The 58,006-nt window shown below is 29.5% G+C and overlaps 6 protein-coding genes and 1 long non-coding RNA gene across 7 annotated transcripts; 4 read left to right on the forward strand and 3 right to left on the reverse strand.

Moving 5' to 3' along the window:
• Window positions 1-36: 36 nt before the first annotated feature.
• On the reverse strand, window positions 37-1,038 carry LOC136081375 (zinc finger MYM-type protein 6-like). Its single transcript, XM_065798686.1, has one exon. It carries the CDS (start codon window positions 1,036-1,038, stop codon window positions 37-39), a length of 1,002 nt encoding a protein of 333 aa, XP_065654758.1.
• A 31,206-nt stretch (window positions 1,039-32,244) lies between these two features.
• On the forward strand, window positions 32,245-33,645 carry LOC136081826 (uncharacterized). The gene is made up of 2 exons (XM_065800060.1): window positions 32,245-32,562; window positions 32,879-33,645. The coding sequence occupies exons 1-2, from the start codon at window positions 32,423-32,425 to the stop codon at window positions 33,630-33,632; spliced, it is 894 nt and encodes a 297-aa protein (XP_065656132.1). The 5' UTR covers window positions 32,245-32,422; the 3' UTR covers window positions 33,633-33,645.
• A 92-nt stretch (window positions 33,646-33,737) lies between these two features.
• LOC136081376 (uncharacterized) lies at window positions 33,738-34,760 on the reverse strand. The gene has a single exon (XM_065798687.1). The coding sequence runs from the start codon at window positions 34,758-34,760 to the stop codon at window positions 33,738-33,740; it is 1,023 nt and encodes a 340-aa protein (XP_065654759.1).
• Window positions 34,761-36,467: 1,707 nt separating this feature from the next.
• On the forward strand, window positions 36,468-36,837 carry LOC136081024 (uncharacterized). Its single transcript, XR_010638826.1, has 2 exons — window positions 36,468-36,557; window positions 36,782-36,837. It is a non-coding gene; the product is annotated as an uncharacterized LOC136081024 (long non-coding RNA).
• LOC136081377 (zinc finger MYM-type protein 5-like) lies at window positions 36,837-37,431 on the forward strand. Its single transcript, XM_065798689.1, has 2 exons — window positions 36,837-36,962; window positions 37,033-37,431. Exons 1-2 carry the CDS (start codon window positions 36,837-36,839, stop codon window positions 37,429-37,431), a joined length of 525 nt encoding a protein of 174 aa, XP_065654761.1.
• Window positions 37,432-37,894: 463 nt separating this feature from the next.
• Window positions 37,895-39,139, forward strand: LOC136081378 (uncharacterized). The gene is made up of 2 exons (XM_065798690.1): window positions 37,895-38,295; window positions 38,341-39,139. The coding sequence occupies exons 1-2, from the start codon at window positions 37,895-37,897 to the stop codon at window positions 39,137-39,139; spliced, it is 1,200 nt and encodes a 399-aa protein (XP_065654762.1).
• A 9,011-nt stretch (window positions 39,140-48,150) lies between these two features.
• LOC136081379 (uncharacterized) lies at window positions 48,151-50,355 on the reverse strand. The gene is made up of 2 exons (XM_065798691.1): window positions 50,142-50,355; window positions 48,151-49,352 (listed from the first exon to the last, which is right to left on the reverse strand). The coding sequence occupies exons 1-2, from the start codon at window positions 50,353-50,355 to the stop codon at window positions 48,151-48,153; spliced, it is 1,416 nt and encodes a 471-aa protein (XP_065654763.1).
• Between the last annotated feature and the right edge of the window lie 7,651 nt (window positions 50,356-58,006).

Genomic DNA, 58,006 nt, shown 5'->3' on the forward strand with positions numbered 1-58,006 from the left:
CACTTCTGGCAGCCACCGATCTTTAGCCTGAGTAAGTCACTCAACCTCTGTTTCATCGAAGTCCAGTCGTTTTTTTCTGCGAGTCCTATTCTTAACAAATATTTGCTGTTCAAGCTGAGCTTCAGTTGCAACTTTAACAGCAGATAAAATAACATTTTGGTCAGCACTGTCCCTTGATACTTGAAGCTTTTCTAGTGATACATCGACAGACATTATAGCAAACAAAAAATCAAGTGTTTCTCCTTGAAGAATTATATTTAGGGGACCCAAGATAGTAAAAATTTCTTTGAAGAGACATAAAGTCACAATTGTTTCATATGACTGAAATCGGGATAGAAGACCTTCACTTCGAATATACATTTTAAGTTCCATGTCATTTGAAATTTGTTCAAGGCAATTGATTACTGCCTGGTATAGTGTCAGCAGTTGGTTAGTAGCATTTTGTAAGGCACTGAAACGAACACTTTTGGTAGCAGCCAGTTCAATAGATTGATTCGCATCCTTAAGAAGAGATTTGCACTTCTCAAAAATATTATTTCGTTTCCTTGAGTTTCCGTATAGAAAAGTCTTTAATTTCTGCACATTACCAGGCTTGTTTTCTGTTCCAAAAAAGTGAATAGAAACAACAGAAGATTTTGCACAAACTTTCATAACCAGATTTGTTCCATGAGATCCACAATAAATATTTGTTGCCATGGAAGAACACTGCTTCAAATGTGTTATAACTCCTTTGTTTATTCCTTGCATATTGCTTGCACCATCAAAAGACATACCTATACACTTTTTAATATCTACGTTAACTGATTTGATTTCATCTTTGATTTTTTCACTTTTTCCTTCACCAGTAGTTGTACCAGTTTCAACCATTGAAACCAGATGTTCCTTTACAACGGCCTCTTCTGCAGCAAGCGTAACATATCGTAATACGATAGAAGTTTGCCCGTAGAGTGTAATATCATTGTTGCCATCAGATGATAGCGAAAAGAATACTGAGTTATTTACCTCTTCTGAAATACCTTTCTTGACTATCTGTGTCATAGTATGAATTAGCTTGTTTTGAGTATATTAGAAAGAGGTGTAATTCTAGCGCCCTTTCCAGCAGATTGTTTTTGAGTACTGCAAACATTTGAAAGTTTTTCCTTTAGCACCTCATCATACTGACTGAGTAAATTTAACAACTTTAGAAATTTAACCGCGCCACATTAAAAGATTTCACTTTTTTCAGAGTCATTGTAAAAGTTGGCTTCCTCATTTCCACGTAAAGAAATACTCTCTACGATCAAATACCGAATAGCATCAATAACTCGTATTAGGTATTGATGTAGTTTCTCCGCTTCTTTACGTTTTTTGTTCAGATGTCTCGTGGTTTCAATATTTAATATTTTATCAATTGTGGAGTCTGATAATGCATGGACCATAGCTTCAGCAGCATTTCGATGGTTTTTCTGGATGCAATGCTTTGTTATGATGTGACGTAAGTTTGACCAATTATCAAACCCATCACTTAAAAAAATTTCTGTCCTCTCTTGATCCAAAGCATAAACAAGCAATAGTAGAGAGTAAGTTAGCCAAGACTTTTTCTGCATAACTTCAACGTCATTAATTTTAACTGATTCAGTGTGATACTTAGATAACCTTGAATGTTTTGTTGGCTGATTTAGCCCTAATAAATTAAATTGCTTTTTATCAATCGTCTTTGCATTTTTCAGCTCAAGAAATTTTGCTGGATCATTTACACTGACATTTACAACGTTGTCTGGTTACTTCTAAATAGTCTTTATTGGTAGAGAAGCTTAATAATTTTTATTGGTCCGCCGCTGCAGTTACATGCACTTTATAGTAACCCATTTCTACAGGCACTCTCTCAGTTTCAGTAATTTTTCGGTTTCAGAATGTGTCTGAATATTGTAGTTCTGCTCCTTTATCTGCTGCAATTATGACATCTTGATTATTGTCTGTTTCTTGTACAAATGATTAGTCACTAATCTCTGTTATTAGCTCTGTTTCAATAATGCTTACTTGTGATATTCACAATGGATGTTGATGTTAATTCTATATTCTCTGTTGCTGTAAATGATGTCCCACCTTTTCTCTGTATTTGTGGCACCTGCACTGACGCGAGACCTGCCGTTAACTTTAATTGTTTGGGATCATTACTAGCTGCTTTCAATTCATGTTGTCGTTTTTGAGCATTTTTTTCTGCACCAGATTTGTATTTCAATGTTGATTCTTTCTTTTTTTTGTTCCTTTATTTCACCTGAAATATAAATAAATATAAAATTAAACTAGTCCTATGATAGACACCACGGCATTGGTTTCTTTCGTTTGAGTTATAACTACTATCGGTCCATGGAATTTATACATAGTTGTACTATTTATAAATTCCATGGACCAATAGGGAGTGGACTGGAGCATATTGAGTAGTAGTGAATGAAAGTAATAACAAAAACTCATTAAACACACAATATTATTTAACAAACATATATTTACCATATTTATCAATGTAAAGCAAATGAATTCATGGATTTTATATATTTATTGTTTTGAACTTTTCAATAACAATTTTCTCTTTTTTTCAATTGATGGATGGTTAATTTCAGATAAAGAGGAGACATTGTTTAATCGTTCGTCACTAAAATGGTTGTTTTCGGTATTCTTTTAGTTTAACAATACACCTGCCTCTACCTTCTTTTATTTCAGCCGCCATTCTCATAACATATCGTTCTCTTCTCTTTTTTTAGCCTAGATGTTCGTTGTTTAGCTGATTCATTTGCTCTAGCTCGAAATTTCCGTTCTCTTTCTCGAGCAAGACAATCGATCATATTCAGTTTCCAGATTTCTTTTTTATATTTAGCTTTCTTCTTTATATTTCTACGTTTATAAGATATTTTTTTTATTTATTTACTTTAGAAACATTAATTATTATTTTTAATTGCTATTTATAAGTAAAGTATTAAAACGTTACTTACTTTTTTACAGCATAAAATCTATCAATTTTAGGTCAACAACGTTTTTTGTTATTATTATTCATCATCGATTTTATTTATTTACGCTAAACAAAGTTGGTTGATTTTTGTTTGTTTAAATTACTTTTCTTAACGATTTCTTTTATTTACGCTTAACTAAAGTTTAGCGTATTTCTTTTATTATTACTGCTAACCTAGTATTTGTTTTGAGCAGACACCAAACAAACAAACAAACAAACAAACCGACGTGAAAGCAAGTTAAATTAAATGTTGTAAGAAATGCCCTGATAGAAACTTATAGAACTGAAATAAATTTTTTCTGTTTGAGGATTGCTAAGGACAGTTTCCTAAGCCAGATTAAGGGCCCAGTACAAGTCCCCGTACCCTCGTACTGGGCCACCACGTCCTTGATATATATATATATATATATATATATATATATATATATATATATATATATATATATATATATATATAAAAATTATATATTATATATATATATATAAATATATATATATATATATATATATATATATTATATATATATATATATATATATATATATAAATATATATATATATATATTATATATATATATATATTATATATATATACATATATATATATGTATATATATATATATATATATATATATATATATATATATATATATATATATATATATATATATATATATATATATATATATGCTTGGCCTGGGCATTTACATTCGTAAGAATTCACCCATTTGTCGTGAAACTAGGTTTGAATCCACAGACTATTCTTTCATGTGCTTTCGTTTAGCACCACTTCACTCTATTGCCTTTCTCTTTGTTCTATATCGCTCTCCTTCATCTCAAGACTGCACTCTTTTTGACACTATTTCTGATCATATTGACAAAGCCCTCTCTCTTTATCCATCAGCTAATGTAGTTGTTGTTGGTGACTTTAATGCTCACCACTCTGAGTGGCTTGGCTCTAGTGCCAGTGACTCTGCAGGCATTAAAGCCCACAACTTTTGCCTTTCTCAATCCCTAACTCAAATAGTCAACTTTCCAACTCGCTTTCCTGACAACCCGAATCATTTACCTTCTTTACTCGACTTATGTCTTGTTTCTGATCCTAGTCAGTGCTCAGTTTCTCCACATTCACCTTTAGGTTCTTCTGATCACAGTTTGATCTCTCTAAAACTAATATCTCATTCTTCTTTATCACCTGAATCCCCCTATTATCGAACCTCTTGCAACTACAGTAAAGCTGACTGGGATTCTTTCCGTGATTTTCTTCGCGATGGCCCTTGGGTAGAAATCTTTCGTCTTCCTGTCGACCTATGTGCTTCTTACATAACTTCGTGGATTCAGGCTGGCAAGGAATCTTTTATTCCCTCTCGACGATTCCAGGTCAAGCCTCACTCTCCTTCATGGTTTTCCTCACACTGTGCTGCTGCGATTTCGAATCGAAACCGTTACTTCCATATTTATCAGCATAACAATTCTCCAGGAAACAGACGTCTGTTTATTACTGCTAGAAACAATTGTAAAAAGGTTTTGTCTAACGCCAAAACCCGCTATTCTCAGGTCATGAAATCTCGTATCTCCTCTCAAAAATTAGGCTCTCGTGACTTCTGGAGAATCTTTAATAATATCAATAATAAGGGCAAATCTAAAATTCCACCTCTCTTGTATGGTTCAGACTTTGTCACCTCACCTAAAGACAAAGCCGAATTGTTAGCTAAAAACTTTTTATCAATATCATCTCTTGATTCCACAAGTTGCGTTCTACCTGATATTGCCAACAAACAGGTTGATCCATTGCTTAACATTCATATCACTACAGCATCTGTATCTAAAGTGATTTCCTGCCTAGACTCTTCTATAACTTGTGGCCCGGACAACATACCTTTTATCGTCTTGCAGAAGTGTTCTCCGGAGCTGTCATCTATTCTCTCAAAACTATTCAACAAGTGCTAATCAGAGTCTTGTTTTCCAGCCTGCTGGGAAGCGGCATCTGTCATTCCTATTTTCAAAAATTCTGGAGAGCGATCTGATTCGTCTAACTACCGTCCCATAAGTCTTCCTCCTATCATTAGCAAGGTTTTTGAATCTTTAATTAACAAACACTTAATTTCTCATCTTGAATCTAATAACTTACTTTCTGACCATCAATATGGATTTCGATCTACTTGTTCTACAGCTGATTTCTAACAGTAATAACTGACAGGTTTTATCGTGCATTAGATGAAGGTGGAGAGGTTAAGGCCATTGCTCTTGACATTTCAAAAGCTTTTTATAAAGTTTGGCATGCTGGTCTTCTCCATAAGCTTTCTTCTTATGGTGTAGCCGGCAGCATCTTTAAGATCATTGAATCCTTCCTTTCCAATCGTAGCATAAAAGTTGTCCTCGATGGACAACACTCTTCTTCTTATTCTGTAACTTCAGGGGTTCCTCAAGGTTCTACTCTTGGCCCTATACTCTTTTTAATTTACATTAATGATCTTCCAGATATTCTCACATCTAAGGTGGCATTGTTTGCTGATGATACTACCACTTATTCTTGTCGTGATAAGAAACCAACACCCTCTGATTGCTTGGAGGGGGCATTTGAGCTTGAAAAAGATCTCACTTCTGCTACAGCATGGGGCTCACAGTGGCTGGTAAACTTTAATTTAGATAAAACTCAATTTTTTTCAGGCAATTGTTATCGCAATAATTTAGATCTTCCAATATTTATGAACGGTGATGTACTCGATGAGTCACCTACTCTTCATCTTCTAGGATTAACTCTTACTTCCAATCTTTCTTGGAAACCATATATCAAATCAGTTGCAAAAATAGCATTTGCTAAGGTTGCATCTCTTTATGTATGTATATATATATATATATATATATATATATATATATATATATATATATATATATATATATATATATATATATATATATATATACACATACATACATATATATATAAGTAGAATTCGATAAACTGCTGCTCTGACCTTTGCCTGCTGTGCCTTGGTGGTAAACAAAAATGTTTGCTTTGTTATTTTTATTGTTATGAACACAAAAAAGTTTACTGAAAGTTACTTAAGATAGAAGGTTTTTTGCACTGGTATTTTTTACTTTATCTATTGCAGTCAGTTGTGTAACTGCGTCTGCAGACGGCATGAGTGGAGTTTTTACGCTAAAAAGTGATCAGTCAGTGACTCAGCTTGTTCTAGCACAAACAGCTCTACAATCAACTGCAATTACAGTAGTAACCAAGCTTCTGACATGTCTTATTTGATCAGGGGGTATCGGGTATCTTTAACTTATAGTTAGTTTTTGAAGAGTATAGTTGGTTAGTCGGCATTTGAGATATTTCAATTGGCAGATTTATAGTTTTTTTTTCTTGAAAGCAGTTGGCAATTTTTTAGGGTTCTTCCCCCCCCCCCCTCCCTCCCTTCCTCCTCTTCGTCCTCTCCTTCTCCTTTTATTCTAGAATTGTCCCAGATTATTTGGCATTACTATATATTGATTAAATTTTTGTTTCAACTTTAGGGGTCCATCAAAAATGTCAGACCTAAAATTAACTTTCTAATAGAAGTAGGAGATTATTGGCAACAATGTGCAAATGTTTTTTGAGTAATTAAATATTAAAAAGTATAAGTTCAGTGAAATCTTTGCTTGAAAAAAACTTCAGTTTGAAAGTTAAATTTAGCGCGACGTACTTTATTGGTGGTCCCTTATCTAATATAAAGTCAATAATAGAAGATTGCTTATTTTTATTTTTTTTAATATTGTAAAACTGTTCTATAAAAATTTCTTAAAAGGTAGATCAAATCATTTTATGATTTTATCTACTTTTTAAGTTAAAGATAGATCGAATCATAAAAAGATTTGGATAAAGAAGAAAGAGTTCTAAAACTGAACCTACGGGGTGGAAGGACTCAACAAATATTTTCTGGTGAAACAACGTCATAATTTATGGGTCAACGTCATAATTCATAACTAACCTGAAATTGCATAAATAAAAAAGCCTTTTTTAGCAAAAATAACTTAAAAAAGACACGTTTGTAAAAAGTCAACATAAAAAATTTATTTTCATCTAATATTTTAACCAAGTAATTGAGAATAATAATTGAGAACAATACATATTTATTACGAAATCGTAATGTTTAATTGAAATACATTTGGATGTATTACAACAAGAATTCGTAATATCTAATCGTACCTAATATTGAACTCATACATTGTAACTGCAAATGCACATTGAAATGTAGCTTATTTTAAAAGTTATTTTGACATAAATATTAATAATATTAAAATTAGTTTTTTGTTTACGCCAGCAATAACTATGAAATAAAAAAAGCTATTGTTTTCTATTTCAATACACTATGACCATGGAGTCTGTTACTTAATTATATCTTCATCAACATTTAAATTACTGGCTTTTACATCCAGTTTTGTATCTAGCGGCTTCTATTTGTCTAATCTGTTGCAAACATTACGTGCAACTAAACAAGTTTAAAGAAGACAATAAACTTTATCGAATGACAGTAAATGACTGATTGAAGGCGTTTATAAAAAGGGCGTGAGAGTAAAGGTAAATATAAAGCTATGTAAAAATGAGTTTAGATGCAGGAGTTTATATTTTGATAAAAAAGATGTTTTCTAGGTAGTTCATGCCCTCAAATAAAAAAGAATTTTTGAAACAAATTTAAATGTTATCAACAATCTTCAAAACCCCAACATTAAAATATTGCTGAATTTGACCTACATAAAGAAATTTGATCAACTTTAAGACATTGCTGAGTTTGACCAACTTAAAGAAATTTGAAGCAAACCTTATCAGATCATGGCTGAAGACTCAGCTTATTCTGGATTTGGTCTTGATAATAGAGCTTCATCTTCATTATAGAATTTTTAATTTCTTGAATTTAAATTAATGAATTTTTCAGTCATTCATTTAAGTTTCGAAGTACTACTGTGATCAAAAAGTAAGATGAATTTTTAATTTAAACTTCCCGCCTTATTCGAATCGTCCAATCTTTTTTATTTTTAAGTTGGTAGGAATGTCATTAACATTTGCGCCAAATTACATGTCAAACTCATAATTATTTTTTTTTGTTTACGCTTGTTTCTGAAGTACCAAAAGTGCATTCGGCGATTTTCACGTTGTCTAATTTTGTTGAGTAAAGAAGTGCTATTAAATTTTTTTTGCGGAATGATATTTCTGCTGCTGAAACGTATCGAATGTTGCAAAAGGCCTTCGGTGAAGAGACTATGTCTCAAAAAAATGTTTACAAGTGGTACAAAGACTTCAAAGAAGGCCGAGAACGTGTTGATGACTTGGAACGCTCCGGACGACCATCTACTTCGATTGATGATCGCCACATCAACAAAATCAAAGAATTGGTGCTTGCAAATCGTCGGTTAACCATTCGAGACCTTGTTGACATGGTTGGAATATCATTTGGGTCGGTGCAAGCGATTTTGAAGGATCATTTGGGCCTCAGAAGACTCAAATCACGTTTGGTGCCGAAATTTCTCAATTTCTTTGAAAAAGAGCGTCGCGTTAAAACGTGTGAAGCAATGCTTTCTGACTATCAAGACGTCTACAAACAAATTATTACTGGCGATGAGACTTGGGTCTACGCATACGACCCTGAAACAACCGACCAATCGAGTGAATACCGTGAAAAAGGCGAGCCGAGACCGAAGCAACCACGTCAAAGTCACTCAAAAATCAAGGTCATCTCGACTGTTTTCTTTGATTATTGTGGTGTCGTGCACTACGAATTCCTTCCAACTGGCCAAACTGTCAACAAGGAATATTATTTAAGCGTTATGCGACGTTTGCGTGAAGCTATTCGCAAAAGGAGACCGGAATTATGGGCCAATAGCTCTTGGATTTTGCACCACGACAATGCGCCTTCGCACACAGCACTGGTTCTTCGTGAGTTTTTCGCCAAAAACTCTACCCATGTTGCTCCACAACCACCGTATTTGCCCGACTTAGCACCGTGTGAATTCTGGCTGTTCCCAAAGCTCAAGAGACCACTCCGGGGAAATCGTTTTGAGTCCATTAAAGAGATCCAACGTGAATCGGCACGCGCATTGAAGGCTATCCCTACCGAGGACTTTTCGGCATGCTTCAAAGACTGGAAAAAACGTTGGCAAAAGTGCATTGGGGCCGGGGGGGAAATTATTTTGAGGGGGACGATACAGATTTGGAAGAATAAACAAAGATTTTTCATTTTATAAAAAAATTCACCTTACTTTTTGATCACAGTAGTAACTTGTAACTTGAAATGATTATACAGCAGCAATTTGTGATTAAATGAAGTGAATAAGTTAAATAGAAATTTTGTGCCATCATTTTGATCTATGACATTTTTATTGCAAACTATTTAAATTAAAAGAAAATGTATTTTAACAAAAAATTGTCAACTAAACTATTGAAATCTTGAAAAATGAATATTTTACAAACAAAGTTAGAAGATTTAGATATTCTGCATAGTTATTCTGCGAAATATTCATACCTTCCAATGGTTCTCGGGTTTTTATGGGAATCGCCAAAATCATTAATCCTAAAATTTAAAGTCAGGAGCAACATATAGAAATATAAAGAAGGGGAGGAGGGGGAGGGGGGCTGAAATTCTTAAAAATTGCGGAATATTTTCTTAAAAAAAAAGACTGAAATGTGTTAAATGGTGACTAGCCGACTATATTCTTTAAAAAACTGACTTTAAGTTTAAAGTAGCTTTCTTTGAATGGTGTGTGCTACCTCCCACAGCATTTTGTTTATTTTGTTACTTTTAAGCTAAATTCACAACAAAAATAAATTACTTGGTTTTAGTTTTTTAAAACTAAATTATTATTCAATAAAGTTCAGAATCCTTCAATGATAAACTTAGTTTAGATTAGTAATTATTTAAAACTCGATATCTGATTTCCTTTGCATTTAAAGTCGAGGTAAGCAAATCTTCCATACAAAACCTCCATAAAAGTAAAACTTTATTCAGTTATAGGTTTCGAATACAATAATATTGATCAGTGAAACATTACCCTAGGATATAGTAAATTTTTTCAAATCTTTGTTTCTGATGTGCAAAATAAGTTCCTGATAAAAATCAAACAATTTGAAAAAAAAGGTAAAGAGCGAATATTAACTATTTGACGCCAATGTTAGAAAATTGAAAAAAAAAATCAGCTACAAATTTTTCCAAAGTAGTACTTTATTTAAATCATTCCAAAATAATATATCTAGGGAAGAACCGGGTGAAATGGGACATGGAAAAGTTTATTTTATATCTGTGATAAGTTTACAATAACTACTTTATATTATTGTGTTTTTTGAGTTTCAGACGTATTTTTTTTTTTTCTAATTATTTGTAAATATGTTAAAATCTAACCATTTGCCTGGATTTTGAAGACATTAATATTTATGTGTTGTTTGCATATACTTTTATGTTTATAGTTTTTAATTAATTATAATTGTCTAATTTAATTACTAAAGAAATAAAATAATGTTTGCTTAATGTTACTGTGTTTTTTTTTTAATAGAAAAAAAAAAAAATTATATAGAACTTCTTTGTCTTGAAACTGTACTTTGATTATTAAAGACATCTTTCACAGTAAGTATTGTTAATAACTAATAATTTTTAAGCACATTTTAATTTTATTTTAAATTATTTTTTAAGGTCTTCACAATAACCCTTTTTATATGTTTTCGCGTTATAAGTTTCATTGTGTTTCTATTTATTTTCATTAAAATAAATCATACTTAGTTAACGAGGAAATATGCGAACAACAAATTTCGAAACTGAAAAAAAAGTTTAAAAAGTAAGGAGCTGATTATTTCCTTATTTTACAATTTGAAAAAATTTCATGAACTAAAAAGTTCATCACAAATAGTGCATATCGCAAATTGATTTAAAGAGTCAAGAAATATTTTTTAGAAAATATATGAACCAGCAGCCGAAAGAGATGTGCATGAAGATAAAAAAAATCAAAACGTGTAAATGAACATAATGATCTGGAAACATCAATACGAGAAAAACGCATAAACAACAAAAGAGGTTTTCATGATTAATGGGCACCAAATCTTGCGGTCAAACCCAAACTTACTTTTTTATACAGGGATCGCGGATCCGGAATACAAGGTGTAAAATTTTAAATGAAGCATTAAATTTAACATAAATGAAATAGTAAAAATAAAAATTGTAGATTCTGGGAGTTGAAAACTCAAAACAAACCTACTCAAACTTTTACCTTTGCGTAAGGTCAATGTATGATGAGGAGTAACAACCCTATTCACTTTTTGATCTTATAGTAAAGAATAAACAGAGTTACAATCAACGTCGCCGACTACAAACAAATAATTAAACATTTTTCGGCGTCTGAAATTAATCATTCAATACTAAAGAATATATGCTTTAAACAGAATGGTGCTACGGCCCATGATGCAAAAAAAACAATGGATGCATTGCATTAGCTTTTTCCTTAAAACGTCATCTCCAGATACTGCAAATTTAATTGCTCTGCCTGATCAATGGATTTAACAGATCCATAATCTTTTCTTTTCAGTTATCTAAAATTTAAAGTATACATAGACAAACCGGCCAAAATTAAAGCTAAAAACTTATAACAGTAGCGTTCGGCTATGTAATATGTCAGGAAAAGAGTCCTAAACCAGTAATAAAATAGAGAGTGTTTATCAGACATAATTTTAAAACTCTAATTTAAAAAAACTATCAGAATTAAAATTTCATTTATTAACTCTTTTACAATAATAAATTCAATAAAAATTAATAAGAAAAGCAAAAAAAAATCTGTTTTTTGACACCCTGTACAGGTAGTTCTAATCTACTTTATATAATTTATATCTATTTATTTCAAATTTTTCATTTATATTAACTTAAATACCTTTTAGAATCTATATTATCTTGGAAATTTCACAATAGCTTTGAAGGATATGTGGATATTCATCTTACATTCAATTTTACCAAAAAATGATTTACAATTCCTGACTTTCAGACTACTATGAAAAAAAGGAGAATGCGAGTTGTTAAATGTAAAAATTAACGACGCCAAGCAAATCATTGGTACTAGGCGTCTTATATTTAATAATCTCATAGAAAGTTTGGAATTTATTTTTTATTTAAATTAATTAAATCTAATAAAAAATTTTTTATTGTGGTTTGATGAGTAGCTATTTATTATATTTATATTAATTCTCTCTCTCTCTCTCTCTCTCTCTCTCTCTCTCTCTCTCTCTCTCTCTCTCTCTCTCTCTCTCTCTCTCTCTGTATATATATATATATATATATATATATATATATATATATATACATATATATATATATATATATATATATATATATATACATATATATATATATATATATATATACATATATATATATATATATATATATATATATACATATATATATACATATATATATATATATATATATATATATACATATACACACGCGCGCGCGCACGCACACACACATTAGGGTGATAACTTTTATGTAACCCCGTGTTTCTGGGTCATAAAACGATGAATATTCGTACAAAAGTAATAAAATAAACATTTTTTGGATTGTTGAAAAACCAACCGAAATTTCGAATTTACTATATATGCGCATGGATAAAATTTCAAACGATTATTTTTAAATTCCAATTTTTTTAATTGGAGAGTTATTATGTAGTTTTTAAGCACTTAGCAGTTCATTGTTACACCATAATAATCTAAATTACAAGTAAATTTAAAATTGCAAATATAAATAAAAGTTCCACAAGTACGAAAGGCTACTGAATATACCGAAAAAATGTTGTGTAGAATTCAGCTTAAGTGAAGCAAAATAAACAATCCTTATGCTTTGTTAGGCAAAATAAATCCAAGCTGGAGGTCCTCTCTCTTCTTACAGATGCCAAAAATATTTTGTAAACACTTGATTGTTTGTTATGCATATTTATTTGTTCTGGGAATTTTCAATTTCAATAGTTCCTGATTCCAAAACTTTTTCACTAACTTTGATACTTTTTTGTGACTGTGCAAGCTGCTACATGGTTTCCGATAATTATCTACATTGTATATATGGTCAGTAAAACAATGGTCTTTCGATGTCTAAGAGATAAACCAACAAATTTAGAGTAGTAAACCTCTTCTCTCTGGTAGAAGAATAAATGCTAAAAAAGCAAGTTTTGCTTGGGAGCAAAATTCCACCTTGCATTATTTTATTATTGCATTAGTTTAGATATTTTCTGAAATTTATAATTTGGAATACCCGAGGTAAATAAAATAGAAGTTTTTTATCATTCCTGACAATCTTCCTGAGCTTTTTTTAGTTTTCAAAAGTTTCGGGATAAACGTATATTCGATGTCGGGTGAATGTTGTTTCCTCTAAGGTCTTCATCCATTAATAAGCAAAGGACTCGGTCAAGAACATGATCTTGACAACCAATAAACTGTTGTTCCAATTTATTTTAAGTAAAACGCCTTTGTAACTGACTGAAAATTCTATTTTATCTTCCATTTACATTTTAGTGTCCACTACTATCATCTTTTTACTCTTTCATAAACTGCATTCATCGAGAATAGATAACAACAGTATCTGTTTTTCCATCTGGTAGATCTTGTGCTTATAACTTAACTCCTCTTTGTTTGTTCTTTAACACAAAAACTTGATATTCTTGGTAGGTAATATGTTTATCATAAAGCTGTTATGAATGTAATTTTTGTTGATTTATTAACTAATTTTATTGTGTATGACTCACAAAACACTTTATTTACTGGTGTATCTATTTAGAGCAAAACAGGTACACCAGATACATATTTCTCGAATTTTTATTACAGTGTTAATTTTATTTTTAAACAAGTTAAATAGCAGCAAACATTTAATTTATTTAAACCAAAAGTATATTTTCCCTGTATTTCAAGTGCTTTATAAATGGGATTTCAAGAAAAAACATGGAGTTTTATTAAAGAAATAACAGGAATAGAAAATTTGAAAATTAATAGTTTGCCTAAAAGATTACTGATGGGTGTTTAAAGAGATATTTTTGAAAATAAATAAATTTACTAGCCAGTAAAATTCCAGTGGCAAACAAAAAAATTAGTTTCTTTTATGAAAGAGTCGGAGCTTTCCGTCGATAACTTCGGTTAGCGTTTTTGTATGCCAAAAACAAAATATTGTACGAGTCTGAATAAATTTAACCCTGATGTCGTAAAAGCAAACTCTATTGAGAAACCTTGTTTTATAATTTTATAAAAAATTTTTATAAAAACGGATTTTCCCTGACCAATTAAAATTAATACAGGCTATTCCGGTACATAAAAACGACAATAAGTTGATAAAATCAAACTGCAGACTAATATCCATTATTTCCTGCTTTTCCAAACTACACAACCGTCCCAGCGGGCACTGAACGTCCACTGGACGTCTTGAGGATGTCCTACGGTTTCTTGACTTCCTTTGGACGTCTGTACATGCTGGGGTATGTATGGGAACTGTATAATTATCATGAAAAAAAAAATAACATTCTTTATCATAATCAGTTTGGTCTTAAACTGATTATGATAAAGAATGCGACTTTTACAAAAAATCATTCCACAAAACATGCAACAACCGATCTTACCAACGAAATTTCACATGGTTTTAAAAGCAATAGTTATACAAAAGAAATTTACCTGGAACAATCTAAAGCATTCGATACGGTTCTTATTTACAAATTACGCAGTTACGGAGTAGTTCACTATATTATGAAATGGCTGCAACTTTATCTAGAAAATAGAAAACAAGGAGTACCTTGTGAATTACCATACGCCTAAATTGGAGCAATAAGTTGCGGTGTTCCATAGAGCCAAATGTTTGGACCTTTTTCTTATCTTAGTTCATTTGTTTGATGTATATTTGTCTTCAAAACTATTTAATTATATTACTTTTGCAGAAGATACTAATGTTTTCTTTTGAGATTTCAATTAAAAACTTTATGTAAAAGCAACGCATTTTAGTGAAGCTGCACTGAGCAGTGATCGCCTTAGAGATGCATAATAAGTTAAAAAGAGTGTAACAGAGTGAGATAAAAATACAAAAGGACAGATGTCTAGTAGAAAACAAAGCACCTCTAAAAAGAAAAATACTAAATATTAATCGTAGTAAAATGTAGTAAATATAAGCAGAAACAATAAACAATAGTCGAGTAAAGTAAGAGTCATTAGATCTGTGCTAATGAACACTTGTTAGTGTTGAGCGTTGATGTGATGCATAGAAAGTGTCAGTGACGTAACAGAACTATGCAATATGGAAATAAAAGTATATAATACAATATCTACAATATGGAAATATGTACGCTAACAGGTAAAGGTATGTAGTACAAAAGTTTGTTTCGTAAATTGTATGGATAAAAGATCAACTGTGCACCTGTCGCGTGACTGTAATGTTATCAAAAGTATCTGAAGCGGTGTAGAATTATTCGTTTCATAAAACAGTTAACATGTAGCCTCTAATCATTTAAACAATGTGTATGTGCAGTGTTTCTGACTTTGTTTTTAATTATATTCATAGTTACATGTGTCTTTAGTATGAGTTTTTAGTACCAAAATATTATTATCCGTTAGAAACTGGTTAATAAAGTTAAGTTATGCAATATCTAGTAATTACGTAAAGTATATGTTTTAAAACTCTTTATCAGCAATTACCTTATGTACCAACAGAATGACAACAATACATTAACAATAACATGTATTTATATCTTACAATCAAGTAGTACTACTTACATTTTATACGAGTATGTGTACGGATGCATGTCTCAGAGCTGGAGTAGATTTATTCGTTTTGTATGTAGTTTTTAGATAATAAATATAGAAAAAAGTGGTTAGATTATTTGTATAGAATAATAAAAGTTAAAAAACATTGATAGTGACAGTGAAAGTCAGTAATGGTGATGATCATGGTTAGTTAAGCTGTCAGTGTTTTGTCTGACTGATGAATAGGAGTGATACTATTTAAAGTAGAATGATTCGCCTTATAAATAGTTTGTAAGTGGCTCGTGTTATAGATATGATAAATATACATAGTAAAAATATACAATAACTATTAAAAGAATATTAGATGTAACATCTTTAGTGTTGTAAACTAGTCAATAGTTATGTGTACTGGTCAAGAGATGTTTGGGAAAAACAATTAGTATAATATAAAGCAGGTTCGATTGAAGTTTTTGTAATGCTATTTCACACATTTTTTGTGTTAAATAGGTGTTAGAGTAATGTTTTAAAGACAAAATGTGGATGGATGTCACCATAAAGGCAAGTATAAACTCTAAAAATAATAGCATAAATCCTAGAAAGATAAGCATAAGTGCATTGAGTGGTAGATAATGAAAATATAGGTGCGTAATTATTCAGTTATCCATGTAGTGTCAAGATGACATTCTTATCAGGACAATTACTTGTCATCAGGGAGTTTCGAAGGTCTGACGTCTGACCAATCGTCGACACTCTTTTGACACTACATTGCTAAAATACAGCTCTTTCTCAAATTTGTAGAACACCAGTTACCATAATTTATGTATCGCAGAAATACATGATAAATTGATAGTCATGTTGAAACATAATTATAACTTTTAAGTGCAATTATGAACATAAAAATAAATATATGTTATAAACACATAAATAAGCATATATCCTGAATATTTTTATGATTCACAGCTACAATTATGAACATAATAAGCAGCTTAGTGACAAAAATAACGTTTTTTATCAAACAGTAGACAAAAATTCATCAAACAGCAGACAAAATTCATCAAACAGCAGACAAAAATTCATTAAACAGCAGACAAAAAATTATCACATAGCAGATAAAAACTTAATCTTCTTCTTTCCTCCTCATTCGATATAATTAATATGTATATTTAGATGCCAATAAAAAAAATTGTATAAGTATTTTTTATACTAAACCTCTTGTGTTTAGTATAAAAAAGATTTATAAGAAATAAAAGCAAGCAAGTCGATTAGTTTTAGACACAAAACTTATTTGACTTGCTTACTTTTTTTATTACAATTGTTTAAAACTATTAGGTGGGGGCAAATAGGTACGAAAGTGCCAAGCCGTTATTTTATACGTTTAACTAAATATCTACCATAATTTGGTGTTTATCTTTAAACTAAAAAATGAAACAGTTGAAAAATATTTTTTATAAAAATTTCTTGTAAAATAAATATAAAACAAAAAACTGAATAAGTAATTACTTCATTACACTAACATCACTTAAAAAATCTGACGTCTTAATTACAATTCTTTTACCATGTCTGTGGTCCCCGCTTGTGGACCCCTTGTGAACTCGTTTCTTGATGAAAGTATAAAAAACAAAATATCTCTCGATATTTTTAAAAAACTATTAAAATGCAGTAAATTAAAACACGACATAAACACTTTCATTTTTTTAAAAATGATTTTTCTGTGTGAGTATTTAAAAAAATATTTTGTGATATATATTTTCTTTGTTATTTTTTTTGCTTTAATCCTTTCTTGAATAAAAAAGAAAATTTTAAATATTCTAAATGCTCTTAATTTTAATTCTTATTTGATTTCTTAATTATATTTATAATTTAAATTCTCAATCCTTTTTAGTTTTTTTTTTTTTTTTGATTACTTTATGAGTTTCAGTATATTTTGTGCATTATTTTCTCAAAGTTTTTAATTCCTAATATATTTTAGTCTTACTTTAGTGAACCCTCTCACAAATACCCTACACAACTTTTCATTAACAAATTTGTTGTTTTAAGATTTAAAGCTTAGTTTAAAGCTAAGTTTATACGAAATCCAATGTCAAATAAATTGCTTAAATCCAATATCAAATATATCGCTTTTATGGAAACATTTTAACAAATTTATTACTAAATAGAATACTGCTCAAAAGATCACAGTTCAAAAAAAAAACCTTTTAAAACAAAATGACTTTGTGCGTTTAAAATACTCCAGTTAAAACATTTTTTATTGTTGGTATGAGCCAGGTATAAATCAAAAACATTTTTTTAATAAAATACAACTCTCTGCTTGTAATGCATTTTGCATTTTATAAAATGAAAATCACATGTATTATAATTTAATTATCCCTCAATCTCTCTAATTTAACCCTTTTATAATGTTGTTGCAAAGTTCAATTAAAAATATTTATTTTTTTACAACTGATAGTTCTATTGATAAACCAGATTAAAGTTTTTAATTTAAAATTTGTTTATATATCTTTTGCCTAGCCGTATAATCTGGTTAATTACCAGTTATAAAAAATATCACTGATAATATCGTGAATTAAACCATACTTGTATAATAGATCAAGAAAGCGTCTGTTACTAAATTAAATTACGTGTAATTTAGTTAGCTAATCTGAATACTAATCTAATCTAAACTAACTAGAAATATGCCTCCACCTCAGCATCTTCTTATTATTCATAATTGGACACTATTGTATCATTAGAAGCTCAAAATAATAAAGAAATATATATATTAATTTCAAACTTGACATCGTTTTCTCTTGAATATCTCTTAACTTGCTATAAAAAAATTATTTTTTAAATAAAGTTTTGTGAAACTTCAGTCCTTTGTCATTATTAAAAAATTAATTAAAATTTCTAACAGAAATAATTTCACAAAAACTAAAATTTAAAGTAAAGATAAAATTTTTATTTTCATATGCGTTTAAATATTTTGTTTTGAGAACAATATTGAAATAAAACAACGTGAGATTTTATTAGAAAGTTGTAAAAAAATACAACCTAACACTTTATCAGAATGTTTTAAAACAAAACTAAACGTTTTATGTGATATAAAGCCTCGTAAACCTAGGAACTATTTTATTTTTTTTAAGATTTAAAAACTTTTTTTATTTTGACTTAAAAAAATACTCATTTATTGTAATTGTATGAACTTCAGAGAAAATATTTGCAACAAGGAGATATATGATTTTATATAGCATTAAAAATCTACGTTGGTAAACTCGAACCTCTTTATTAAAATGAGACACCATTTCGAGTTTTTGTAATGAACTTCATCACGAGTTTGAAGAGTTTTCAGTACGTTTACTAAGTGAAATATGTTTAATACTTAAAATTCAAATGCTATTGAAAATTGATACTATTGATTTGGGTCCAGATTGATTGTTTTGATTTATTTTTAGCTTTCGAAAATGGTTTATCTACAAAAGAATTTTGTTGATAAACGATCTCAGTCGTAATCCCCTGTAAACTTAACAGACCACGTCAACCGATTTTAATTTACTGTTTCAACTGTTGACTTGCTTTAGCGTAATGATAAATCTATGTTTTATCATCAGTGATAAAACAAAGCTTGAGAAGCAAGTATTCAAACAAGTTTTTTATCAATTGAAAGCAAAGTATTTTAGTGTTTTTCAACATTAAAATCATATATATATATATATATATATATATATATATATATATATATATATATATATATATATATATATATATATATATATATATATATATATATATATATATATATATACATATATATATATATATATATATATATATATATATATATATGTATATATATACATATATATATATATATATATATATATTTATATATATATTTATATATATATATATATATATATATGTATATATATATATGTATGTATACATATATGTATGTATATATATACATATATGTATATATATATATATATATATATATATATATACATATATATATATATGTATGTATATATATACATATATATATATTTATATTAATATATATATATATATATATATATATATATATATATGTATGTATATATATACATATATATATATATATTTATATATATATCTATATATCCTATATATATTATATATATATATACATATATATATATATATATATACATATATATATATATATATAGATCTATATATATATATATATATATATATATATATATATATATATATATATATGTTCTATTATCATGCTTCTCACTTGCTAAAAACAAAAAATATATATATATATATATATATATATATATATATATATATATATATATATATATATATATATATATATATATATATATATATATATATATATATACATATACATAAATCCTTGTCCTAAACAATGTTCAAAATAAAAAATCAAGTCTTTGTTATAACTTTGTTAAATTTAAATCTTATAGAAATCTAAAGCTTCGGGACTTACAACACCATAAATGGATTTAACACTGTTTATATTTGTTTGTTTTTTGTCTGATGTTTTCAATTAGATTATCTTATTTGAGACTTTTGAAAAATATTTATAAACTTCATAAAAAGTAAAACAATAAGTAAAACTTACATATCACGTTTATTTCACAAACATTCTCATATAAACGTTACTTGAGTTGTCAATTGTTTTACCCAGCACACTTTTTTAATTTAAGATTTATCTTAGGTAGTACTCTAATGTAAACCTAAACATTTTAAGTTGAAACGCAGTTTACTTGGAATTTTACAATGGATCTTCGTGGGCAACGTTTATTCTAGTCCATATTTTAAACAATTATATTGCGTACGTACATTTTGCTCCACATATACAGCAAGATAAATGTACGCAAGAAAGTATTTAGTAAAGAGAAACAAAAGAAACTACTGAAATCAAACATGAGCCATAGGAGGAAAAGCTCCGAATACCTTAACAACTTTCTCAGTTAACCAGCATAACTGAGTCCTAGCTGAGGAAAATGCTGGGAACTATATGGGTGTTCGACATGAGCCCCATTGTGATTTTGTCAGTGGGATCCAACTGGGTCCCATCTGGGATTAGTCTGGGTTTTTGACTGGAAATCCCATATTGAACCCCAATATTTTTCCATATAGCGCGCGTTTTTTTAAACATTTAAAGTTTGTTTTACGCAAATTCAAGTGTCGTATTTTTTATTTAACATAAAAAAGTTAAGATATTATTTATATTGAATTCACTTTAAAGGCAATAAGTTGTATTAGACGCATAAGTATTTGATCTGATATATAGCTTGAATGAATCAGTTAGAAAAACAGGTTTAAATTTTACAATATTTTTAAGCAACAAAAAACAACTATTATGCAATCATTTGATTTAAGCTGCTGGACATAGGGCAACTCTTCGTCTTTAGTTCTCTCATTGCGCCACATTGATCGCATGACAAAATCTTTCTTTAATTCGTATCGATTTCTTTCTTTAGTGCTTTCATCTATTTTTACTCTAGTTTTATAAATTAATAATAAAAATTTGAATAATTTAATAATACACAGCATATCTATTTCCAAAGTAATATAGATTGAAATATATATTAATAGCATTAATTAGGACAACAATGCAGTGTGTCATAGGCAATCTAAAACCTAAGTAAAAAACACAAGTTGACTCAATACAGTATATAAATTGTAAACATTTAAGATAACCATAACCGGATTGAATTAGAGGCCCAAGAAAGTAAAATTATTCATTACTATAGTTTATTGTTACAAAATAATTACTTCAAAGCAACTTTAAAAACAAAATAGCAATACTATTAAATCTCTTAAATATTACTATAATTTACAATAATTCTTAAAAAATAGCATAAATAAAATACAAAATTAAAATACTGGAGAACTGAAGCCTCAATTTTACACTTTTTATAAAGCTGTTTCAATATCTTCAGTTCCTATCAATAATTGTTATCGCAAGTGCTGACCGGAATCTGCAGGAAAGTCTTCTAAAACTTCTTTTTTAACATAACGTGTCACTTGAGGCACATTTCTTGGCTGTTTTTAATATATTTCACTCCAAATATTTTAATTAAGATGCTATTGTATAAATAAAATACTACTCGATTGCTTAATGCAACTAAGGCATTGTACACGTTTTTCCGAACAAAAATATAAGTTTTTTCAATTATATAATATCTAAGTTTTTCATCAAAAAGTATGACATATTTGGTATGCATGGAAAGATTATTTTAGCGACTATTATAATCTAGTAAAAGTTATGCAACTATGTCAAATCGTCAAGCGTAGTTTTATCTAGAAAAGATGTAGTTTTTAATATAAAGTACCTTGGGGCTTGGATAAGTCTATGGATTGAATAAGTCTATGGATTTGATTTTTTCATAAAAGCACGTATTGGTGTTTGTTTTTTTTCAATTAATGTAACTAGACATTTATAATCAGACATTTTTTGTGAAAATTATCCATAAAAAAACATTTTTTCATGAAAATTGAAGTTATTATTTTCAATACCGCACCTAAATGAGTATGTTAAACAATAATGTCACGTTAGATTCAGATAAACTATGGTAGTGTTGATTTTTCTACAAATGTCGTTTTTGCATAAATAATCATAACTTTTAGCCCTATTCAAAAAGTTGTTTTCGGTATTTAGTACAATTTTTTGAAATACTCGGGACTTATTTGGCCATTTTGAAAAAACAATTTATTCCATTAAGAATACGTAAACAATTAAAAAACAGAAGCGGTAAACTTTATAAACAAATTACTTTCATTTTCAAACCCGTTTCGTTTTTATATTAGTGGTAAACTTTAATTGAGATTTGGTTTCTTTTATTTTTATAACAATAATTTAAAAGTAACATAAGTTACTTTTTACTTAATGTTATAACAATAATTTAAAAGTAACATAAGTTACTTTTTACTTAATGTTATAACAATAATTTAAAAGTAACATAAGTTACTTTTTACTTAATGTTATAACAATAATTTAAAAGTAACATAAGTTACTTTTTACTTAATGTTATAACAATAATTTAAAAGTAACATAAGTTACTTTTTACTTAATGTTATAACAATAATTTAAAAGTAACATAAGTTACTTTTTACTTAATGTTATAACAATAATTTAAAAGTAACATAAGTTACTTTTTACTTAATGTTATAACAATAATTTAAAAGTAACATAAGTTACTTTTTACTTAATGTTATAACAATAATTTAAAAGTAACATAAGTTACTTTAACTTTTTGTTATAACATAAGTTACTTTTTACTTAATGTTATAACAATAATTTAAAAGTAACATAAGTTACTTTAACTTTTTGTTATAACATAAGTTACTTTTTACTTAAAGTTATAACAATAATTTAAAAGTAACATAAGTTACTTTAACTTTTTGTTATAACATAAGTTACTTTTTACTTAATGTTATAAAAACAATCTTTGAACACTAAGTAGATACAAATAGCTATTATGGCTTCAATAATGTATAATAAATACTTTTTTGTTGTTAGCACAACGCAAAATGAAATGTATATTTCATAATTTATTTCAATTGCTTTTCAAAGTAGCATATTTTTTATAAAATACCAACACAAATGTTTAGTTTGTAATTAGGTTCATAAATTATGCCAAAAAAACACTTTAAGATATCTTTATTTCTATATGGATATATCTCCTGCAAAACTAACAGACGCTTCATATTTTGTAGTCTGGACGCTACGTGTAATTTTTTCTTGGAAATGAAGTTGACGTTACAAAAACTAATTAAATAGTTTAATGTTGATGTCTTAAATGAGAAAAACTTTACGTGCCTTTCTGAATGTGCTTAAAGGGTGAAATTTGGGCCCTTATTTGGTACAGATGACGTCACGCTAATATATATTTTTTTTATCAAAGTAAAAAATACAGATTTACGTCAAACGTTAGATATCCTATTGAGAAAACCTTATAATAAATAACAACATTTTGACTGATGACGTCACGCTGATGTATACTTTTTTATCAAACTAAAAATTACATGTTTATGTCAAACGTTGGACAACCTCTTGAGAAAACCTTTTAATAAATAACAACATCTAAAGAAAAACTTACGAGCAGTTCTGAAAGTGCTTAAAGGATCAAATATGGGCCTTTAATTGGTACTGATGACGTCACGTTAATAATTTTTTCAAATATGTATGTATATATATATATATATATATATATATATATATATATATATATATATATATATATATATATATATATATATATATATATATATATATATATATATATATATATATATATATATATATATATATATATATATATATATATATATATAGGGTCATTTCGGATAAAGCGAGCCAATAAAACTAAAATCAGTGTGTATTAATAACTATGTGAGATATCTTAATACTTCTTGTACTAGAAAACTCTATAACAGATACCTAAACTATGATATAATGTAAAGTGAGCCACACTAATATAAAGTGAGCCAAGTAAACTATATATGATACATAGTAAAGGCTCGCTTCATATTAATAAATTTATAAAGGGAGCCACCATTATTGGTAAAGCGAGCCAATAGCTTATATGATTATTCTAAAGTGAGCCATTTAGCTATTATTTCAGACAAAAATTTACAAAATTGGAAGTATTATTACAAATAATATTTACTATATTAATATTAACTTTATTACCTACGATATAGTAAACTGGTATTAAAAGTTTGCAAACATTAACCTCAAATGCATACAATGCAAAAAATTTAAAGAACAAAAGCAATATAAAAATGTCAGCGACTAGTCTAATAAAAATAATACTGCTAAAGCTGCAGATAAATGATGCAGTACAAAATGCAAAATATCAAGTCTTAACTAGAGTTAATTTACTTAGTTGTTGTTTGAACGCAATCAACACATAGTTGTCCACGCACGGTTATGCTCTTGCTGCAGACAGATTCTCTGCCTTTTTTGTGCTTATATCAGGAAATCTGTTCAAAAATCCCTGAAACCAGTAATAACCGGCAATTTTTTTTTATTCTGAAAATCCTTTTATTCCTTTAGCATCAGAATAAGCATATGCAATTTCTCGAATATCTTTGCGCGACAAAGGAAACCCTGCTCGTTCCATTTTTCTTACAGTCTCTGCTAATTCTTCTTCACTTTGTTATGAAAGAATTGTGGGTCTCCCAGAAACACTTTCCACTTTGCTCACTTTTCCTGACAATCTCCTCCTCAAAGTTTCATATGGCACATTCCACGCTCTCGCTATCAACCGTATTGACAACCGTTCAGTTGAAGGTTTTTCTTCTTGTTTTCTGTATTCTTCCATAGCACCAGCCATATTTTTTTGCCATAAATTTAGTTTTGTGCCTGCATGACTTTGAGGCCTCGGCAGTTTTTTTGGACTTCGATTTTGTCCTCGAATTGCCGGTACCTGCTCGGACAATTTTTGTTTTCCTTGAGATTTTTTGGCTTCTTCGGGCCGTGATCGGTTGATAACGTACCATTCTGTAAAAATATCATAAAAAATTCCAATAAATTAACAATTCATGTGGGTCAAAAAACAAAAAAATTTATAATAATTTTTACATTTATTTATTATTGCAATTTTTAAAAAAGGAAGCCAATGGCTCGGTTTACCTGAATGCCCTTGGCTCGGTTTATCTAACAGTTATGCAAAACCGAGCCAGGTTGAAAATTCGATTAAAAAACTTTATCATCGCTCAAATACATATCAACACTGTATTTTTTGAAATAGTTTCTCATATTACTAATATTACAATCATATTTACTATAAATAGTGTCAAATATGAAATACTCACTTTTCTTAATTGAAGCTAAACAAAATATAAGGTCTTAAAGCGAAAAAACGTTTTGTTACTACTCGAATGATTATAATTATACCACCGCAAAAATAATTGCTTAGCAACTGTTTTTAAAATATTCATTAGACTTTAAAATGAATAACTAATATTAAATAAATTGTTATAAATCGAAAGCATAATTTGATTTCGTAAAATTGCAATATTTAGGCGACCGGCTCGCTTTATCCGATGGCTCGCTTTATCCGAAATGACCCTATGCAGCGTGCTTAGAGCACAAGAATACTTTTGTATCAGCCTCTTCGTGACTTGTGTGCAGTGATACAACTTCCTCGCTGGAACCCTTTATGTGTTATATGATTTTATAAAATATGCTACAAAAACAGAAAAAACTTATACCAAGTAAATAAATAAAACAAAGTATTAGTTTATTAGCTAAACTGACCGCCGACCTCGCATGTCAATTTATAAAATCATGACTGCAAGTTTACAAAGAAAACATATCCGGTAAGCTGTGATGCAAATCTTTCCGTATGTGACCAATGTTTTAGTAGGAATGAAATAGGCTCAGTCTTGTTGGTAGCATCCTGCAAATACTTTTGCCTTACAATGTCTTGCTTGTTCTCTCCACTAAATCTTAAAATTTAGAGATCCTTATAGTCTTCTTCGAGCATGTTCGAATGGTTTTATCGAGCCAGATTGGCATTGGTCTGTCACAAAATATATTGTGGATCCTTTCAGAACTAGATTTAAAATAAATTCTGAAATATCTCCTAAAGTTTTGAGTTTAATGTTAGATTGCTGTTGCAGAATTGTCATTTCATCAAAAATGTGTGCAGCACTTTGAGGAACCCTTAAAACAAATTCCTCAAAGTGCTCTCGATCCACTGGAGTTCCTATTGCTCCTAAAAGTTGCTAAAATTACTAAACTTATACTGAAAATGTTACCTAAATATTAAAATTTAGTATTTAGGTAGTATTTATTAATTATTTTAGAATGACTAATATGTTTTTAACAAACAAATAATTTCGGCTAACGGCAACTATTTTAAGTTAAACTGCTAATTGAATAAGATGATTATCAATACCTATAGTAACAGTTGTAAATTAACTTACGAAGAAGGTTCGTCTTGTTTGTTTTGACGAGGCTACCATCAGGTAATCCCAACGTCCATGGGGTAGGACTCAAAGAATAAAATAGTATTTGTTTCAAAGTTAGACCTTCTCTACCTCTTGCAATAACTAGCAATCTCCCAAACATGCTTCGTTTGGCTGATATAGTGAATGATTTCTCTTTAAGAAAATAAATTTCTTTCAAATTTAAATTGTTAAATGTTTGCAGACGACACTTTTTGATTGGAGCGTAAAAGAAAACTGTTGAAGATTGAATGCGTTCTCTAAAGAACCTTTGGAACTCTGCTTCCCCGATGGATTGTGCATTCAATAAATTATCTTTTAACTCATCAGGTGCTTCAATTCCAGAACAAATATTCACCAAAGAATCTCTTTGCTCAAAAGGACCCCAATTTGTTATTAGTATCAAAGCTCTCTCTACACATCCGTTGTGGAAATATTTTCTTAATGGTTTTAGATCTTTTGGTGTTTGTTTTTTGGTTGTGATTCCCATGTTATTTTTTAAAATTGAAATACATTTTGAAACAGTATGATTTGTAAGTATCCTGCGTTGAATGGTTACTTCAGACGTACTATAACCTTTTATTCCCCCTTAGCATTTCTGATCACGATTAATTGCTTGTTCAATGGATTGATCGGATAGAACTTTGTTAAATGTACCGCTCGTTCTTCCATCCCTGTTTTCAAAAAGATAATAAATTATAAAGATTTAATTTAAAACTATTTTTGAAACTAAAAATTGTTGAAATCCAAACAAAACATTTTGGAGTATTCTGTGCCCGATATACTAGCTATGAGTCGAGGGATGCCAGCTTTACTTCCAGCGTTTTCTTTTAACATGTTTGCTGCACTTTCCGTTACGCATTTGATAAGCATTTCACTCCGTTCCTACCTTTATTAGTCTTTTTGCGATAGTAAATGCAACATTCTTCATCCGCAATAATTTTTCCTAAAACAGGAAATTATTTTAACTTTGAACTAGTACATAAAACAATAAATAACGTGAAAACTGAGGGTAATTTTCTTTGTTTGCATTTCCCACCCAAGGTTTTTTTAATTTACGCGATCTATCTCTTTTCGATGATGCATGAGGATGCATAATCAACGACTACACTCTCATTGACTTTTTCTGCTATATTTTTCCGATGTTATAGAATGTTTAATATTTTTATATTCACATACTTATCGTAACATCTTTGATGAAACAAGAGAGTTGTTGGGCACGTATCAGGTAGAATGTTTATAATTTTAAATTCATTTTGAATTTGACTAAAATAAAAAAAATTTTATTATCAAAACCATGCTATTTATTGTTTTTTCCGTACCAGTGTTTTAAGCAGTATATAAATAAACAAATTGAGTTGGACATTTAATTTTTGACTTACCAAGCATTCTTCACTTTCGCAAGCGCATTTTCTGTAAAACCATGCAGTTTGTTATTATTATGACCAACTTCTCCTTGATGAAGTATGCAAGCATTTTTAATTTTTTTTTTTAGGAACTAGATTGAGATGCTGCGATTTTTTGCTACTCGTTATTATTTACTTTAATAATAATAAATAAAAATAAATAAAACTCATTTATTTAGTAAACAGTTTTTGAAAAACAAACAGTTTTTTTCATAAACAAAGAACGGGAACAAATTTTCTCTTTTAGATTTATTAAATTAAAAGTATTTTATAATTTTAATACAATATTAAGAAGCAAATACACACAAATTTGTTTTTAAATAAGGTTTATGAAATTTTATTTACATTGATTTGAGTAACTATATTTAAAAAATTTAATTTCATAAATTTTTAACCCCCTGTCAATAATTTGTAAAAACTAAATTAATGCTTTGCGGTATTCGATTTATAAACAACATGGCGGATATTATATACTTGAAATCTTCTGAATAAGTTGCATCTATTTTTGTCTCCAACTAAAGTTATAAGCATTTTCCAAGCGGCACGTAAAGATTTTCAAACTTCTTAAGGTGGTAGACCACTAATAAAAAAATATCCTTCAAAAGTTACATTTTAGAAATTATTTTTATGTAAGTTGATTAAAATTTACATTTTAATGACAATTTTTTTTTTTTTTTTTTGATTATTAAATGGCTTAAGAAATTTGGTCCCGAAAACCTTAAAATAGGGTTATTTTGTTGCGTTGAATATCTCAAAAACTATGTATGGTATCAACATTTTTCATTATATTAAAAGCAAGTCTGAAATTTTTCAGACTTGCTTTTAATATAATGAAAAAGATCCTGTACCAAAACAAAAGAAAAACATTAAACAGTTTATTTTTAAATAAAAAAAAAACTTCGAAAACAAAAAAGGGGCATTTTTGACCATATTTGAACTTTAATATCTTTTTATCGAGTTATCATAATGCAATAAAAGTGGTAGGGGACATCCATAATAACTAAAGGAACAACTCCTGAAAATTTTATGAAAATCAGTTAAGAGAATCAAGAGATAATTACCGCAAAGTCGTGAATTTTAAAGAACTGAGAAAAAAAACACATGAAAAAAAAAGTTTTTCTTTTGGTTTGCGATTTAGTTTCAATTTTAACTCTTATCAACTTAATTAAATATTTGTTTATAGTAAATAAATAGAAAGTGACAATTGACAGGATGACCATATCTTTAATTTTTTTTTTGCAGAGCTACATTTGAATTGTAATTCTTTTAAATTAGATAGATTTTTTTCAGCTACAACGTTTGATGATTTATGTTGGTTTCCTCTGAAGAGTCTGCATTTTTTGCTATACCTTATTTTATTTCTTTTATCTTTATTTCCCATTATTTCAGTTATTATTTAACCAAAGTATAGAAGACAGAAAATTAGCCGAAGAATGTTGTGGTTGTTGTAAAGTAATTAGACATTTACTGAAGAAATCCGTTAAAAACCATGTGACTCACTGCACCAAAAGCATTTAATAATAAACAAAAAGCAGTTTTAGAGTAGCAGTCACCGCATATGAAGTTTTTTTGTCTTAATTTTAAGGTATTTTGTTGGATAACTTCCTTTTTTGCTACATAGCAACGGAATAAACAATCCGTTGCTACGGACAAATTTATGAAAATGCTTAAACCGCATTATTAAAAACTGATTTTTAATAGGGTTAGCTTTATTTTTATATAAAACTAATATGAAATTCGTATTCTACGATAATTATATTACTTAAAAACTTTAAAACTGAAAAAATGATTTTTTCAATTTTTAATAGTGGTCTACCACCTTAAGTTATAAGGAACAAGTCTATACAAAAATTGTCCTCTCAAAATGTTTAGTTTTCCTTTTTTTTTTTACATGTAGCGACCAGACTATTGTCATTATTTACAAATTCTTTGTTTGCATAAATTAAATACCAATAAATAAAAAGTCGTTCGGTTTGCCACTAACAACCAATCGGATTTTTTTAAAATTATCGGCATTTTTTTTTTTTACGAGTTTGTTTGTTCTTTGCCTTAGTTGCATTGAGTGCGTAAATAACATACATGCTAAGCATGATGCTTTCATAGCAACTTGACAAAAACAAAATAGAAGTTAGATTACATTTATCAATCTTTTTTATAGAGTCAGCACGTGGTGCCTATAGAGGCAGTCTTTTTAAAAGTTTCTTTTTATATTTAATTCTTTAAGAACTTTCAATGAAAACGATATTACCAATAAAACTGCTCATGATCAGAAACTACACGCTACCATTACTACAGCTACACGCTACCATTACTACAACTACACGCTACCATTACTACAACTACACGCTACCATTACTACAACTACACGCTACCATTAATACAACTACACGCTACCATTACTACAACTACACGCTACCATTACTACAACTACACGCTACCATTACTACAACTACACGCTACCATTAAACAATTAGCGTCTTATCTTCTAGCCGTAAACCATTCTTCTAGCCATTCACGGAAGTCTTATTCTTTTCCCAGTAGAAATCCAGATTTAATTTGCGGGATCATCTTTCAACCATATTGGATCCGGTTTGAATCCAGATCAATCCCCAGCCTGAACTCGATCCCAGTAATCCCAGCTCAATCACAGTCAATCACAGTCTCGGTAAATGCCTCTAAAGATCATAGTATTTAAAAAAATTACTTTTGTTAAACACCGTGCTTGTTTTAGCATAACCGGCACTCGAAATGAGAAACGATGCTGCCTAATTTAATTTGACACCATACAAAAAAAAGGTAAAGAGGACTTTTTAATAACCAATGTGTAATAGAAATGACCATTTCTTTTAAATAAAAAAACCAATGAAATATTACCAAAGTGCTTTAATATAGCTTGAGTGAGAATGAAGTACAAATACGTCGTTATTTAAGAAACAGTGTTAGTGGTGATATTATTTTCTAATGAATTTCTCGAAAATATCATAGTTTAAAGTTAACCAATCACATTCCACTTTTAAAAATATTACACAGTGATGTTATATTATATTAAAAATATTACCCATTGTTTCAAAACATCATGAGCAATTAAACAAATGCAAACAAGATATTGAAGTTTAGAAAAATTCGTAAACAATGTTACGAGTTTATTGTTATTTTTTTATGTTTTGCTTTTAGCAAATGTAAAATACGGACTCCATTGAGGTTTCGACGCCAATTCGGCTCCTCTAAAAAGCATTATTTTTGACGTCTCCCCTAGGTCACTCTTAGTCAAAAAAAAAAAAAATTTACTAATATATTTAAATCCACTCACAGAATCCTTTTTACATATTGCTTTCGGGTACCCACGGCGGTACAAAAAATTAATGTGGTAGTGGTGTAGTGGTAGAGCGCTCGCTTCATAAGTGAGAGGTTCGGAGTTCGATTCCTGCCACGTCTTGGTAGTACCGCGCTCAACTTGTTTCTCCGCGCAGCGGCCGTATGTTTTATATTTTTAAACATTACAGGAAAGAAGTACCGCGCACACCAAATGTCCCCGCTAACTAACACCAAATGTCCCCGCTAATGTTTATTACTTAAAGTTTTACTTTTTTGCATTCTTGTTGTACAAGGTCTTCTCAAAGTTATTCTAGAATATAAGTAAATTTACTTATTTTATATAGATTACTTTAAATTTACTTTACAAACTGTATAAAATGTCTGCTTATGTAATTAAATTTTATTTTATATAACTTGTTTTTAATTCAAAAATTTTATTACTTTTAAAATAAAAAATGCCTTCTTAAAAAATTTTATTTTATTTATTAATTTTTTAATTAATAAAATAAATGTAGATAATTTTTTTAAATGATATAATAACTTGGTACCATATTACTTTTATGTAATTCATTTTCATATGTAAGTTTTTTTTAACAATTACGGTAGTATAACTTTTTAAATTAGTTGCGTTTATATGTAACTGTAATTACATCTTGAGGAACTATTATTTCACGTAATTTTAAAAATTAATTTTTACATGTAAAAGTTATGTATTTTTGCAGCTTTAATGGAGTTGAATTTTTTAGTAAACAGCTTTTTTATGTGATTTTTTTAAACATGTAATAGTAAATTTCTTTTTGATGTAATCTTCTTTTACATAGCTTACTTTTGAAAGTAAACAAACTTATACCCCGTTCATACTGACGATAAAACACGTTTTAATTGTCGTATTTTAAACGCGTTTTACATTTTACTATTCTCATCAAATTTAAAATTGGTTTTAATTAAAACACGCAACGTTAAAAGTTGTTTTAATAAAACAACGTCGCGAGGTTGTTTTAATTGCGTTTTATTACCCTGAACTGTTTTTAAATGGCGGAGGAAAAAGCTGTTGCTGAAGAAAAAGTTAAATCTAGAAAGAGAGCTAGACATTGGGATGATGAGGAAACAAAAATACTAATTAGTAAATGGTCAGAAGATAATATCCAAGAAAAGTTGAAGTCATGCACAAGGTTTTGTTTTGTTTTTTTCAGTTAAGTTGGATCAAATTGAAATAACTTGTTAAATAAAATCAAACCACTCGTTACTAAATAGTTTAAATAAATCACAAATAGACAAGAAGTGATTACGAATTACATTAATATTGAATAAACAAGGAAATGAATGTTTATAAATTGTACTTTTTACAACAAGATATTTATTTCTCTTTGATAGTTAGCACAATATATATATATATATATATATATATATATATATATATATATATATATATATATATATATATATATATATATATATATATATAACTTCATATTTTTTGGATTTTAGAAAAGGAAAAATTTGGGAGGAAATTTTGCTATTCTTGCAAGCTTCTGGATATGAAGACAGAGATAAAGAGATGTGTAAAACAAGAATTCACACATTGACAAGTGCATATCGCAATTATATTGATAATAAACGAAATACAAGTGGGACTGGTCCTTCCAAAAAACCATCCTGCTTTGATGAAATTGATAAGGTTCTTAGTGACAAACCAACCACATTACCAACTTTTTTGAAAAGTTCCTCAGGCATGAATGTTATTATTGAAAAAACTGCAGAAGTGAATAATTTTAATAATTGTGTTAATGAGTTAGTAAACTGTGAACATATAGACATTGAAACTACTCCGTCAAGTTCTAAATCTGAAGAGTTGGTAAAAAAAGATAATAGTTTTTACTTTAAAAAATCCAAAAAGAAAAAATCAAGAAGTGAGGTAATGTTCGAACAATTAAATGCCACTGTTAATAAATTTATGACCTCTCAGGCTGATATTGATCATAAAATTTTAGAAAGTATTTTAGAAAACCACAAACAAGAAGAATCATGTGTTATATTAAAAGTTCGTCAAGTTGAAGATTTATATTTTATTGAAATAGAACTTTCATTGGCAGATTTGACACTAGAAAAACTTACTTGCACAATAAAAGAGGAATTTTCAGTTCAAGATAATGCATCTTTATTGATTACCAAGTTACCAAATGTACTTATCCGAAATGATAAGGATGTTAAACGTCTTAAAAGTGGGACTGAGAGTTTTTAATTATGATTAAAAAAATGTGAAGCAATTTCTTTGTTTTGTTATTTTTTTCTCAAAATAAAATAAACCATGCCTTTTACAACATTGTTTGAAAAAAATCATTTACAACTAAACAGTTGTAAAATAATGTTTTTTTATGGAATTTCTAATAAACTCAGCTTTATTGTCAAGTTCAATGCAACTGTGGTTTAATATAGGGTTTACTAAGTCAATTTCTGTTTGTTCAATCCATTCATTTAAATACTTTTGCTTTGTCAAAGTACAGAAGTTATGTAGTATACAACATGTTTTAACAATATTGACTGTGTGTTCAACTGTTGTATCTAATCTCTTTAAAAGACATTGAAATCGACCTTTTAATCTTCCAAATCCATTCTCCACCACCACACGACATTTACTAAGAGAAACGTTAAACTTTGCTTCTTCTATACTAAGATTTCCACGATCTGAGTAAGGTTTCATAAGCCAATTTTTAAGGGGATATGCTGAATCACCAAGGATAAGAGGACCAATTTCAATATTATCAATTATTTTAGATAAGTTTGTAGGTAAAAAGGTTCTAGCCAGACACTCTTTATATAAGGGAGAATTTTTAAAAACCCTTGAATCGTGTGATTTGCCAGTCCACCCTACAAAAATATCTCTAAATAAATACATGCTGTCTACCAATCCCTGTAAAATAATGGAGTGATATTCTTTTCTGTTTATATAGTCCTCTGAATTTTTATGAGGAGCCTTTATTCTTATGTGACATCCATCAACTGCTCCAACTACTTGTGGAAAACCATATAATTTTTCAAAACTTACTATAATCTCCATTGTTTCTTCCCTTGAGGGTAAGGAAATGTATTTCTTCATTAAGTTATCAACAAAATGTTTACAAATTCTGTGAACTATTGTACAAACAGTTGATTTTCCTAAGCCAAATAAATTGGCTATTGTTCGGTAATCTGCAGATCCACTTAAAAAGTAAAGTGTCACAGCTAACTTCATTTCTAAAGGCAAAGATTTACGAAAGTTAGTGCCTTGTATAGGCATAAAAGGTGAAACTTCCTTGCACAGATAATTAAAGGCTGCTTTAGACATTCTTATGTTTTTTATCCAATCATCTTCGTTCCAACAGTTTACCATTGTTTCGTACCAAAAGCTTTGACTGCGAGGTTTAGTCCAAATTTTTCTGTAAACCGCAAAATTATAAGCAGTAATACAGTTTATCAGTATGTGCTGCAATTGCAGTCTTCTTTTTTTCCTTGATATGTACAATAATACTCGTAACTTCGAGATCAAGTTTTTCTTTGAGAGCGCCATTTTCGAACGTTAATATAAATACTAAAGAACGTTCAATCTGAACGCAAGAAAACTGAAAACATGTTTATTATAAAACTATGTTTACATTAAAACATGTTTATTTAAAACAGAATTTAGTGTGAACTGGGTATAACTTTATAAAATAAAAGTCGTTTTAAAAGAATATTAACTTAAACGGAAATGTAAATTTATTTTGAACGTTTAAAATTGTTTATGTAATTTACTTTTTATAAAAGTTCACTTTCTCGTGTAAGTAAAAAAAAGTAGGAAAAGAGCCATCCCTACTCCCAACGTAATTGGTGTTTGCAGCCTTGTTGGAGTTGAATTTTGTTTTTAACAAAAATTTTAACAAGAAAAATGAATAATAACAACCTTGTGTTCGGCATATATGCTTCCAGTGCCGGATTAACCTTTAGGTAAATAAGACACATGCCTTAAGGCCAGCAAAAAATTCAGGCCACAAAAAATTTATTCATAAATTTATGTTTATGTCTTATCTTTATTGATGAAATTATTATAACTATTCCAATTATTATACACATTTTGTTCATATATCAATTTTACGATGTCAAAAATTGTAACTAATTCATTCTTATAGGTGATAATTTTTTTCTTCTAAAATATCGATTTAAAATATTTCGAATAAAATATTCGAAAAATATTTGTTTTAAACGGTGAAACAAGTTGTTTTAAAAACATTTGTTTTAAACAGTGGAACTCTTTCGTAAACAATAACAAAGCGTAGAAATAAAATTAATGGTTTTAGCAAATGAATATACTTTTAGATATAACTATTGTTATAAAATTGTAATCCTTTAAATTTATTAGTAGGTTTAAAGAAGAAAAAAGCATCACATTTACTGCAGAAAGAACTGAGTATAGCTTTTTTGTTCAACATGCCATGTTTCAAATGTTTCTATCAAAACATATTTGTCACATATTTTATTTATTGTTGATATTAATATAATAAAGCTCACTAATATAATATGGATTAGATCCATGTATCTCAACTATACTGAGTGACTTTCATTTTGACTTTCACTATCATACATTATTATCTATATATATGTATGATTTTTTATCATATATATAACTCAATATGTTTAATCATTATAATATCACATATCCATTTTACGTATTCTAATTAATATTATTTTAATTTATAAATTAGTTCTTGCTATAACATAGAAAACGTATATACACTATACATGTAGAACTTCAGTTCTGTGACCTACGGGTATAAGAAGCAGATCATTAATAAGTCAAACAATCAATCCCAGTGAGTAATTTGCATGAATTTTTGAACACCATGCTCCTGAAATAAACAAAAATAAAATCCTTCACTTATAGGAATCTATAATTTTTAATGAATTATGTTGACGCTGTCATCATTATTGTTAGATTTCTGTTGTAATTATTATTTTAATTGAGCAAAATATAAATTCTAATCTTTCCAAGTTGAGTCTTTGTCTATTTATTGACGGATTACCTCTCTTTAACAGCACAGTGAAATGTTTTTGGGTTATATGTGGGTGCATACTAGAAATCCCATCATCTGAATTCATAATTGGTGTTTATTCTGGTAGTTCAAAACCAAATTCATCAAATGATTTTCTTCTGGTATACTGGTAGTTTGATTTTAAATTATTATTTCAAATATTAAAATCTATATTATATATAGGTTTTGTATGTTCTTATCATGCAGTTCACAAGAAATCAATTTTTAAAATTTTACATCATTTTATGATATGACTTTATGAATCAATTATTTTTAAATCGAATAATTATGCTATTGAATACATAAAAATACGTTTTTAAAGATCACTTTTACGTTTTACTTTTAGATTAATGTCGATACGTAAAGGTGGTTGGGAGCGAGCGAAGGAGTTAGAGAAGAAAATGCATGATGAAGATAAAATGTTAAAGAAAATACCCAAAATCAGTTCATTTTTCACTGCCACGAACAAGGTTGATGCTACTGATAGTATTACTCTCAATTCCCCACCATTCTCATCAACATCTCAGGTAGGTATTAATCACAAGGAAGAGGCTGCAAAAATTGCATTTGAACTTGGACATACTGAAAAATTTGAAGACAGCTGATACTGGTTCAGTAACCATTCCCAATGATGTTGGGAGTTTTGGTGACATAACTGATCATGTGCGTAACATGTGCATCAGCCTTGGAACAATCCATTTTCGAAACTTGGCAGACAGTTATCCAGAAACAAAGCGGGAATACAGTGGAGTGAATCGCTTCCTAAATTCTAGTGTCTTCAAACGGGTTTTGCCAAATGGTGATATCGTTGATCGTGACTGGCTTGTTTATTTTCCAGCCAAGACATGTGTCTTCTGCTTTCCCTGCATTCTGTTTTCATCTGACCGGTCACAGTTGCCTAGCTCAGGATTTAAGGATTGGAAGAATATGATACAATACTTAATATCCCATGAAATCAGTGCAAAGCACATACAATCAGTTCTCACTTTATGTTAAAGAAGTGTTGCTGCTGGGAGAGTTGACAAGCAATTGCACAACAATATGTTGGAGCAGCGCAATTACTGGAGAAATGTCCTGTCACGCTGTGTTGCAACTATTACTTTTCTTTGTGAAAGAGGTCTCCCTCTTCGAAGTAGCAATGAAGTTGTTGGCTTCAGAGAAAATGGGAATTATTTGGGCATCTTGGAGCTGATTGGTCAATTTGATCCATTTTTTTCCCAGCACATCTGTACTCATGGCAATCGCGGACGCGGTCACACATCATATTTATCAAAAACAATCTGTGAAGAATTACTTGCAATGATGGGTGAACAAGTTATGGGTTTCATAAAGGATGAGATTTCAAAGTCACGGTATTTTTCAGTTTCAGTAGATTCCACTCCTGATATTACTACAAAAATTGCTGATCGACTACAAAAATTGCTATGGTCAGACATATGATAATGGTAAATATATTGGCATGCAACAAATCCTGAAAAACAAAAACAGTTTAGTGGACTACATTCCTTGTGCTGCCCACTCGTTGAACCTAGTTGGCCAGTCAGCTGTGGATTGTTACATTGAAGCAGTTTCATTTTTTAACATATTGAATCGCCTGTATACTTTCTTTGTAGCATCAACACATCGTTGGAATGTCATGATGACCCTTGTTAAAAACCAACCAGAATGTCTTGTTCCAAAATACTCATCAGATACCCGGTGGTCTGCTCGAGTTGATGCTGCAAAAGCAGTGTTCAAGGGGTACCACCAATTACAAAGTGCTCTTCAGGAGATCTCAGGGGATTGTTATCAGAATGGTAGCACAAGGAATGAAGCGATTTTATTGGCCAAACACATGGAGACTATTGAAGTTGCCCTATTGTGTGAACTTTGAAATGACATTCTGCAGAGGTTCAACATTAATAGCAAGTTATTGCAAAGTTCTACAATCGAATTAACTCCAGCTATTGGTCTGCTGAAGAGCTTGCATATATTTTTGGATGAATGCCGAGAGAAGTTTGATGATTATAATCAGAAGGCAGTTGATCGCTGTGGCAACAGCACATATAAATCTGAAAATCGAAGACAACCAAAGCGTAAGAGACAAATCAATGATGGAGATGCCGCAGATGCTATGGAAGGGATGTCAAGCCAGCAAAACTTCAAGGTCAATACCTTCTATGCCATCATCGATCAGCTGAAAAATGCATTAAAGAAACGCATTAAAGCTTACTCAATTGTGCTGCAGAGATTTGGAGTTCTGACTGAGTATGACTCCATGACCGATGAAGATATTGACATTGCTGTTAAAGGAATATTTCCTGTGTACTCGAAAGACCTTTGTTCTGATTTTCCATCAGAATTTCGACAATTTATGTGCTGGTATAAAGAACAGAGAAACTATGAAGAAGGATCAAGTGCACAGAATCAAGTTGATTCAAGTGCTCAGAAGATGTTTAAAATGCTGCACAATTCTGGTGTATATCAAGCATTTCCAAATACTGAAATAGCACTCCAGATCTACTTATGTCTGATGTCAACCAATTGTTCAGGAGAACGTTCGTTTTCTCAATTGAAAAGAATTAAAGATGCAAAACGATCAACAATGGCTCAACGGCGTCTTTCTGTACTTTCACTTCTGTGCATTGAAAGTGATTTGCTCAACAAGGTCAACTTCAAAAAACTAATTGACAAATTTGCAGTTATAAAAGCGCGAAAATTTTAAATTATGTAGTTTTTACCTAATAAATATTCTTTTTTAAATTTTACTTTTCTTCTTTTTGTGGGAAAGTCTGTATTATCTGTATTTCAGGCCACTTATTAAAATGTGCCTTAGAGCCAACAAAGCCTTAATCCGGCACTGTATGCTTTGTCATAATTTTTAATTAATTTTTTTCAAACAATAATCAACTCCCACCCTAATTAGTGTATGCTTGCTGCTTTGTTGGAGTTAAATTTTTTAATGAACATTTAAATGAAACTTTAGTTAATTTGGTCAAGATCAAATCTAGCGTTAAACTCAATATGTTGCTTTAAACGATTACTATAATGTAGAATGTGTTCAAAAATTTCATTTGTATAAAAACAAATAGAGGTAGTCAACACATTAACAATGATTTGAAACCAATCATGTTGAGGAGCAACCCGATTTCTTCGGATTCAAAAATGCTAATATCAATGAGGCTTTTTTCAAAGTAACTGGGAGTTTTCAAAGAGTAATTGGTAAAAATTACTAATCAATTCAAAAAAAAATTAGTAACAAAAAAAGAGTAATCTTTTGGTTATTATTTGTTTAATATGATTGTTGTTAATTGACTGTTACAAATGAAGTTTGAAAGAGTTGATTTATCGACGTCTTACTTAAGAATAGCTTTTTTCCTTTTTCAGAGATATTGTCAAAAGGTATCCTTGATAAAAGTTTTCATTTTTTTTATTTCTTAATTAAAATAGATTGTGGAATGTAATCCTATTGCAGATTTCCTTTTTGCTTGCTAACAGTCTTGATTACACCATTCAATCAGCCAACTACACCAGAGAAAATATATTTCAATAAGGCTCACCTTCAGGTAGATAGTGATGTGGAGCAATCCTTTGATTTTCTCAAAAACCGTTGGAGGTCACAAGAGAGGTGGAGCACTTCAGTGCTCCTAACATATGCTCACCCAAAGTATATATTGCAAAATATATATTGTGTGTAATTTGCTGAAAAACCTTTACAATGGCTTCGGGTTAGAAATTCCAGATGACATAAACTTTGAGGACAGTGATGAAGATGATGTACACTATGTTCAGGCCGAATTAACAAAGGTCAACCCTTTCGACTTGGCATTGAACAAAGTACTCTAATTAAAACTTTGTTTTTAAATCGAAGGCAATAATATATTTTTGAATGTTACATGACTTGTCTAAGCATTTTGCAAACTCCAAACTTATGCTCATGCTAATGTCAAATTAGTAAACGAATTTTTAATTACTTGTATTTTAAAAAAATACTATTTACTTGATATTTAGGATTGAAAAAAATGAAAATTTGTTTAGTTTTTATTAATTGTATATTAAACATTGTCAAAATTTATTTGCCTTTTTGTAGAATAATCAGTTCTAAACCCCTCTCTATCTCATTTCTACTTAAAATTATTTTCCTAGCTTTTGTAGTAATATTTTTTACTAAATAAATATTCAATAAAAAGTATTTAATTTTTAAAGCAGAATCTTATAAAAATATTATTGTCATTTTATTAGGTTGTAAAAAATACTAACTAGTAATAATCCCTAATTTAAATTAGTTAGAAATTTATGAATTCAATATTAGGAAAGTTTGTTGTATATAATTACGAAAACTTGGTTCATTCAAAAAATCAACTTGGTTGTTTTTTTGCGTAAATTTTTGCTTAAGTTCAGCGCAACTCATGCGCAACCCTAACTTTATTGAAATGCTGCGAAACGTTGGTGAATACCAAAAAAAACATGAACTTACGATTTCTGTAACCTTAGTTGAGTTGCGCAAAAGTTACGAAAGTTTGGTGAATAGGGTGGGGAGGGGTAATACGGATAGAATTTTAGATATATTTTTTTCAAACATAATTTTTTTTTTTAGTTAAAAAGCACCATAAAAACTTTTGTTATTTTTCTTTACATTCAGGGTGTATACAATAAAATCACAATGAGTAAAACATAAATATATTTTAAATAACTAACATACTAATTCTCTATTAACAACACCTATCATATATCCAAATTACCCCACTGGTGGGGTAATGCGGATACTCATTATTTTTGATATAAGGATACTCACTATATTTGATTTGATATCACACTTATTGCTTTTCACGTATTTAAAAAGCCAAACTGTATTGGTTATGTCAAGCAGTTTTCTTTTACTTACTGATACAGTCTTCTTTTCAGCTTTATTCTTTTCTTCTTCTTGTAACCTTGCGACAACATCTTGTGCTGTTAAAATTTCTCCCTTTTTGGCCTGGACACGTGCTCTGCGTTTTTTTGAATTTGCAAGTGCTGTCAGTGTAGGTTGACTTGGGCTAGGTGTAAGTACAGAATCGATTGCTCTCTGCAGATTTTTCACAACATTTTCTTTTTTGTTAAACTTATCTACTTCCTCATGCATTGGCTGCATATTCACTATCTTTTTCATAGGTTTTGATTTGTCAACAGGGTAAAGACCACTACCATTAAAACCACTTTTCAGGAGTTTGTTATCTATCTTACTGATAAGAGCTTTTAGTAAAGTTGGAAATACAGACTTGTCAACATTTTTATGTCTGCTTTCTCTTAACCAATCCTAAAGGATTTTCTTCCAATGGGATTTCAATGGAGCAAAAAAACCAACATCAAGAGGTTGTAATGCATGACTTGTGTTTGGAGGTAAGCAAAGTAAAATTATATGATTGTCCAGAGCCTTTTTAACAGTAGAATATGTTATATGACTGTTGTGTCCATCACATAGCAGCAAGACAGGCTTTTCATAATCCTTTACATGTATAATAAACCTGTCAATCCAACTTTCAAAAATGTAGTCCTCCATCCAACCGGATTTTGTTACACCATACATTGCATTTTCTGGTCCATTTTGACACCATGCATCATAAAGGTGGATGGCTTTGTAAACGACAGAGGGAGGTAGACACTGTCCATTTGCTGACCCACAAAACAGTACACTATACATTGATTTACCACATGATGGAGCAATGTAATAGGCTGTTTGTGATGTTTTACGAACAAAGATTTTTCCTGCTGTAAGATCTGTAAGTAAACCTGTTTCATTTAAATTAAATATGCAATGCGGTCTATCAAATAAATTATTATCATTTAATGTCTTCTCATATAACTCAAAAAAATCTGTCAATGTTTTTAGAGAAAGATCATTAGCTCTTGCTTTTGTCAAAAGTTCAGGTTTTCTTTTACCAAGGACTACATTCCATTGTTTTTCAAAAGACATGCACCAGTCTTTCCTGGCTTGTCATCTTTGAATGGAGTTTTTTTTGCCAATAAATGTTATATAGGATTTAACTATATAATAGGATTTAAGGATTTGGTGCGGTAGTGGTGTAGTGGTAAGAGCGCTCGCTTCATAAGCGAGAGGTTCGGAGTTCGACTCCCACCACGTCCCTGGTAGTACCGCGCTCAACTTAGTTTCTCCGCGCAGCGGCCTTGCTCGGAAAGGTTCGTGTTTCGGAAAAAAAAAAAAAAAGGTTCGTGTTTCGGAAAAAAAAAAAAAAAATGAGTAGCCTCCTCGACTGTAGTGGCCCCCCTCGGCCTTGGGGAGGTGAATAATCTAAAAAAAAAAAAAAAAAAAAAAAAAAAACCAACAGTTTGATATCTTCTCTATCTTGTGGAAAACCCTTATCAGCTAAGTACATCAAGGCTTCTACTAGAAGATTTTCCTCAGTATTATTTAAAACAAACCCACGACCGCTTCCAATTCTTTTGTCATTCCTTTGGATTTGATCATGGGATCGTCTGTATAATGTCCCATAAGGAATTCCAGAAGACTTTGATACACTGTATACTGACTCTCCTTCCTTAACAAGCTGTATGGCAGTCATTAGTTTGCTGTGATCATATGTACCAATAGTCTTGCGTTGGTATTCACGAGGCATAATAATTTATTTCAGTTTTATTATTTTATCTAAAATAATATAAAACAAACTTTAGTTATATAAAGTCTTTAATTTAATTATAAAGTAAAGAGGAATACAAAAATAAAATATAAAACATTTAAATGGGAGTTTAAATTTTACCCTAGCCATTCAGGGAAAACAAATTTGAACTATGATCTTAATGTAAATAGTTCAGAAGCATTATATAAAACTATTATATGTCATTGAAAAATGTAATACTATATTAAAAAGCAAAAGTGAGCATAAATGTATATTTAAATGTCGTGTAGCTTGTGTTTTTGTAATAAAATACTATAACGTGAGTAGGATTTTATATATTTTATATATATCCATTTTACCCCACTATTATTTTACCTGTATATCCATTTTACCCCATTTTAGATTTTTGTTTATTTATCAATATGGGTTAGAGAACTTATAAATTAAATTTTACATATTGTTACATCATGGTCCAACTAACGAATATACATCAGTAAACTTCCATAAGTAATATTACTGAAGTCTGCAGACAAAAGTTTTAAAACATAATGTTTTTTATATTTTTTTCAAAACAACGTGTTTTATATATTAACTCTTTATCATAAAGAGTTAATATATAAAACATGTTGTTTTGAAAAAAATATAAAAAACATTATGTTTTAAATAACATAAAGTTTATGTAAATTAAATGTAAACATTGTTAACGCAAAAAAAAGAAGCCAATTATGTGTAGAAACTGTTGGTAATTTTCAAGTTTTAGAATTATGTATAGATAACTTACTCCATGGATACTTATTGAATATATCCATATTACCCCAATAATTCATATTACCCCACCCTACCCTACGCACCCAGGAGTCCAAAGATTAAAGAACAAAACCACGCTCGCAAATAGTTATAGTTTTATAATTGTTTTTGAACGCCACGATGTTTATTGAGTATATTTTTTAAGGAAAAAAACAATGTATTTTTTACCTGATGATTGCTAAACGCATGAAACTTTTAGTAGTAAAAATCATGTAGTTATTTTTATTTAATCTTGTCAAAAAATCTTCTATATATATATATATATATATATATATATATATATATATATATATATATATATATATATATATATATATATATATATATATATATATATATATATATATATATATATATATATATATATATATATATATATAAATTAGTAAAAAACACTTATCTAACTTTTATCTTCTACTTGAAGTTTTGTATTAGTGTATTTTGTTAGTGTATTTTACAAATAGAGTGCTCATTGTTCTTAAAGAACAGAGCAATAATAAATTAGTAAAAAGCACTTATCTAACTTTTATCTTCTACTTGAAGTTTCACCATTGCTGGATCATCAGGAAGAGTTCCTGATGATCCAGCAATGGTGAAACTTCAAGTAGAAGATAAAAGTTAGATAAGTGTTTTTTACTAATTTATTATTGCTCTGTTCTTTAAGAACATTGAGCACTCTATTTGTAAAATACACTAACATAATTTACATATATATATATATATATATATATATATATATATATATATATATATATATATATATATATATATATATATATATATATATATATATATATTTATATATATATATATATATATATATATATATATATATATATATATATATATATATATATGTTTATATATATATATATATATATATATATTGTTTTATTATTAGTAACATTAATTGCCAACATTTCAAAAATTGTTTGTTTTATTTGATTTGTAATATATATTATAAATGTATTTACATGGATATATATTATAATATACTTTATATTATATATTATGGAAAAATAATAATGCATATACAAAATGCGTATACACTATTTTCAATGTAAACGTTTTTTAGGTATCTTTTCTCCAGAAGCAATGGAAAACTAAAAGGCATTAATAAAATTACCAAAACCCTTAAGACAGTTTTTTAATGAAAGTTATAAATCATTTGATAATGAGCAACTGATATCTTATTTTGATGAGAAAAATAAATAAATAAATTTGACTTCTGGCATTATAGTTTATGTTGAAGAAGCAACACGAAATCAATCCCTATGTGATTCCTGGTTTAGAGTAAGAGTTATCGAATAACTGGCTCCACTTTGTATCAAGTTTTTCATGCTAGAATTGAAACGCCGCCTGTTTCATTAATTTTAAATATTTGTGCAGAGAAAAATATACAGATTAAAAGTCCTGCAATAAATTAGGTAAGAGTAAATAAAATAAATGCGTTGACTTTATATAAACAGACTCATTCTGACTCAAATGCAATAAGTAATTCAAAACCACTGTCAGATATTTTTATTCATCAAAATTTGAGAGTTGAAAAAATAGGAGTTTGTATTGACTTTGAAAAACCATGATCTCTTGATGGTGCTGTTTATTGTACTTGTTGTGAGCATGGAGTTTTAGAAATTAAATTTTCTTTTAGTTTAAAAGACAATTCATTAAAAGAGGACATAATTAAAGGTGCTCTTTGTGTTGTGGTAAACATGGATGGAAACTACTTTTAAAAAAAAGAACACCAATGTTTTTCCCAGGTTCAACTTGAAATGAAAGTAACTGGAGTCAGTTACTGTGACTTCATGGTGTAGACACCCAGTGAATTTGTTGTATTGCGCATTGAGCCTGACACCTCTTTCATTGAGAATGTATTAAGTGTGAAATATTTTGGAATACTTTTATTTTGAGAGAGTTAGTAACAAAAGAAATAGATTCAGAAAGAGAATTACTCCTCTCTACATCAAATAATCCTATAAATAAAGATATTCATTTTTGCATTTGTAAATCTAAAGGTTTTCAAAGTGATGAAACAATCGTTAGTTGTGATTCATGCGATAGCTGGTTTCATCTTAAATGTTTATCCTTGAAATCAGCACCTAAATCTACTGTTTGGTATTGCAGTAACTGCAAATACAAAAATAGTTCCCACACTAAAAAAGTTAAAAAAACGGCTATTTTCATAGCCACATATTAAAAACATATTAAGGCATACGCTTTAAACTAATGCAGTCATAAATAAAATACTAATAGACCGTTAAGTTGTTTTGCCTTTGATACAAAAACCCTTTCCTGTCAAAAAGAGGATTTTCTTTGACGAAGGCATTGATTAGACATTGACTATGAAATTCATAACAACCTTGGAGAAGGCTAGGTTGTAGGGCACACGTCCGACACTTTTAGGTGCTTATTAAAAGGGTAATTAGGATTTTTTCTCAAGATCTGAGAAACAAGAGCGGGAGAGTGGTTCTTGACATGAACTCTCATATCCTTGTTTTATGGTTTCGATTTTTTAAACAGTACACTAAAAGTTTGTCTTTTTTTATCAGTGCTTTGTTAATTTTTTTTACTTTTAAGGCTTGATTACACCAAGAGTTAAAAACTTGTAACCCCTACAACTCCTCCACTCTCTCCTTGACTTTTTTTTTATCATAAAATTTTTTAAAATGGAGAGTTAAATAGACGGCTTTATGGAGGGCTTAATGCACTTTCAAAGAGTAGTAAGGTCATAAAACGAACTGAGTATTTTAATCTTACTTTATATACAACTAAAGGTAGCTTAAGTTTAGTGCAGAAGATTTTCTAGGAATTTTACCCAATTTTTCTGATTTTTTAACGGGAATCTAAATTTCCTTACTTTAAAAACCGACATTTCTTTACTTTCTAAACCGACAGACACCCTGCATTTTTTCCTTTAAACGTGTACGTTTTTGACACGGTAGAGAATTACTCTCGATTAAAAAACCTCCCATGTATGTATGTATGTATGAATGTTTGTATGTATGTATGTATGTATGTATGTATGTATGTATGTATGTATGTATGTATGTATCTATATATATATATATATATATATATATATATATATATATATATATATATTGAAATAGCATATAAGAAAAGACTATAGACTATTTATTTTGTTACTAATAAAACCATTAATCATTTGTAAAAAAATAACTATGCCAAGTAGTACTTTTAATATGATTTGTGGCTATGAAAACAGCCGTTTCAAAAACAACTAAGATAAAAGTGGGTTTTGTCGTAAACAATACTTTCCCCAAGGTTTGTCAGAGCAACGCATAGGGGAGATGGGGGCGCATTGATCGCCGTAGCAGTGTTTTGAAAATTGCGCAGAACCTGAAAGAGATGTAAAAACTTATTAACTACGAAACACATGTAGAACTATCTGGCTTTTGGAATATATAAATATTTTGATTTAAAAAAATGATAAACATGAATAATTTTAACTTCTAAACAACCCTCTCAAAAGATCAATGTACCCCAAACTATGGGGTACTATGATCTCCGACTTGGGGCACATTGATCTTATATGCGTAATATTATCTAAACGTTTAACACTTCTATAACTAAATCTTGTGAATAATTTAGTCAAACGGTAATATTGTATAACATATAATACATCTAAATTTTTTAATTATTTTTTAAATATAGCAGTTAAACCCACTAGTCTAATTTTTAATTAAAAAATGTATAAATCACAGCAGCTATAAGCTACCCGCTTTATATACGTTTAAAACTTTACAACAACTTGAAATTTATAAGAACTGAAATATAAAGACTGAAATAAGAATACAACTTTTAAGTTTACAAAACTTGTTAAAAGTACAATATTTTGATTAAGAATATTTCATCATTTGTGAAAGTCAAGTTGTGAAGCAGCTTTTGGTTGACATTGTTTTTTATTCCTAAGCAAGTAATTCTTAGTTTCTTTCTTATCTTTTGTGGAGACTTTTTGTTGATTTTTGGTTTGCTTCAAAATTTTCTTTTCTTTTGACAAACGAATTTCATTTCTGACAGGAGTATCAGTCAAGATCCTTGTTTTTAACTGCCTACTTTTAACATTTTTTTTTCTGGCAGATGCTTTTGGGCAAGGTTTTAAAACCTCAGGTGAGATTATAGAAGCAACACTTGTTGACACTTTGTTTAAAATACTTGTTTCAATATTTACTATAGTTGTTTCAGACTCTATGTGGTTAACATGTGCTGGTATCATTTCAGATTCCATGTTGTTGACAGGAGTGATAGAAACTGTATCTGGAGCAGCTCTATCTGTAACTGATGATGGTAAATATTAGTCATCTTTGAAAATTTCAGAATTGAATGGCTCAATGCCAGCTACTCTAAATCCTGTCTGTATATTAGATGGTGAGAAAGCTTTTGTATACGGTTCTCGAACTATTGAAACAATATCATAAATGGTCATTGGTCTTGGGTTTGAAACCATCCAATTATCACATGCAGAATAGTAAAACCTTTTCAATGGTCCAAAAACAGTTCTATCTAATGGCTGCAATTTATGGCTGCAAAGAGGAGGAAAACTTATCATTGTAATTCCGTGTTGAATTGCAAGCTCCAAGCCTTTAACAGAAATATGACTTTCATGACTGTCGAGAAGTAATAAAACTGGAGATTCCTGAGAACAGTTTGAATATTTAACAAAATGTTTAATCCATTCTATGAAAATTTCTGAGTTCATCCAACCAGAAGGATTTGCAAATCCCACACATCCAGGAGGTCCTTTCTTAATCATGTAATCATGAAACTTTACCCTAGGAAAAATAAATAATGGAGGAATGGAATTTCCAATAGCATTAGAGGCACAACATGCAGTTACCAATGTTCCTCGTTCTGCATATGTGATTCTTCCAACTTGTTTGCTTCCTCTACCAGCTAAAACCTTTACCGGCTTTTGAACGGTTGTTAAACCAGTTTCATCAACATTATATATACAGTTAGGATTATATTTATATCGATTTCTTACCGTTTTAAGATTTTGAAAAAACTCTCTTACAGTGTGTTTGTTAAAAGCTGTTGATCGAGCGAAGCTCGTTGCTTCAGGTGTTCGTAGAGACAACTCTGGTTGTCTTTTCATAAAACCTTGCAACCAATCAATGCCTGCAATTTTATTTTTGATCCATGATGATGGGCATATCTTATTGTTTTTTAAAGCAAATTCATATGCCAATAATCGCGTTGACCTAGTTGAAAGGCCATAGTTCATTTTTGATGCAATTAGTAAATAACTTGATAAACTTTTTTCATCTTCTACTGTAAAAACTTGTCTATTGTTGTAGTTAGGCTTGAAAGCTTCATTTGGATTAAGCCTCTTTTTACGACAATATCTTTTTAAAGTCATTCTATCTATGTTAAACTGACGTGCTACAACATTCAGTTGTGTTCCTTCTAAAACTTTATTAACAGCTACTTTCATTGTTTCACTTGGTATAGCAACTTTATTTGTTTTTTTAATTCTATTTCTAACCATTTTAAGATCTGTAAAAAAATATATCAATAAAAACATATGTTTTTAATAAATGCTAATATTTAACATAATAATATTATGTTAAATATTTTTTAACTATTATGTTAAATATTATTCTTTTGACATTATAAAATAATAGTATTATTACTAGCTTATAACATAAGTAAATTTAAAAAATGAAATGCTAAAAGCTATTGTTTGTTTATATATAGTTTTTTTTAAAATTATAAATACAATTCCATTCGTTTAACTGTATTGCTTATAAACAAAAACATGGGGCACTTCGTCTTCTATGGGGCACCTTGATCCTCCGATCAATGGGCCCCGCATAGTCAAAGATCAATGTACCCCAATAGGTATAGGTAACATATTGATAGCAATATCTACTGTATAAATTGCAGCCAAATAAAAATTATATATTATATTATACACCTAACACTTACAAATTTAAAATAAAATTGTTGTTAACCCATACAGACATCTAAATAAAAATATATTTGAATTATAGTACGATTTAAAAAAATCGCTTTTTATGACGAAAAACAATATTTTCTTTATTTTTTTTGACGCTGATAACCTTATGAAAAAATATTACGAATAATCAATTAGGGAAGCATAATGGTTAATTAAATTGCAACCTCACTTCTAGTAAGGCAAAAATGAACGAGTAAAAGCCAAAAGATCATACTGCCCCAGCGATCAATGCGCCCCCATCTCCGCTACTATTTTGTCACAATTAGAAAGATTAAGTGACGTAGCTTCGTCAGAAATGTTTTTAATTGTTTGCAGCGGCAAAGTACCTTGAAGAATTGTGTAGCGATTTTTTAATAGTCCAATAACTCTTTCAATATGTATTCCAACCGATTTTATACTACAAGATTTTTCTACATCTGAAGCAGAAAGTTGAGATTTTCCTTTCGTAAAAGCTGGGTTTATCAACAAAAAGCAGCTTCCAGCAGCAAAATCATCTTCCAATGTAAAATTTCTATCTGCTAAAATTTGATCACCTGGCATATCGTACTTGCTAGATGCAAATTCTGATTCACATACAATTTAATTATTTGAAGCTCTACCTCCGTAGCACTTTGAAATAAAATTGATTGCTCCAAGAGGTGTACATGATATAAGATATTTTATTGTGCAATGTTTTTTATATTAGCTGAAAAATTGTGCTCTTGCAATAAGGGATGATGGCGTTTACAAAACAACCTCAAACCATGAATCAAAAATTGACGTTAATCTTGGATATTTGTTCATGAAAACTGGAGGAATTGTGTTATAAATATGATCCCTATCTTGCATTTTTATCAAATGCTTTAATCTAATATACATTATATCAACCCATTTCCAAAAATTATCTAATGCAGTAGTTTTTTTAAAACCAAACATAAACGATAACATTTCAATGTTAATGTCGTGTCTTAAGTTTGCTAAACAGAATACTATTTGATCAGCTGAATCCAATATTTTAAGCAAATTCAGATCAGCTTCTTTGCACAGGAGACACAGCAGCTTTTCTAATACTGGTAGACTAAAACCTGTAACCATAGTCCATTTATCAGGTTGCGATCGAATTTTATTTATTCCCAAATTGCAATTATTAAATTTTAAGGACATAAACTTTGACATGAATAAATCCCTTTTCTAGGCTAAGATTGTTTATTTCACTGTAGAGTTGCTGCCTCTCAGATCTAGTTACAGGGCTTACGCCATCAATATCTGCATACAAGTTGAAAAGATTTTCAGTGGAGTTTTTCCTCAACTGACAATCGGTGTCAATAAGAACACTTATTTCTAAAAACTAGAAGAAAAAGGTATAAGTATTTACTTTTTACAAACATTTTTTATAAAAGACTAAGATATAATTGAAGCTAAGATAAACACTTTTTCCGTAACTCTCATTGGAATCCTCAGTACTTAAAGGAATAGGAAACTCTGAAAAAAACAAAAAAAACATTGTATTTATAAGGAATTTCTAAAAAAATAATATATAAATTAGTTATTTAAGAAACACTTTATATCCGATATAAAAAAACTTTTCAGAAATCAAAAAAAATCTAGCTGATCCATAATCTAATATTTTTTGAATTTTTTGTATGTTTCTAACAAGTGTGACTAAGTGGAGATGATTTGTTTTATGCATATTTGATATGTCTAGCCTTTACAAACAATTTAATGTCTAGATTAATTATGGCCAAAATTGACATGAGGTGTTTCTCAAAAGATTCATATATATTTTAAAAAAAAAAATCAATATTTTGCCTTAAAATATCACTAGAGCATCGTTCTAAATTACCTTCATTAGGTGTTGAAAACCAAAATTCTAAAATGAAAAATCAAACTTTTTTAAATATGAAAGTACATGTATATAGATTTTAATATAATAATCAATCCCTGTTTAAAACCCTTACTACCTTTACTAAAACATTGTTCAAAAATATTTTATTTGCATTTAGGAATAAGTTCTGAAAAATATTAACAAAAAGTGTTTATAAACGAGTTTTACAATTGTGCAAAATAAAAAGCATAAAAATTTATTTGAAAAAAAAGTTTTAACTTATAAATGATCTATAACCTTTAAATTGAAAAAATTTTCATTATTCATTGGAAAATAAATTCTTGAGAATAATTTTTTATTAATTACAATGAACATTAACAATGCAAAATAAAAAATTAGCTAATTTTTAATTTGATAGTAATTGTATGCTCTATTCATATCTATTCTAAAACTATTGCTAAAGCATTGCTTTAGCAAATAGTGTTTCTATACCTTATAGAGAACTCTATAAGGTATAGAAACACTAAAATATGGGAAAGAAAAATCAAAATTTTAAGGAAAATAAAAGAACATATACATCTGAATACAATAATCAATACCTTCTCTAAGACTTTTGCATTATTTTAAAACATTTTCGTTACCTATGTAGAATTACTTAAATTTTTGCTGGAGCTTTGTTCTAATTGTTCCTTATTTGATGCAGAAGGACAAAATTCTAAACAAAAAAATTATTGTTTTTAAAAAATCATTATTGTTTACCATGCTTTTCTTTTAAACATAAGACATGAAGTTAAAATTAAAATCAAAACATTGTTTCTTTCAAATTAATAACAATACCTTGTTTTTCAAAACTATTGCTAGAATATTGTTCTAAAAAACTTTCTGTGTATGCAGAATCACTGATTTCTGAAAAATTGAATAAAATATTTTCAGAGTATTTTTTTATTCATTTACATAACAGGTACAACACATTGTCATTCATCTAAAATATCAATAAAATTAACTAATTTACTTCATTATCAAATATTAATGACCTTTACTACATAAGCTCTTTTATTCAATTACGAAATCAACTTCTTCTCTGTTAGATTTATCAAAAAGTTTTAGTTTCTTACGTCGAGGAACAACCAAATCTGTTTAAAAAAAATCATCAAAAACAAAACTAAAACATAGCATTTCAAATGAGAGTATTACTAAAAATGATTTGAAATATAAAAATAATTTTTACTTTGTCTATTTGTTCTTCTATTGGCTCTATTAATTCTATTAACATTAATTTTTCTTTGAGGGGAACTTAGTTTTTCAGTATCAAAGATTGAAGGAATTGAGTCTGGATGTTTTTCAAAAAGTTCACTTTTACCTAAACAATTGTAAATATTGTGGTATAAAAAGTACTGGTATTTGTATGAATATTTATCAAAACTTATTTAAGATGCAAAGTAAAAGTAACCCACCAGTGATAAAATGTGCCGAATAAACATAAACATTAGAAGACTTAGGAGACCACTGCTTCCTACATGCACTATTATCTGCAGCACGATTTATCGAATTTAGCCACTTTCTTCGAAGTACTTCATCTTTAGAAAGATTATAAAACTTAAGTTAATGATTTTTTTAAATATTGTTTGTGCAACCAAAGACACAACAACTTTTTGGCATTTTTTAAAAAAAGTACTCAACAAAACCGCTGTGGATTTTTTATTTTTTTTTCCCCCAAGTAAAGATAGCTAATTTAAAAAAAAACTTTTTAATACGGTGTGGCGTCACGACTGGATGTATATATATATATATATATATATATATATATATATATATATATATATATATATATATATATAGATATATATAGACATATATATATATAGATATATATATAGATATATATATATATATCTATATCTATATCTATATCTATATATATATATATATATATATATATATATATATATATATATATATATATATATATATATATATATATATATATATATATATATATATATATATATATATATACAGTATCGGACAAAACGAGTGCAACCAAATAATGCTAATTTAGTTTCTTTATATAAAAGTGCTGCATTTTTTCAATTTAGAGAAATAACTATGTAACTGTTTAGAGACAAAGTTCTTCAAGTTTTATTCATCACAAAGTTCATTATTTGTACACGAAAATTAATCAAAAGTATTAAAAAAAGTTGATTTCCTTCTGGACAATACAAGTTCAACTCGACAAAATGTTGACCAAGCTGTATTTTGCTATCAATATTTCGTGGCGAATCCTTTCTTGTCGATCACAGCCTTGCATCTTCGAGGCATAGATTCGATCAGGTGATCAATGAAACTTTGTGGAATTGCTGCCAAGGCCTTTTGGATTTGTTCAAACAGTTGATCCTTATTACGAACACCTTCACGATTAATTCTGCGGTTGACGATCTCCCACAGGTTCTCGATAGGGTTGAGATCCAGAGATTGAGGCGGCCAATCCATCACCGATAGGTGGTTGTCTTGAAACCACTGCTTGACTACTTTTGCAGTGTGTTTCGGATTGTTGTCTCGCTGAAAAACCTATTTTATTGGCATATTCCATTCAGCATGAGGTAACATAACATCTTTCAGGATATTTTTATACATGAAACGGTCCATTATTCCATCGTTTCGATGTATTGGATCTAGACCGTTAGCAGAAAAACACCCCCAGACCATTACATTGCCTCCACCATGCTTCACGGTCTTATGACAGTAACGTAAATCGAGGCGTTTTCCGACCAGTCGACGTACACGGCAAATTCCATCGCTCCCAATGATGTTGAACTTCGATTCATTACTGAACAGGACAGTTCGCCATTTCTGCACATTCCAGTCAATATGAGATGTAGCAAACAGGAGTCTTTTCTTCTGGTTTTTTAGTGAAATCAGCGGTTTCTTTGCAGGGCGTCGAGAAAACAATCCGGCTTCAACAGCACGTCGTCTGATTGTTCGGTCCGATACAGGCAGCTCTAATTGCTTTTGTATCTCGACTGATGATATCCAGGGATCCTTCTTGACGGATCTGACGATCGTAGAATCCTCTCTAGAAGTGGTGGAACGCGGTCTTCCACCTTTGTTATCTGCTGCCAACTTCCCTGTAGAACGATATTTGGAACATAGTCTTGATACGGTCCATTTTTTCACCCGATATTTATCACAAATACTTTTTTGTGACATTCCACTTACGTAATCGCCAATAATTTTCTTTCTTAGTTCCAATCCAAGACTGTCGGGAGCCATTTTTGCACTTGAAGTCATAAAAATAATAAAAATAAATAATCACGCTTCTCAAGGCTTACCGTGTTACATTTACCTTGTGATGATACAATAATGCTCTGTGGAACACAACGTCTTGGTTGGAAGTGGACTGTATTGATGTAATGAAACACTTGTTGTATTTCACTTCTTCTATTGATGTTCTTCGATAAAACACTTTGATAAAACTCACTTCGATAAATTGTCTTGATAATACTGACTGATTGACTTCCACATACTGACTAAATTACATGTCGATTTACATGTCTCTTATATAGTAAAATGAACCTGTGTGAACCTGTTCTGGAAGATTCTAGATGCTTCTTTTCGATGCTTCTGGAAGCTTCTGAATGCGTCTGGATGCTTCTGAATGTTTCTGGATACTTCTGGATGCTACTGAATGCTTCCAGATAATTCTTCTGGAAACTTCTGGAAGCTTCTGCATGCTTCTGGAAACTTCTGGAAACATCTGGATACTTCCTTTAATTATTAAAAAACTTCCGTGACGTTGACACGGACCAGACTTAAGATAATGAAACAAACCAAAAAAGTTGCTCTTGTTTTGTCCGCTGCAAAATGGCACTTGTCAACGAAATTCTGCCTGTGTGCTGTCACCTGTCAGCTGATTGCTCATGTCATGGCATGCTATGACTTCAGACTACTGAACTGTTTGCTGTGGTAGTATAGTTCGTTTTTAAGACATGTAAAATTACGAACACTTTTTAGCATTGTTCGATGTTGGTTGCAAATGTTTTGTCCAATACTGTATATATATATATATATATATATATATATATATATATATATATATATATATATATATATATATATATATATATATATATATATATATATATATATATATATATATATATATATATATATAATATATATATATATATATGTATATATTTATATATATTTATATATATATATAAGTTATATAAGTGTATTCTACAAATAGAGTGCTCAATGTTCTTGAAGAACTGAGCAATAATAAATTAGTAAAAACACTTATCGATCTTTTATCTTCAACATAATATTTCATCATCAGTAGGTTCATCAGGAAGGAATTACGTTAGTTTTAGTTGTGGTTTATGGAATTATATTCTTATATGGCTTAGGGTGGGTTTTAAATTCTAAAGATTGAGTTGCAGGGTGTTAAAAGTATTTTATGAGATATGTTTTAACATATGTTTATAAGATATATGAGAGTGTGGGGTTTGTTGCTATTTTTGTAAAAACTATTTGCGAAGTGAAGTACAATTATTGCAATACAGTTTGGCTTAGTGGTGCTTGGTTCGGGGCATTGTGGTGTTTGTTAGATAATCCAATAAGTTCCTTATATTATTTATAAAGAGGTTTATGTATATCTAGAATATTATGTATATCGTGTATAATATATCCGATATGCATAATATGTATGCTATAAAGCTTTAGTGACTAAAATAGTAAATTAGTAGTAAAGTAGTAGTAGAAATCATTGTAATATAAAAGTAAACAAATTGCGGGGAAGGTGCCGCGTGAGTGGAGTTCGGGGTTTAGGTTATCATAATGGTCGAAAGTTGTGTTATAAGACAAACCTTCATCTCGTCAGGGTCATGTCTGAATGTCTAAGCTTGTTTCAAAGAAGTTATAGTATTAAAACAACTCCATGGTCTCCAGCTTAGTAACGACGTAAGGTTTAGATATGTGATGAACTCATACCCGAGGAGTCTCCCATTTTATCTGGTGTGCGTATCGAGTATTGTAAGGTCATACAGAATTGTGTAGATAATTATAGTAAGTTCTCACGCAATTATATGGCATTGTGAGGGTTGATTCAGAATCTTAGTGGGGTTGGGTACGGGAGGATCAGTTTAAGCATAAAAGTATGGACACACGCATATACGCATTCAAGAACACAATTCTACATACACATATATACCTATCCAACGCGTAAACATATGTACACATATACATATACGCATATGCGCATGCAAATATGCAAACATATGCAAATGCAAATGCAAATATACGTGTTTGAGTACCACTATACATAAAACAGATAATGAGGTTACGAAGTGAAATAGAGTTGGTTGGGTACGAGAGGATGAATCCAAATATAAATGTACGTACACATGTACAGAGGTCTATACATACATCCACATATACAATTGTCGGGTAATCGAATAAGGCTGAGAGGGTAATGCAAGGGTGGAGTGTGAAAAGTTAAATTCATATACAGATGTATGCATATATGTATGCAAACACACATAAATAAAATACACACAATAAGTACATTCACATATACAAACAAATCCAGATAACGGAGTCGGACCTAGAGGGTTGGGTATGAGGGAATAATTGATAATTTTAGGTATTTAGGATGCTTTTGGTCTAAAGGTCTGCACTAAATCCTACGGTTTCTAGTATTTGGCTGTCATTTAGTTCTTCATCTTTTTGTATTGTTTCCTTCTTTTTTTGTCGTCGGGTGCCGGGTGGCACTGTACCCTAGTATTTCTAATTCTAATTTATCTTCGTTCCCGAGAACGTCTTGATTTAGGAACACGTCTTGTGTAAGGAATATGTCTTCCGGTGTGTTTTGATTCTATAATAAATTCTAAATGTGTATAATGTGTGAGAATGGTATGGGGTGCTTTCAATGGTGAATTATAGTGGCGTGTGATGGTTAGGTGAGTACTAAATTATAGTGGGGTGGTAATGGTATGACTTGATAAGTGCGTAAATGTGATAAAGGAAATATTTTTCTTACCGTTGTGGTGGGTGTTGTAGTAGGGTATATATTTATGTAATTATTCGATGCCATCATTGTTGTTTTCGTTGATGTGGATTTTTGTACAAAATAATCACGAAAAAATATTTCTGAACGCCAATGTAGTTTTTTCTTCGCTTGTTAGCAGATATCTGATAGAAAAGAAATGTGCGCACATGAAAATGTAAAATTTCTGTTTTTAGATATTCCATTGTTCTATCATTGTAAGTTTTTAATGGTCTATTGTTCTAATTACGTATCAGAGCTTCTTTTGTCTTCGCAAAAATAGTTAGGTAAATCCTAAGGTGTGTTTTTCTATCGTTTTCCACGAGAACTATTTTTTGTTA

Source organism: Hydra vulgaris, chromosome 06, assembly GCF_038396675.1.
Source record: "Hydra vulgaris chromosome 06, alternate assembly HydraT2T_AEP".
NCBI lineage: Eukaryota > Metazoa > Cnidaria > Hydrozoa > Anthoathecata > Hydridae > Hydra > Hydra vulgaris.

What these genes read in the sequence shown, in the direction of transcription:
- LOC136081379 (XM_065798691.1), bottom strand. Translation starts at nt 50,355, where the DNA reads ATGCCAGGTGATCAAATTTTAGCAGATAGAAATTTTACATTGGAAGAT. An exon ending in TCGCTACACAATTCTTCAAG is followed by an intron (nt 49,353 to 50,141) that starts GTACTTTGCCGC and finishes ATTTTTTTACAG; the next exon opens with ATCTTAAAATGGTTAGAAAT.
- LOC136081826 (XM_065800060.1), top strand. Translation starts at nt 32,423, where the DNA reads ATGGCGGAGGAAAAAGCTGTTGCTGAAGAAAAAGTTAAATCTAGAAAG. An exon ending in AAGTTGAAGTCATGCACAAG is followed by an intron (nt 32,563 to 32,878) that starts GTTTTGTTTTGT and finishes TTTGGATTTTAG; the next exon opens with AAAAGGAAAAATTTGGGAGG.
- LOC136081376 (XM_065798687.1), bottom strand. Translation starts at nt 34,760, where the DNA reads ATGGTAAACTGTTGGAACGAAGATGATTGGATAAAAAACATAAGAATG.
- LOC136081377 (XM_065798689.1), top strand. Translation starts at nt 36,837, where the DNA reads ATGCATGATGAAGATAAAATGTTAAAGAAAATACCCAAAATCAGTTCA. An exon ending in CATTCTCATCAACATCTCAG is followed by an intron (nt 36,963 to 37,032) that starts GTAGGTATTAAT and finishes AAAAATTTGAAG; the next exon opens with ACAGCTGATACTGGTTCAGT.
- LOC136081378 (XM_065798690.1), top strand. Translation starts at nt 37,895, where the DNA reads ATGCAACAAATCCTGAAAAACAAAAACAGTTTAGTGGACTACATTCCT. An exon ending in ACTATTGAAGTTGCCCTATT is followed by an intron (nt 38,296 to 38,340) that starts GTGTGAACTTTG and finishes CAACATTAATAG; the next exon opens with CAAGTTATTGCAAAGTTCTA.
- LOC136081375 (XM_065798686.1), bottom strand. Translation starts at nt 1,038, where the DNA reads ATGACACAGATAGTCAAGAAAGGTATTTCAGAAGAGGTAAATAACTCA.